This window comes from Oryctolagus cuniculus, chromosome 11 (assembly GCF_964237555.1).
Source record: "Oryctolagus cuniculus chromosome 11, mOryCun1.1, whole genome shotgun sequence".
Taxonomy (NCBI): Eukaryota; Metazoa; Chordata; class Mammalia; order Lagomorpha; family Leporidae; genus Oryctolagus; species Oryctolagus cuniculus.
The window spans coordinates 4,497,072-4,564,720 of NC_091442.1; the positions used below are offsets into that span (position 1 = coordinate 4,497,072).

Here is a 67,649-nt window from a genome sequence, read left to right on the forward strand (position 1 = left end):
AGTGGACAGTGAGAGAGACAGAGAGAAAGGTCTTCCTTTGCCGTTGGTTCACCCTCCAATGGCCGCTGCGGCTGGCGCACCACGCTGATCCGAAGCCAGGAGCCAGGTGCTTCTCCTGGTCTCCCATGGGGTGCAGGGCCCAAGCACTTGGGCCATCCTCCACTGTACTCCCGGGCCACAGCAGAGAGCTGGCCTGGAAGAGGGGCAACCGGGACAGAATCCGGCGCCCCGACCGGGACTAGAACCCGGTGTGCTGGCGCCGCAAGGTTTAGCTTAGTGAGCCGCGGTGCCGGCCTGTCTGCCTCTTCTATAACTCTGCCTTTCAGATACATAAATCTTTGAGATAAATAAAATAAATATTTTAAAAGAGTCATTGCTTTTCCCTGCAGACAGCAGTGGCCGTGTCAGGTCACCCTCCTGTGGCCCTGAAACCGACATGGACTGTGGGGCCTCTGTGGAAACTTTGTACTTAGCCCTCATCACTCCTGCTTGAACATGGGTGGAATGGCTGGAGCTGGGATTGCAATATTGTGCCCATGAGACACTGACCCTGACGCCACTACCCCAGGGGACGTTTGCCAGTGTCTGGGGACATTTTTGGTAGTCCCGGCCTGGGGGAGGGGCTGGTACTGCCGCTGAGGGGTGGGGGCCAGCGATGGTCGGCTCCACAGCGGGGTTTCCCGTCCCAAGCGCCAAGGCTGAGCCTGAGAACCCCTGTGCTAACCCAGCGCAGCAGCACGTAAGAAGACGTCCGTCCTGACGTGCTGCGTGGAGACGGACGCAGAGGACTGCCTCGGAGGGGCCGGCGTGGCTGGGGACAGGGCTCTGCTCCCCGCCGCCCCGGCCAGCTCAGGCTGGAGTCTGAGCCGCGGCGGCTCCCTCTAGTGCTTCACCCCTGCGCCCCCTGCACCGGGGCGGACGTGGAAGGGCACGGGGTGGCGATGCAGGCGGGGCCTGCACGGGGTAAGCCTGGCTCGCGCGCCGCCTCCCCTCCCTGGGGCTCGCGGCCTTGCCCGCAGCAGGCAGGGACTGTGCGGGCACCTGCACCGGCCTCGCCCACGCCCAGGGCCCCAGAGTCTTGAAAGATAACCCCGGCCTAGCAAAGCCGAGAGGACCCAGGGGCCGAGCCAGCTCCCCGGGGTGACCGGCCTCCTCCGTCCCCTGCTGAGCGGTCAGGCTCCCGTCTCCGCAGGGCAGCCGCGGCCACAGCCAGGCAGCAGGGAGCAGGCGGCCGCAGACCCCCGCGTCTGGACCCGGCACACGTCACACACTCGCGAGTGGCCACCTCTGTGGCCCTCAGTTTCCCCGGCTGTGAAATGGGCATAACAGAGATGATGGCTCCCCCGGGCTTCTGGGAGATGAAGAGCACTAGGCCGACCTCACCCAGAGCCGTTCGCACCGCGGCCCCCTGTGCTCCCCGCCCCTCGCCTTCCCAAACCGGAGCTCAGGGGCCCGCCTCACCCCCACCAGCCCCACGCCCAGCCCAGCCTCACCGACAGGGTCCCCTCCCAGGGCTCCTCGGCCGGTGGAGCCCGCGGCCATCTGCCGAGCCCTAGGACCCCTTCTCAGAGAGACGGCGCCCAGCCCTGAGAAACGAAACGCCTGCACCTGCCAAGGAAGACGGTCGAGCCGGAACCCGGCCATGGAAGCGTCCGGAGCAGACCAACGGAGAAGGAACGCGGGTGCGCTCGTGTGTTACCACGTGGGACGCGAGGGGCCGGGAGCAGGCGGCCAGCCCCTGGTGGCGGCAGCCCCTCCGCGGCTGTGCTGGTCCCTGGCCCGCTCGGGCTGCGGTTGGGGAAGATGGAGAACTGCCCCCGACCCCGCTCACGGACCCCGGGTTCTCCCTGGGCTCTGTGGGGTCCGCGGGCCCGGGCAGGACCCCCTTCATGGGAGCTGCAGCTCTGACGAGTCACCGCACGTTCTGGGCTCAAAACCGCACAGACCTTCTCCCCGTTCGTCGGCGGGGCATCTGGGGCGGCTCCCGCGGGCCGCCCTCCGGGTGGTGGCACAGCTGGTCCTCCGGGCGGGGGTGGAGGGCCACCTTGCCGCCTCGCTTTGTCCCGCCTCTGGGGCCGGCCCCTCCCTCCATCTTCACTCCAGCTGTGGCCCTCTGCCTCTTCCACTTAAACAGCCCTCGTGATTCCAAGCGGGCCCGCCCAGATCAGCCGTCCCCGAGTCCCCGTGGAAAGGCCACCTGCCCAGGCCCTTTGGGCACGCGAGGTCGCACGTTCCCAGGTGGCTTTTCTGGGCTGGGAGGTCCTCAGCCCCCGCAGCCTGCTTCCTGTGCTTGCACCCCCGCCCCGGCCTGGCACTGCGTCTGAGTCACCTGACTGAAAGTTTTAGTTCCTGGAGAAAGCGGTGAGGCCGGCTCCTGTGCAGGGAGAGGTCAGCTGGTGGAAGCCGGGTCCGCTGGTCGCTCTACCCAGTGAAGCCGATGCGAAGCCTCTCCTCCGGCCACAGCTGCCTCCCTCCGCACCTCTCCCCCAGCTCCTGGCTCGCCACGGGGCTCCGGGCCCAGCCCTGCCCCGCCGCAGGGGCTGCCTGGGTCCTGTGCCTCTGCAGCCGCTGCTCCAGCTGGCTCCGCCCAGCAAGCTCCGCCTTCCAGGGTGCGCCTGGCCCAGGAGATGCCTTCCGGGGTGCGCCTGGCCCAGGAGATGCCTTCCGGGGTGCGCCTGGCCCAGGAGATGCCTTCCGGGGTGCGCCTGGCCCAGGGGACTCTCACGCAAGTAGCGGTCCCAGAGAAAGGCGTCCAGTGGGACCAGGGACCCCTCAGCTGCTCTGCTGGTGGCCAGGACCTGTCCCTGGCACAAATCCGCAGAGACAACAGCAGAGAGACGGGGGACGGCGGGGGGAGGGGGCTTCCGAGGAGACCGTCTGCCATCCGGGCTCCAGGCAGAGTGTCTGCGGCTTCCTTATAGTTCTGGGCACTCAGACCCAACTCTGCCTGCAGCTGGGGGGACACAGGGCCCCCTTCTCCCCAGGTGCAGGGACAGATCACAGCCACGCCACCACCCAGGCAGCAGGAGGCCACAGCATCCGCCCCCAACTGCGGAGACACAGGACGTGGCCCGTGTGGGAGGCTGAGCCCTCGCCCTTGGAACCGCGAACACGCCCCCTCTGATGGCGATGGGGATTGGGGCTGGATTGTCCCGACGGGACCTTGCCATCGCGAGGTGGAGGGATTGTGGCCACAGAGGCAAGAGGCTGAGCCACGTGGCCAGCAGCCACCGAAGCCGGAAGACACAAGAGATGGGTTCTCCCCTACAGCGCCCAGCGTTGGAACTGGGTCTCGCTGTGGGCGGGTGGGCGACAGAGGAGACACTGAGCTGACAGCAGCTGTGCTGAGCTGGCTGTCCTCTGTACCTCTGGTTCCAAGACGGTGATGAGAACAATGCGGTGTTTTTGTGCTAGGAAAACACAGTGCCACCGACACCCCCACTGGCTGAGACGGGCTGCCACCAGGAGCCGGGAGAGGGGCCCTTGGGGACGCTGCCTCCGTCCCCCTGAGGCTCACCTGGAAGGCTGCAGGCGCCTTCGGGTTCTTGGCACGGCGCGGGTTGGCAGGGGACGGCAAGCCTGTGTCACAGGGCTAGGGCCGTCACTCCAGCTGCGAGCCATCCATGAGGACCCTAGGGAAGGGCTGGGCTCTTCTCCACGGTGACAGGGCACAGGAGGTCCCCCTGGGCCCGCAGAACCCCCTGCCCCGGGAGCCCTGCAGGTGCAGGACCCACCCCATGTCACACGCTGGGAGGCCGGTGCTTCCTGGGACCACCGGGGGCGGCGAACACCGAGGTGCACGTTCTCAGCCTTTGGAGGCTCGCAGCCTCCACACGCGGAGTCAGCGGCCTCCAAAGTGACTTCAGTGTTGAGCCCAAAACTGGCCTCAGCGTGGCTGTTTGCCGGGGCCATGCGTCCCGTCCGGAGCCTGCGCTTCCTGATCTTTCTTTCCCGGAGGAGAGCCGGCCGCACGGCAGCCCCAGGCTTCTGTGTTGTGTGAGGGACTCGTGCAGACCCTGCCTGCCCGGGGACAGAGCCCAGGTGTGGCCCCCGCAGGCTGCTTCTCCAGCGGCTGTGCCCAGGAACATATTAATTTATCTGAGAGGCAGAGTTAGAGAGGGAGAGACAGAGAGGCCTTCCATCTGCTGGTTCACTCCCCAGATGGCCGCAATGGCTGGAGCTGGGTGGATCTGAAGCCAGGAGCCAGGAGCTTCTTCCAGGTCTCCCACGCGGGTGCCGGGGCCCAAGCACTAGGACCATCTTCCACTGCTTTCCCAGGCCACAGCAGGGAGCTCGATCGGAAGAGGAGCAGCCGGGACTAGAACTGGCGTCCATATAGGATGCTGGCACTGCAGGCAGAGGCTTAGCCTACTAGGCCACAGCGTGGGAGACCCAGAAGGAGCTCCTGGCTCCTGGCTTCAGATCGGCTCAGCTCCAGCCATTGTGGCCATTTGGGGAGTGAACCAGAGGATGGAAGACCTCTCTCTCTCTCTGTCTCTCCCTCTCACTGTCTGTAACTCTACCTCTAAATAAATAAATACATCTTTAAAAAAATATTCTTCTAACAGGACTAACAAGCCTTTGCCCTTGCTGTCCAAGCATCTTAAAGTTTAGTGACACTCTTACTTCTACCACTTCCCAGCGTTACCCAGGTGTAATTGACAAATAACTTCATTTTTAAATGATCAGATCATAGGTTGTTTACGTAGTAGGTTGTAGCCTGTCATTTCCTGAAGTTTAAAAGACGGGTGTGTTTGTTCTTCTGAGAGGCAGAGAGCACTCCCGTCTGCGGCTGGCTTGCTGCTCCAATGCCCCAGCAGCTCTGCCGGACCAGACGGAAGCCAGGGGCTGGGAGCGCACGCAGCTGCCCCCAGGGGCGGGTCAGCGGGAAGCTGTGGCCGACAGGAGCCAGGACTCAGAGCAGGCACTCCAACACGGGCCTCACCGCTAAGTCAAATGCCTGCCCCAATTTTCTTTTAAGTTTTTAGTTGACACAGTTGTCTATCTTTAAATTTTCTTTTAAAATTACAGGGATGGGGGGGGTGAGAGAGGTTTTCCATCAGCTGGTTCACTCCCCAAATGGCTGCAGCAGCCAGGGCTGGGCCAGGCCAGAGCCAGGAGCTTCATCCGGGGCTCCCACGTGGGCTGCAGGGGCCCAGACATTTGGGCCGTCCTCCGCTGCTTTCCCAGGCACATTAGCAGGGAGCTGGATTGCAAGTGGAGCAGCCGGGACTTGAACTGGTGCCCACACAGGAAACCAGCATTGCAGGCAGCAGCTTAACCTGCTGAGCCACAACGGTGGCCCCTCAATTGTCTGTTTTTACGGGGTACAATGTGATGAGTTTCTAAAACATTTTGAAGGGCAGACAGAACAGACACGGACTGTGGAGGTCTTGTATCTGCGGGCTCATGACAGCAGCCAGGGCTGGGCCCTGGGACTCCATCCGGGTCTCCCACGTGGCCGGCAGGGAGCCGCCGCCTGGGTGCCCACAGCGGGAAGCTGCACGGACGTGTAGCCGCAGCCTAGACTCGAGCCGGGGCAGCCTGAACGGGACGCGCTGTCGTAACCGCCGTGCCACGCTTTGACACCTGTGTGCTGTGTACGGGTCGAATCGGGTGACTGCCACACCCACTCATTCGTGGTGACGGCTCAGGGCCCCTCCCGCAGCCACTCTGAAACATCCGGGCACCGTGCCACGGAAGAGCGGAGCCCGTCCTCCCCCAGCTCCGGGGAGCCAAGTGTGTGAAACAGTCCACTCTCTGACGCGGGCACACGCGGGCACTGGGGTCGCTAGTGCCACCTGCTGGCCCGACTGCAGCAGCCTCCCGGGGTGCACCTCCCCTTGTCTGTTCTGGGACTTGCAGTAGCCGCAGCCAAGTCTGAGCGGCTGCCCCGCCAGCCACAGCTCTGCCCACTCACCCCAGCTGCTGGGATCGCTTCCCGTCTCTCCCGCTGGACAGCTGGACCAAGGAGGTTTAAGCCGGTCTGTGAAGGCGGGCAGCCCAGCTCCAGGCACAGGGCCCTAACTAACATCACGCAGCTGTGCAAACGTCACATCACAAGCAACGTGCTCACGCCTTCCTCTCAGAAGGGACGTGAGGGAATGGGGCCAGCTGGCACTTGGCAAGGTTCGACGGGGGTGACGGAACCAGACAGAGGTGACAGCGGGGAGCACGCCCACTCGGGACCCTCACTGTGCCTCGGGCACACGGCACTCCGTAAAGCTCACGGACTATGAATTCCAAGCTGCTTCCGGGGTGGGGGTTGTGGGGCAGGGGTTTCAGCCACGCTTGGGATGCCTGCATCCCCTGAGTGCCTGGGGTCAATTCCCACCCTCACTTCCTGTCCAGCTTCCTGGGAGGGAGAAGCCGACCCCGTGCTCGGGCTCCTGCCCCAGGGGCACGTGGCCCCCGGGACGCCGCATCCCACCCGCACGGCAGGCAGTGCTGGCTTCTCGGCCCCTCTGCTTCAGCCCCCGCTGCCTGCTAACGCATCTGGGAGTAGAGCAAACGGAAGAGGTCTCCCCCTGCCTACCAAGTGAGCCACTTGTTTTTAGAGATGATGCTACTGTTTTCTGACCTGAAAGACGCCATGAAATCTGTAGATTTCACGTACAGAGCACCCACTCATGCGCCACAGCACAGGTGCCTGCAGCCTTCCTCCAAGGTCCCTCGTACATTTCAGCAGCTCAGCTACGCCCAGCAAGCACGTGGTCTCGGGGGGCAGAGAGCATCCCCGGGGGCCCCCTCAAAGCCCGGAGGGCCGAGGCAAAGACCTTCAATTCACCAGCTACAAACCCGTCCCCGAGTGCCGGGAAAGAACAGTCTGGAAGGCCCACGATGGCGACGCACTGTCGTTTCTGGCCACAGGCAGTGGCCAGCTGTGGGCTGGCGCGGGACGGGCTGAGTTCACGCCGGGCAACCCGTTCTCTCTCCTCTCTGCGCCCCATCCCCTCGTGTACACTGGCTCCTGGGTGGGAGGGAGGAGTCCTCCTATTCCAAAAACATATGTTTTAGGTTAAACAGGGCCAACGGGTCATGGGTTTGAACTCCTTTGTCATCACCTACCAAAGAATTTTAAATGCCGAGTGCAGTCTCTTCGATAGAAAACTTTATTGTCATTGCTTTTCTGAGCAGGCGACATCACAACACTACCGATACCAGCAAGTCAAGCTTCCACCCAGCCCGACAGGAAAGCGGAAGTGGCATTCAGGATCGGGGGCAAAAATCCAACAAGCCGAGAACTATCAAACACCGCGCGGAGTTCACTCTGCACACTTACCCAGCAAACACCGCGCGGAGTTCACTCTGCACACTTACCCAGCAAACACCGCACGGAGTTCACTCTGCACACTTACCCAGCAGGACTCAAGTCACGGCAGATACAAAGCACCAGCCAGAGCCCGTCACCGGGCACAGGCTCAGCGCAGTTCCCACGCAGGGGACCTGCTCCACCTTGAAGGCCACACAAGTCACCCCTTGGTTGGGCCTTGCAAAGCTGGCCCACAGGAGGCTGTCAGCCAGCCCGAGAAGAGGCCCACTTAGGAGTCCAGGAAACCTGCCCAGCAGAGCCAGAGGGCGCCGAGGTCGTTCAAGCGCCGGGAGCGAAGGAGGCGAGAAAACCACACGGAGACGCCGCCCGCGCGTGGGCAAGGCCGCGAGGTCGCCCGCCCGGGAGGAAGCGGCGGGGTGTCGCACCTCCCAGAGCGGACAACAGTGCTGGAGCCGAGCACGGCGGGGCGGGGCGGGCACAGAAGGAGCCAGGCGGCAGTCTTCAAAATAGTTTATTACAAAATACAGTACAGGTGCGCAGACCGTGCCCCAGAACCTCGAATGCACACAGCGCTGGAAGACGCCCCGCAGCACCCCCGGCGCTGCCCACAGGACCTAACTCCTAGGACAACGCCAGCCCCCCGCGGCCGGCAGTGGAGTGGGGACGGCAAGTCGCCGCCCACACGGCGCTCTGGCTGCTTGGCTAAGACGTCGCTTCCCCAGGGGCTGAAATCCACGTCTGTGGGCGACAACCCAGCGCGCTGGGACCGGCACGCGGGCAGACAGGTAGACTGGCCAACCCGACGCTGCCGGCCACTACTTCTTATTCCTGGGCTTCAGCTCTTCAGCCGCGTTGCGCAGGAAGATGTAATTTTTCTTCTGGGGATTATAGAACTCATGTCCCTGGGGGAGGAAAACAAGCCCGGTGACCTTAGGCACTGAGCCCCGAGTCGATGGCCCTGGGATCCCCGATCTGAGCAGTCACAGGAGACACCCAACCCGTCTGCCCGTCTGCAGCACGTGCCCGTGCCGTGCCCAGAGGGGCCCCCGCAGCTGAAGCGCCGGCCTGTGCCTGGTTGGATAGAGGGGCTCTGCAATATGGCAGGAGGCGGCCAGCGAGAGGGGCTGTGGTCAGACTCGGGCCCGCGGGGAGAAGGAATGACAGCAAGTCCAAGCGGTCCAGGGGCGTGGTCGGCCGAGCGGGGAGGGGTGAGTGGGGAGCCTCAGGTGTGGAGCAGGCTGGGAGGAGGCGGGGCGCACTCTGCGTTCACTCCCCCGACAGGCATGCCCACAGGACTCGAGGGTTTGCTGAGAAGTGACGTGAACTTCATTCATCAAGCTGGGCAACAGCCGTGGGTGGGGCGGGGGGAGTCCCAGGAGGGGCCTGGAGCCCGCACACAAATCGGCAGTGAGCGGGAGGACCCGAGCGGGATGCACGAAGCTCTGGGGAGCGGAGGGTTCTCCTGACTGTGGCCACGGTCCCGGCGACCTACAGCTGCTAAACGCATCAGATGTGCACTCTACCTGGAAGTGTGTGCTCACGTCACCTACGGGGTGGGGGGGATCCCAGGCAGTGCTTTAACCCGTTGTACACCTGTCCCCAAACTGGGTATTTGATTGAATCTTTAAGGATTTATTCGTTCATTTGAAGGACAGAGTTAGAGGAAGAGCTGCCATCTGCTGGAGCACTCCCCGATGGCTGCCCTGGGGCTGGGCCAGGCTGAAGCCAACAACCTGGAGCACTCCCAGGTCTCCCACAAGGGGGCGCCAGCACCGGGGCCACCTTCCGCTGCTTTCCCAGGTGCGTTAGCGGGGAGCTGGATCGGAAGTGGAGCAGCCGGGGCTCAAAGGGACGTTCACAGGGGACGCCGAGCTGCAGGCTGCAGGCCGACCGGCTGTGCCACAAGGCCAGGCTCAAACTGTGTTCTCAACAATTCACTGCATTTCAGCTGCACCTCAGCCGAGTGGCTCACACTTTCAGGAAATGAGAGCAGCAGGGCTCCGGGGAGAGCGGGCACTCGGAGGCCGGCGCAGGAACGGGCTTGCGTTACCCGGTGCGGCGAGCCCGTGGGAACAGAACCGGGCGCTGCCCTACCCTCCCCTACCCTCTGGAGAGGGGATGAAGCCGACTCGACTCGGGACTCCCAGTGAACGCAGAGGGATCGGGAGGCAGCAAGCCCGGGGTGAGGGAGGGAGGGAGGGACAGTCCCCCCCCTGGAGTTAAGGTCACCAGGGCACTGAGGTGCTGCTTCCCTGCTGAGGTGGGGACGGAGCCAGGAGTCAGTCAGGAACCAGAGTCACCGGCTCCCGTGGGCAGAGCGAGCGAGGGACTCCGTGCAGGTGGGCAGAAGGCGGGCACGTACAGAGATGAGCAGGACACAGCCGGTGACCTCGGCAACCTCCCCAGCAGGGCACAGGGCACAGGGCACGTGGCAAGAGAGACAAAGCCACAAACGTCACGGAGGCGTGCAGCCGGGGGACAGCAAACCCTCCAGGCTGCCGTCTGACCACGTCCACGAGCCGCACGTTTTGCCATCACACTGGAGGCCCTGTCGGTGCCGCCTTCCTGTCCGAACAGGAAACAACCGTGCTCCCCAGCTCCAGGCCGGGCTCCCCCCACCGCCCCTCGTGTGCTCCCAACAACCACATGCACCAGCCTGGTCTGCCTGCGCGCCAGGACAGCCAAGCTCATCCAAGCCTCCGTGCGCTGCCTCCGCCCAGGGCGGCACTGAACCCCACAGCCCTGCAAGAAGGCCTGACTTTCTCGACAGCGAAGTGACAATGACCTGCCTCACGCCCCTCACCTTGGACCTGCCTGGGGACCTGAGCCGCCTCTCGGCCCTCACCTTGGACCTGCCCGAGGCCCCGCCTCTCGGCCCCTCACCTTGGACCTGCCCGAGGCCCCGCCTCACGGCCCTCACCTTGGACCTGCCTGGGGACCTGAGCCGCCTCTCGGCCCCTCACCTTGGACCTGCCCGAGGCCCCGCCTCACGGCCCTCACCTTGGACCTGCCCGAGGCCCCGCCTCTCGGCCCCTCACCTTGGACCTGCCTGAGGCCCCGCCTCACGGCCCCTCACCTTGGACCTGCCTGAGGCCCCGCCTCTCGGCCCCTCACCTTGGACCTGCCCGAGGCCCCGCCTCTCGGCCCCTCACCTTGGACCTGCCCGAGGCCCCGCCTCACGGCCCTCACCTTGGACCTGCCTGGGGACCTGAGCCGCCTCACACCCCTCACCTTGGACCTGCCTGGGGACCTGAGCCGCCTCACACCCCTCACCTTGGACCTGCCCGAGGCCCCGCCTCACGGCCCTCACCTTGGACCTGCCTGGGGACCTGAGCCGCCTCTCGGCCCCTCACCTTGGACCTGCCTGAGGCCCCGCCTCACGGCCCCTCACCTTGGACCAGTCGTAGCTGGAGGCGTAGGCGAAGATGTTGCCGTTGTGGTTGAAGCCGCAGGCTGCTATCGGCTGGTCTAACTGCTCTGAAGTTTTGAGTTTTGTTCTGGCATCCTTGTCCCAGAAGCTGAAGCGGCCGTCAGACCCAACGGTGGCCAGGGTGCCGTGAACGGGATGGAACGCGATGCCATTGACCTGCGGGGGTGACAGGCGCGCTGAGCCGCAGGGCGGGACAGGGTGGGGAGGCAGGTTTATGCCACCGCACCTTATGCTCCGAGTTAGGAAACAAACGAGCACGCTTTCTTGGCCACGCTGCCCCAGTCACTTGCCACCCCAGAGCTAAATCCTGCTCGTGCTGCACATTCCAGCCAGCAGCAGCTAACCGGCGCGGTAACAGCCCAGGGGCGTGCCAGGACCAAGCACCGCCATCTTGGCCGTGGCTCCGAGTGTGTGCAGAGCGTCTGCGCCGCACCCAGGCCTCCCAGCAGGCCCCCAGCCCGCCCGTGGAAGCACACGAGGCTGAGCCAGAGGTCTACGGACAGGAAACTGCAACCACAGCCCAGCCCCCGTCCCCAAGGAGCCACAGGCTGCGCCGGAGCAGCTTCCCCACCCCCAACTACCAGGGAACCCGTCTGGGTCTCCGGGCTCGGACGCACCGCGTAGATGTCCTGAGGCGCTGACGTGTTGGTCCCGTTGGAGCGATGACACTTAAAGGTGAAGTTGTCTTTGGCAGGATTCGGAGGGTTGATGTAGTGAATAGCAACTCGCCCCTCAATACTGCCCAGAGCAAATCCAGTTGGCTTGTTCTGTTTGTCTTTAAAAATAGCCACACATCGATGCTACAGTTAAAAAACAAAGCACATCATCACAATGTCAACACAGGACTTCCCAGCTAAGCTGACAGTAAGCACCTGTGACACGACGACAAGGCAGCATCACAGTTCTCAGAGCCGTGGCCTTCAGCCACGGGGTCAGCCGCGGCCTCCCTCAGGGCCCCCAGGGTTCCGACACAGGCACTGTCCCCACTGGAACAGGAAGACGGTCCCTTTGATTAGCGCCTGTCCCTGGCCGGTCTCCCACGCTCTGTGCTGGAGGTCGGCAAGCCCCTCACGGGTGAAGGGGAGCGGTGGGCGCGCAGCTCTGCAGACCACGGCCGCGCCCCACAAGCAAGAGCGCGCGCCTGGGCGAATCTCACTACCAGGGACCCCGCGCGTGGACTGCACTGTCTGTGGCCTGCGACTGTCTTACTCCACTTAACGTCGTGTTTCCCCAGTCTAGCCCTGCTGTCAGATGGCCGCATTTCACACGTGCCCACATCCGCTCTGTCCAGTCACATGGCCGGCATGAGCGCAAGCAGCTCTTCCGAATCCTGACCGCCGTGCTTTCGGGTCAAGTGGGGAATGGGCTTGCCGGGTCACGTGACAGCTCTGCTCTCCACCGTCACGGGGGGCGTCGTGGCACACCAGGCTTGTGTCAGGAGGCCTGGCTTCAAGCCCTACCTCCTCAGTGCACACCCTGGGGAGAAGCGGACGACGGCTCAAGTGCTCACATCCTGGCCGCCACGTGGGACACCCGGATGGAACTCCTTGTACTGGACTCTGGCTTGGCCAAGCCCCGGTTGCTATGGGCACCCGGGGAGTGAACCAGCAGACTGAAGATTTCTAAGTAAAAATATCTTAAAGATGTTTTTGAGACGCCTCCATGTTATTTTCCCTAGCAGCGGCACCATGGTCACCCCTACAGCACCACCCGCCAGGCTCTCCTGTCACAGTCTGACGGCAGAGGCACCATTGTCACCCCTACAGCACCGCCCGCCAGGCTCTCCCGTCACACTGACGGCAGCGGCACCATTGTCACCCCTACAGCACCGCCCGCCAGGCTCTCCCATCACAGTCTGACGGCAGAGGCACCATCCTCTCTCCCACAGCACCGCCCGCTAGGCTCTCCCATCACAGTCTGACGGCAGAGGCACCATCCTCTCTCCCACAGCACCGCCCGCCAGGCTCTCCCATCACAGTCTGACGGCAGAGGCACCATCCTCTCTCCCACAGCACCGCCCGCCAGGCTCTCCTGTCACAGTCTGACGGCAGAGGCACCATTGTCACCCCTACAGCACCGCCCGCCAGGCTCTCCCGTCACACTGACGGCAGCGGCACCATTGTCACCCCTACAGCACCGCCCGCCAGGCTCTCCCATCACAGTCTGACGGCAGAGGCACCATCCTCTCTCCCACAGCACCGCCCGCCAGGCTCTCCCATCACAGTCTGACGGCAGAGGCACCATCCTCTCTCCCACAGCACCGCCCGCCAGGCTCTCCCATCACAGTCTGACGGCAGAGGCACCATCCTCTCTCCCACAGCACCGCCCGCCAGGCTCTCCCATCACAGTCTGACGGCAGAGGCACCATCCTCTCTCCCACAGCACCGCCTGCCAACACTCCCGTCAGTCTGATGGCAGAGGCACCATCCTCTCTCCCACAGCACCGCCCGCCAGGCTCTCCCATCACAGTCTGACGGCAGAGGCACCATCCTCTCTCCCACAGCACCGCCTGCCAACACTCCCGTCAGTCTGACGGCAGAGGCACCATCCTCTCTCCCACAGCACCGCCCGCCAGGCTCTCCGTCACAGTCTGACAGCAGAGGCACCATCCTCTCTCCCACAGCACTGCCCGCCAACACTCCCGTCAGTCTGATGGCAGAGGCACCATCCTCTCTCCCACAGCACCGCCCGCCAGGCACTCAGAGAGAAGCACTGAGAAGCTGGGGAGCCTGATGAGGCCGGAGAGGCAGTGCCGGCTGGCATAGGGTCCTGTGCAGACAGAGGGCACGCGGGCCCCACCACAGACAACACTGCCCTTCAGGGACCACTGCCCCCACCCCCAGGCCTCAGTGTCTCTGTTCCCTGAGTGCTGCTGTGATCTGCTGAGACTCCGCTGACAGACGGGGACACGGACAACATCGGGCAGTCCTTTGGCCAGGGGACAGAACTGCAGAGAGCCAGAGACCGGCCCAGCACCATGCCGGCGCAGTTAGGCTGGGGTGGAACCGATCCCCGAGCAGCACCCAGGGGAGGAGAGGAAAGCTGGGCGCCCTGGGGAGGGGAAGCACTCACTCACCAAACAGCTGTGAGTGGCCCCTTAAACGGCCCTCTTGGGAAACGCAAGGTACAGACGCCCCTCAGCTTGCAGTGAGGTTCTGCCCCAGAAGCCGTCATGGAAGGAAAGCACATTTAACCCAGGCGCCCTCACTGCCCACGCTCCTCACCCGTGTTCGGGACACTCGCCGCGGCCCACAGCGGAGAAAGCACCCGACACACAGCCGTCACAGAAGAAATGCTGAGCCCGGCAGTCACCGACTGCTGTCTGAAAGTAAGACCCAGTGCTGCCCTACAGCTGAGAGCCGTCACCGGAATCACCCGGAATCGCCACACGGGGGCGCAGTCTCACACGCCGCAGGTACCACTCACGGCCTGCGAGGTGGCGCGCTCACCTGGTGTTTCAGCGGGGACTCTATCCTCCGGAACTCGGAAGGCTGGTTCTCCAGCTGGTACACAATCAGGCCCCTCTCCGCGGTCGCCACCACGGCCATCGGGTAGATCTAGGGCAGGGAGCAGGGGCGCGGGGACGGAGGCTGAGCGCAGGCGGCGGTGGAGCAGCGGGCCAGCTGCGGCCCGGGACTGCGTCCACGTCAGGGCCTGGGTCACGTCCAGGTCACTGCACGTTCTGATCCTGTCCCCGGCTAATGCCCCTGAGAGACCCCCGGTCCTGCCAAGCACCCAGGAGGCCTGGATGCCACTGCTGGCTCCTGGCTTCGGCCCAAGCATTTGGGGAGTGAACTAGCAGGTGGAAGGCCCATTTCTCACTCTTCCAAATACCAACGATACAGAAACTTTGAGAAACATTTGAAAAACAGACTGTTCACACACTTTTAAAAGACTTGTTCTTAAAATTGAGTTTATAATGAATTCTTAGAAAATATACTAAGGGATGGAAGAAACGAAAACCCAAGACCGCACATCTTCCAAGGACAGCTGCTAACATATTTCACCCCGTTTTTCTGAAATTAAAGGTCTGTGCTCATTTAGTGAAATCCCTGACGTTTACTCAAAACACGGCTCGTGAGCGTCGGCCGTACCACACGCTCTTCCGAGACACCTTGAGTGGCGTCTCACGTTTCCTCCAACGACAAGTCCTCGGGGCCACTTCACTGTGCCTCCCTTGTCGATCCCCTAGGCCACTTCCTGTGTCACATAAAACACCCTCTGCATCGGTGAGCACTGAAGCCCAGCAGTGGACACTGGCGCAGTTATGACCAGAGACGGAGCAGGTTCTCTAGTTTCTATCTCATCCAGAGATAGCGCCCAAGCCCCAGAGCCGTGTCACAAACAGGGCAAACGTCGGGGTGTGTGTGTGTGTGTGTGTGTGGTGTGTTCAAACAAGCGACCACAAATGAGCCCTGTCTAGGAACTCTGGACCAAAAGCAGAGCAAACATCTCCCGACTGAAGTAAGGGACCGCGGCCACCTCGGCTACGTCCCTGCACCTGCTACCAAGGCCGAGGACGCGGCCGCCCGCTGATCCCGGATGCTCTGAGTGAGAAACGCTCGCTGCTTCCTCCAGGAGCTACCCATCAAGTGGAAATCCCTTACCACATCCGCACAGTAACACCTCTCGGGGAGCTGCAGAACCATCATAGGGTTTGACGACCGCGTATCCCAGAACTGAAAGCAGAAGAGGAGCCGGTGAGTGACCACTCGGAACGCAAGCCCGAGAGGGGGAAGCGCCCACGGGGCCCGGCGCCAGCTGCGTACCTTCAGGGTCTTGTCCCAGCTCCCGGTCATCACGCAGCTGTAGTTGGGGGCTTTGATCCAGTGTATGGTTTTAACAGGAGCATCGTGCTGTCAGCAAGACAAACCAAACACATGAAGGGAAACAGCGCTAGCTCTGGGAGTTCACACACTGAGGTCACGCTACACTATCTGAGGACGGCACGGCTTTCTGGAACCACCAAAGGGCTTTCCAAACTGCCCAGGGGCCAGCTCGGACACAGTGGCCCTAGCTCCTCTCAACGCCGTGCTTCTGCCCTGTTTTGCTTTCCTCACACAAAACTAACCTGCTGCCCCCAAGCGGACTATCCAGGCTTCAAGGGCAGTGGAGTGGTCCTCGTCCCCACTGCTGTCATTTCCAGCTCCGCACAGAGCAGAGGTTCAACCCGCAGCCCCTCAACAGCCAGTGACCAAAACCCAGTGCTAAGAGGGGAGCTGTGTCGGGTGTCGGGTGTCACACACACATGTGACTGCTAAGGACCAGGTGAACACCTGTCTTTCCCAGATCCTAACGTCACTAACTTCTGAGACACCCACACGGCACGACCATGCCTGTGAAACCAGCGTCACCTGCGTTAGGGGGCTGTCTGGGATGCTTATGCTTAACTGATGCGGTTTTGTTAAAACGCAGCTGTCACCAACAGAGAATCTTGTGTTTCAGGTTGCCCGGCGCCTGGGCCCCGCCTCACCCGGCCCCTGCAGACGCTGTTACCTGTGCGATCTGAATTGCCTGATTGCTGTTGAGGTCCCACATTTTGGCAGTTTTATCACAAGATGCGGTGAACACTTTGCTCCCGTCCTAAAATGGAGAGAATGCGGCGTTCTAAGACCCACTGAACTGCCAGCTGCGGCAGCTACACGGCAGGCTGAACGCGGGGCCAGCGGGCTTTCACCGCGGCTGTTCTCAGCTGTCTGAGGGCCAGTGTCCTGGAGACGTGAGGGCCGTCGCCGCTCCGCCGCTCCACCGCTCCCCGCTGCCCTAGCTTTAAAGAGGTAACAGATAAGCGGCTGGGAGACGTGGGCAGCACTCAGTCACCAGCGGGAACCGAGTCTCCTGCCTGCCCCCGCAGGGAAGCCCTCGCAGCTGTGCTTACGCTGATGAGCTCCAAGCCTTCAGGAAAATGACAACACAACAACACCAGCTCCTCATTCAGATTCACTAAGCGTAATGTCTCCTACGTTCACCTTTCTCCAAGTATACACACATTCGCTATTTTATAGCCGCTCTTACTTTTGTCCAGCTCAAAGGCAAACTATGTAATAAAAAGACACTGATTATAATCACTGCTCCGAGAGAAACCACGGAATAGCTTAAAAATCACCAGACGACCAGAATATTTCAAACATGTAACAGAAATATCTCCTTTTTCCTAAGACTTTCTAGGACAGACATTCCCAAGTTCCGGACGACTGGCAGGTGCTCACTGTCGCAGGTTTTGCTGACAGGTTAGCTGGGGCGAGGAATCAGGTCACCTCTCAAAGCCTTCCTATCCTTCCAAACATGCCAGAGCGTGTTTCATGATTTTCATTTTGAGGGACAGAGAGGAGAGAGAAACGTCTTCCATCCACTGGCTTACTTCCCACGTGCCTGCAGCAGCCAGACTGGACCAGGCCCACGCCAGGAGCTCCCCCACGCAGGGAGGTGCAACTGGACTCCAGCCCCGGCGCCCACTGGGGCTGTGCACGTCCTTCAGGGAGCCCCCACCTGAAGCTGACATGGAGAGCAGCGACGGAGGCGGAAATTTGTTTCCGTGGTTGAAACCCTCTGGGGACAGCCATGACCCCTCTCGAAGTGCGCAGGTCATGCCCCAGCTCCGCTCTGACGCCAGCGTCCGCCACACACGGCCTCGGAGGCAGCGGGTCCCTGCCACTCGCCTTGTGTCCCAGCCCAGGCTGCTTCAGGCATCTGAGGAGTGACCCAGTGGAGGGAGGAGCTCTGGCTTCCAAGTGAATAATAATAATAATGTAATACTAATACTAAAAGAACACGACCGAGTTACTCAGATACTCAGAATCCCTCGGGTGTGGACGCCCAGGCGCTCTGTGACCGGTCACTGACTACCCCGAAGGCGCAGGGGCAGTGAGGGGACGTACGTCACTCCAGCAGACGTCCAGGACCGGCCCGGTGTGCATCTGCTGGGCTTTCGGGATGGTCTGCCCGCTGTCCTGAACCTCCCAGCAGCGGACCTGGAACAGACAGAGGCAGGCTAAGCACTCCGGACGCGCCACGTGTTGCACGACCGACACCAGTGCGGCGCGACCTGAGAACACACGGGCTTCTCGTCTCAAGCCAACCACCCACCTCGAAGAACAAAGCAACTGACATGTGTGTGGCGCTTCAGAAAGTCTGGGGAAACGGAACCTGATTTGGGTTTGAAACATCCTGAAATCCGCGCAGAAGAGTCTAGGCATGCAGCTGTCTCCTGCTGGGCCGGTGCTTTCCCCCTCGAGGCCTGGGCGTCCCGAGGCCACCAGCGGACTCATGTCCTCCTCTAGCCCAGAAGACAATCCAGCGGCACGAGGCTTGGCCTTTCTGGGAGACACCGCCCTGACCCTCGGCGAGAACGGCTCCGGTGAACGCCCGCGGCACCCACGCGCGGTTCTGGCCCGGCCTGGCTGTGCCGCGGCTCTGAGGGGCTCCGGGTTTGCCCCGAGTTCGCGAGGCTCCTCGTGCCCGAGCTTTCCCCCCGAGTCCTCTCCGTCCTCTCCGTCCCCCCGCCCACTGACCCGTCCCCCCGCCCACTGATCTCTATCACCCTCCTCGCCCGCACTGGGCGAGGGTCACACTACCTAACGCTGCAACACTAACACGGGCTTGAAGACAGGACGGTCTGGGGACGCTGCCTGTGACCTCCACGTCTGGCAGTGGTTCAGCGACGCCTGCGAGTGCTCCCCACACAACGATTCCCAGTGCCACTCGCCACTCAGAGCGCTCACTTCCACAGGCCAGGAGTGACCCTCCCGACGCCTGCACCGGGGCAGAACACAGCGCCAACGGGCACAGCTACGGCAGCCCGCACAGCGCCGACGAGAGCACTTACGTCATTGGCCCACGACCCCGCGATGAGGAAGTTCCCCGGCAAGGTCGGCGGGCTGAAGGACAGGCAGCCCACGCTGTCGTCGGGAGAAGACGTCACCTCGATGTCCTGGGGAGAAGCAGGCCACAGCTCCACCGGTGCCTTCTCCCCGAGACCCTGGGGAGGGCCCGGCCCTGCGCAGCATCGCAGCGAGGGAGACCCTGCCGCGCCGACTCACGGGGAGCGCACGCACACCGCCAGGCCTCGCGGCCGATGCCGGCCCACCAGCTCACGCTGGCCCCAAGGGACCCCGGCTCTTAGCGCCCTCCCCTCTGCCCAGCCACAGGAACGCGAGCTGGAAACCGGCACCCAGAGCGAGCACCTGGGGACCCAGGGGAGGGAAAGGCCGGAGCCTCGGAGACGCAATCTCCTGTGCTCCGCTACTTGAGGGACTTGGGCTTGACCGAACATCAGCGCTTGCAGCCCAGAGGAGGCTCCCGACCGCCTGGTCGCCCGCTGTCACTGAGGTGGGGCCCGGCCTGCCCCCCACCCGGCCCGGGGCCCCCCGCACCTTCATGGGGTTGTGGTTATCGGTCGTCGTGCTGCCGAACATGCTGGTCCCGCTGGTCCCAAAGCCCGAGGTGGTTCCAAACAGACTCATCTTGCCCCTGAAAAGCAAGGTGGGAAGCGTCAAGGCCGGGCCCTGTCTCAGCACTGGGCACCCAGAGGCAGGGACACGGGCCGCCGAGACCTCAGGAGAGCCGGTCACGTGGCAGTGACTCCTGAGGGAAGCTGGCCTCACTTTCCAATGATTGTCATCACTGGTGCTGTGTATAACTTATCCATCTGCAGGCAGAGCGCGCCTGGCCCGGGGTTCACTTTCTCCTATGCCTGCAGCGTCAGGGCGGCCAGGCCAACCCGCAGAGGGGAGCCCCACCCAGGCCCCTGAACGCTGGCGGGGACCCAGCCCTCCCAGGGTGCACCAGCAGGAAGCCGAGCTGCGACTCAAACACAGGCGCCCAGCGTGGTGCAGGGGTCCCAACCAGCACCTCCACAGCCCAGCAAACCCCTCCCCAAGTTTCTTTTTTTAAAGATTTATTTGAAATTCAGAGTTACAGAGAGAGAGAGGAGAGGCAGAGAGAGAGAGAGAAAGAGAGGTAGGGAGGGAGGGAGGGAGAGCGAGAGAGCGAGAGAGCGAGAGAGAGAGGGAGGGAGGGAGGGAGGGAGGGAGGTCGGTCTTCCATCCGCTGGTTCACTCCCCAGTGGCTGCAACAGCCAGAGCTGTGCCAATCTGAAGCCAGGAGCCAGGACTTCCTCTGGGTCTCCCACGTGGGTGCAGGGGCCCAAGGACATGGGCCGTCCTCCACTGCTTTCCCAGGCCACAGCAGAGAGCTGGAGCGGAAGTGGAGCAGCCGGGTCTCGGACTGGCGCCCAGATGGATGCTGGCCCTGCAGGCGGCGGCTTTACCTGCTGCCCCACAGCACCGGCCCCTCCCAAGTCTCTACTTTAGAACAGTTCCACACAAGAACCACCAAGCACGCGCATCGCAAGGTGGCGAACCGTCGTCGCTCAGGCTGGGGAGCGCGGGGCTGCGCACCAGGACAGGACCCATTCTCTCGGGCTCCCACCCGCTGGGAACTGAACCCCTTCACATGTGTGCTCTGCTTGTGCTAACAGTGCCACCTGAACCACAGAGCAAGACAGGCAGCCTGGGAGCGGCCGAGCGATCTCCCCCGGGAGTTCCCAGGGATCCCGGCTCTGCCGCGCACCTGCCCGAGGCCTCGCCCTCCCGCCCTGCAGTGCACAGCCGGGCACGGCGACCAGGGCTGCTCTGACCATCAGACCAGACGGTGCACAGGGCAGCACCTCGCAGGTCCCAGGCCCCCTCCCCCGTATGTCACAACTCCACGATGACTCTCAGACGCCCATCCTACTTTTCTTTCTTAAAGATTTATTTATTTGAAAGGCAGAGTTACAGAGAGGCAGAGAGAGAGTGAGAGAGGTCTTCCATCTGCTGGTTCACTCCCCAGATGGCCACAACGGCCAGAGCTGAGCTGATCTGAAGCCAGGGGCCAGGAGCTTCCTCCAGGTCTCCCACGTGGGGGCAGGGGCCCAAGCACTTGGACCATCCTCCACTGCTTTCCCAGGCCATATTGGAGAGCTGGAGCGGAAGTGGAGCAGCTGGACGCTGCAGGCGGCGGCTCTAGACATTACGCCACAGTGCCGGTCCCCCTACATTTCAATTCTGCGCTTCTCAAAGTTTCAGCACCAGCGCTGAGGTCAATCACTCCAAAAGCAGCCGGACAGCTGCGTGACACACAAGGTAACGTCCCTCAGTGCGACAACCCAGGACGCAGCCTCGTGGGCTCCCCAGCTTCAGCTGAGTGGACACAGCAGCCCAGAGCCGCGCCGGCACCTCGCGACCTGCAGGCAGCTGCTTGCGCGCCCCTCTCCGCCGCAGAGCGGACACGCAGCAAGAACGAGGCCCCCGCGCTCGGTCCAGGCGCCGGCGGGCCGGCTCTGGGCTGGTCATGTACCCTCGGTTTGCTCATCTGTAAAACGCGGAGTCCCGAGGTCCAAGCGCGGCCGTGCGCACAGCCCCTGGCACCCCGCACCGCCGAGTCTGCAGGGTGCGTGCGACCGAGCACCTGCGGCGAGCCCAGTGGTCAGCTCTGTGGACGCAGGCGTCGCCGGACACCCCGCCGTGGGGCGCGCCTGCCCCTCCCCCTCTCCGGATGCCAGCGCACAGCCGTCTCCCCGCGCCTCTCCGGGGTGTCGGAGAGGCCCGACACGGCGTCCCAGGGCGAGTTCACAGGGCCCACCTGCGGTCGCAGCCCCTCCTCGTCTTCATCGCCCCTGTCACGGAGCAGGGGTCGCTCGCCCGCGGCCAATCTCTCCCCCAGCGCCACGCCGGCTCCGGGAGGGCAGGCGCCCGTCTGGATTCCTGCCCAAGGTGCGGTCCGAGTGGACGCGAGCCCGGGGCAGGGGCGCACACACACCCCCTCGTCGTCTGCAGCAAACGCTCGGCGGGCGACGGCGCGGTGCCTCTCGCAAAGCGGAAAGCGCTGCCGGCGCAATCAGGGGCCGCCCCTCCGCAGCCGGACGGCCGGACACCGCTTCTCCGACGTGCGCGGGGCACCCACAGGGGCCGCAGACCCTGCCATCGGCTCGGTGACCCCCTTTCCGGGGCCGCGGGCGAGACCCCCGGGAACCCCCAAGGCCGCTTCCAGCTCCGCCGTCGCTTTCAAGGGCCACGAGCGGGGCTCGGCCAACGGCCCGGCTCGAGGGCAGCGCCTCGCAGCGAGGCGCGCTCCGCAGGGGCCCGGCCTCCGCGGGCGCCATGGCGGCGGCGCACCCGGGCCGCCGCAGAGGCCTACCTGAGAGTCGCGCCGCGGCGGAGCGCCGCAGGCAGGGAGCAGCAGGGCCCGGGGAGCCTGCACACTTGCTCCGCCGCAAAGAAGAGGCCGGGGTGGTGCCGACGAGGACGCCGGGGCCCCGAAGTCGCCCCACGCGGGCGCTGCAAACTGCTCTGATTACCGCGGACACACCGCGCACGCGCCGCGAAGCCACTTCCTGTGTTGCCCGGAAGGCATCGAGGAAAAAGGAGGCGCCTTCCGGCGGGCGACGGCACATGCGCAGCAGCGCTCCTGACGCCGAGCGGAAGTCCCGACGCCAGCAGTTCGGGGATTGGCCGAAAGTTTGGTGTCGGCGGCAAGTTGCTAAGCAACCGCTCTCCGGAATCCGCGACCCGGGCTGGTGAAGGTACGAGTGCGAATTAATGATGGCGTTTGTGGCTTTCGGCTCGCAGCCGCCACTGGCGCCGCCGCCGAGGGCGAGCCCGCAGCTCCCGGGGCGGCTCCCGGCGAGCTCTCCCGGGTGTGGGCGGCGCGGGCCCCGTCAGGTGTCCGGGCGGAATTGTGACGCGTTTTGAGGGTCGGCGTGAGAGGGCGGGCGGGGGGCGCGGGGCGGACCCAGATGGGAGCGAAACCAGCGGGAGCGCTCGCGGCTTTCCCGCCGTCCGCGGTTTCCACGGGCCGGTTACGTTCGCGCGACCCCGCGGCGCCGGGCCCGGCCGCCGGTCGCGTGTGTGCACGGGGGCTGTGGGGAGGCGCGCGCGTGCCCGCCGAGAACGGCCGCGCGGGGGAGAGGGGGAGAGGGGAGAGGGGAGAGGGAGAACAGGGAGGGGGAAAGGCAGGAGGGAAGGGGAGGGGGAGAGGAAGAGGAGACAGGGAGGGGAGGAGGGGTAGGGGTGGGGGAGAGAGGGGGAGGAGGGGCAGGGGTGGGGGAGACGGAGAGCTGGGGAGAGGGAGGGAAAGGGGAGGAGGAGCAGAGAGGGGCAGAGAGGGAGAAGGGGAGGAGGAGAGGTGAGAGGGAGAACGGGGGGGGGAGGGAAAGGGGCGGGTAGGGGAGGTGAGGGAGGGAGAGGGAAGGGAGGGGAGGGGAAGAGAGGGGAGAGGAAGAGAGAGGGAGAGATAGGGAGAGGGGCAGGGATGGGGGAGAGGGAGGGGAAAGGGGAGGAGGGGCAGAGAGGCTGGGAGGGGAGAAGGGAAGAGGGGGAGATGGGGGGAGGGGGAGGGGCGGAGCTGGGGGCTGTGCACCTGGACCTCGTGATGGGTGCCGTGATGGGTGCCGTGATGGGTGCCGTGATGGGTGCCGTGATGGGTGCCGAGGCTGCTGGATGGGGGATGGGGGGCGCAGCCCTCCCGTCTGCCGGGCTCCCCGGAGCTTTTGATAAAGGGCGCCTGCCGGGCATCTTCAGAGACTGCGCAGTTCCCGGTGGGCGGAGGGGACCGGTGGTCTCTACAAGTGCCCCCCACACACACACACTGCGATGCAGCGGGGACCGCACCTGGGGTGTAGACCAGGCCCGTGACGGCCCCTGCTCTCCCGGGCACCTGGGGTGTAGACCGGGCCCGTGACGGCCCCTGCTCTCCCGGGCACCTGGAGTGTAGACCGGGCCCATGACGGCCCCTGCTCTCCCGGGCACCTGGGGTGTAGACCGGGCCCATGACGGCCCCTGCTCTCCCGGGCACTGGACGCAGCGTGCTGATGCCCGGCTCCTGTGACTTCCAGGGCAGCTGTGAGGACGGCAGTGGGTGGTCTCTGTTCTGGGTAGGGGGAGAGGCTGAGCAGACTCAGTCGCTGGCCTCTGATCAGGGAGCCGGGGACGCTCCCCTACCAGCAGCCTGGTGTCTCCAGGCCACTGCTTCCTCCCTGTCCACCCTCCTCCCTCCCCTCCCAGTGGCCCCTCAGGCTTCCCAAGGCCTGGTCGGCCTCATTAGGGCAAGCTTGTCTTTTTTTTTTTTTTTTTTTTTTTAACGATGTATTTATTTGAAAGGCAGAGTTACAGAGACAGAAGGGGAGAGAGAAGTCTTCCACCCGCTGGTTCACTCCCTAAATGGCTGCAACAATTGGAGCTGGGCTGATCTAAAGGCAGGAGCTTCCTCCAGGTCTCTCACGTGGGTGCAGGGCCCAAGCACTTGGGCCATCCTCCACTGCTTTCCCAGGCCACGGCAGAGAGCTGGATGGGAAGTGGAACAGCTGGGACTCGAACCAGCGCCCGTACGGGATGCCGGCGCCGCAGGGGGAGGCTCAGCCTGCCGCGCCACAGCGCCGCCCAGCCTCCTAGATTTGGAGCTGTGGACGCCCGTGTGTGTCTGGTGCAGCACGAAGCAGAGTATACAGTTGGCATTCAGTTGATATTTGTTGAATTTCACTATCCCATTCCAAAGGGCTCCCCAGGGTTCCTGGCGCTGGCTGACCCTCGTGCTGGACAGCTCTTCACTGCCCGCAGGTGCGGCTGCCCAGCTGCCTGTGCAGTGTGGTGACGCCAGGGCAGCACGCGCACCCTGTGAACACCCTCGACGCTGAAGCGTCAGTCCCACGGGCACGCGACGCGCTTCCCGTGTTCTGCTGGATGCTCACGAGGACCCTGCGCGGTCACTGGTGTCACGTCAGCCCCATGTTACTGTCCGTGAGCCCAGCATCGAGTCGTCATTTGCCGCAGCCATAGAGGCGGGCGGGCAGTGGGCAGCGGGCAGCCGGGCCCGGATCAGGCCTGCACCTCCCCAGCCTGCAGACTGTGTCGATTCCCCCCCCACACACCCCGCACCCCAGGAAGAGGGGAGCGTCACGTGTATCCGGGGTGGGAGCCAGGCCATGGCGGATACTGAGTGGGAAACCTGGCCGCCGTTTCTACAGGATGGACTGTTTATGAATGATAACCATTTATAGTCCTTTTCTAGGTCAACAGAAAATAAGTCCATAATTTTATTATCAATTCCTTTTCATTTGAAGTGATATTTAATTTTGAAATTTGGATTAAAAATCGCTATCTGGTGGCGTGACGTTCTGTAAATAGCTGGGTTGCAAAAGGCACAGGTTGGCGTGGCAGGCTCCTCTCCGGTCCCCGTGGGCTCCCCACACCTGTTCTGTTGTCTCAGTTTTCATCACATTCCTTTAAAAAAAAAAAATGACCTGGGGCCGGTGCATAGTGGGCGGTGCCGGCTTCCCATATGGGTGCCGGTTCCATCCCTTGCTGTTCCACTTCCAATCCAGCTCTCGGCCATGGTGCTATGGCCTGGGAAGGCAGTGGGGGATGCCCAAGTCCTTGGGCCCCTGCACCCACGTGGGAGACCAGAAGAAGCTCCTGGCTCCTGGCCTCGGATCAGCACAGCTTTGGCTGTCGCGGCCATCTGGGGAGTGAACCAGCACATGGAAGGTCTGTCTCTCTTTCCCTCTCTCCCTCTGTGTCTCTAATTGTGCCTTTCAAATAAAATAAATACTTTTTTTTTAAAAAAGACCTGAAAATATTTTAAGGAAATTCTACCCCAGTAGAGGAAGGGCTTGGGAGAACAGTCCGCTCCTGGCAGCAGAGGGCGACCTTGGACTGCCTGGGCTGCGAGTCCCGAAGAACTGTGGCTCAGTATTCTGCTACAGAAAGTCCCACTGAAGACCCTTCTCATGCACACGGACGCGCGCGTGGCTCGGTTCTGGGCATCGGCAGAGCAGAGCAGAGGGAGCCCCCGGGGCCTTCTGCCTGTGTAGCAAGTGTCCTGTGGTTTTTTCCCGTGAAGTCTGACTTCTGAGATCACTTAGCCTCGGCCGTGCAGTGTTCGCTGGAGGGGAATCCCTGCGAGCCCTGCGGGAGAAGCCGAGGCTCTCACCCCCCCCCCCCCCCCCGTTGTGCTGGCTTTTATCCACTTTAATTATAAACAGATTCGGGTCCAGTGTTCTCTTGGGATCAACATTGTGGAGTTATTTACATACATGTATTGCAGATGAGGGTAGAGGGGCGACCCGTCAGCTGTCCCTTTAAATGGCTATATATTTTTACAGTAATCCTTTTTAGAAGCAAAACTTAAGACCAAATTGTTGATGTTTCCCAAATAGCTACCAGCATAAATTTCTCATCTGCATCTAATAAAGACGAGAAGTGAAGCCAGACTGTAGTGTGCTCTGCTCGTCCATCTTCCCCGGCTGAAAACCCTTTGAAGTAAATTCCCAGTCATGAACTTGAGATCTAATTATCTGAACTGAATGCATTCGCAAGCCTCCTTCAGATTATTCCAAGTTTTAATGGCTATTGTAGGTCTGTCACCCCTCCCACTTTAACAGAACATCCTAACCCAATATGTTGTGGGTTCCTAAATTAATAATTTCTTACTGCAAAACTTGTTAAAGTTCAATGACATTATTACATGTTAAGGGACCAAGTTTGGCATAAAAATTCAAAGAAAAACTTTTGTGATTTATTAAATGCTTTTAGAATTTCTGAGTCTCAGAAGTCAAATTAACAGTGTGCCAGAAAAAAAATGGAAAACACACACACAGTGAAAAACAAAAACAAAACCCCAGCTGACCAGAGTGTCCTCAGAATGAAATTCTTGGCTCCCGCGTGACCGGGGAACAAAATGCATTTGTGAATGTCACCCGCTTGGTGGCCGGGAGGATTCAGGCCTCTCCCGAGCCGCGTGAAGCACTCTGTGTGGGCGCCCGCGTCGTGGGCGCGTGCCGCTCACTAGGCTGTCCCGGGCCTGCTCTCAGCAGCAGGAGACACTCAGACCCCTGGTACATCTGCTAATTTTACAGTGAGTTAATGCGGTAAGACGCCTACCCTAGAAAGGCAAAGGACAACGTAAGAACCACTGGATATTTTATTAAAGTAAGATTATTTTTGTTACAGTCAGATACTTCGTGCCTTAACATTAGTTATATTGTATAATATAGAAGGCAAAATATTCTTGTAGATTTGTATGAGGAATAAAAATATCTTAACACAATCGGAATTTACTTGAGAACACAGGATATAAATTAGTCCCCCAAATAAGGACAGAAGAGTCTCTACAGAGGATGCAATAAAGCTTTTGAATCAAAGTGAGTATACGATTTGTTTTGATAAAATATAATTAAATTTGATAAAATACAATTAAAAATGGAAATTTATTTTACCTTTAAGGAACGAAGACTTTTTGCAACAGTGTTTATCATTAAAACAGAAAGAAGGGCCTCTCATGAAGTCTATATCCATCCTCCGGACTTTAACTTGTTAGGCAGATACACTCTGGAGAGATAGTCAGCCGACAGGACGGTCAGCGCCTGGATCCCCGCCTTCACCTTCGAGCTGGCCATCGCTTCCATCTGTCAGAGACACAAAGCGGAGTTCTCTGCTTCCCCGTCGGGCCCACAGCAGCAGCCTAGACTCCGTTAGTCTCCGAACCGCAGGCCGTGGTCCTGGGCCACCCAGGGCCCGAGTGAGGACTCCCAGCTGCGCGCCTTCCATAACAACGCGTGCTCTGGGGTTTTTATAATTTTTCTTTTTTTTCAACCCCACCAGCTATGATACAGCCATTGAAACTGGGTCTGTAACCATTATTAGGATAAAAAGACCAGCTCCATTCGGGGGCTCTCCTCGTGTGATCAAAGTTCAGACAACGTGCTGCCCACCAGCACGGAACCTTTCCAGAAGGGAGTTTCCCAGTGTGAGCGACCACCAGCAGAGTGGGAGGCAGACAGCCAGCACCGGACACGACGCAGGGAACCCACCTCTGCTCGCCAGAGTGGCTGGCAGGCGATGTAAGGTCTCTTCAGGATACTGTCCAGCTTCATCAGGTCCCGTTTCGTCAGTGGAATCAAACTGTCTTTAGGTACGTGTAACCTGGGGGGGAAATGGATTTTAAAAAAGCGAAACAGTCCGTGTAATTGAACAGGCATGAATTTCACCTGTACTGTACTTTGAGAAACTGAACTACGGACAATCAGTACACAGAAACCTCTCAAGTCTGGGGTTTGGGGGAATCTGTCATGTCCTGGATCAGTCTCCAAGGTCAGGTGGAAGTTTGCGTCTGGATCGTAAAGGGGTTTCTGTGCCTCCTGTCCCATGCGCAGTGTGCCGGCAGGAGGACCCTGGTGACTAACCAGCCACCAGTGGCACTGACGTCGCGCAGATCCACAGCCGAGATGCACTGAGGACCTTTAGGGTCCACGCGTGCTTAGTGCTTTGCAGTTCACTGGGTTGTGAGCCACTTTACACTATGTACATGCACACAGTCAGCACACAGCCACCTGCCTCTGGTTTTTTTTTTTTTTTTAAGATTTATTTGAAAGGCAGAAACAGAGAAGAGAGAGAGATCTTCTGTTTGGTTCACTCCCCAGATGCCAGCCAGGCCAAACCAGAACTGAGGAGTTACATCCGGGTCTCCTGTGTGGGCAGAGGAACCAGATACTTCGGGCCCTGACCGCTGTCTTCCCAGGTCCATCGGCAGGAAGCTGGATTGGGCAGACGAGCTGGGACTTGATCTCCAGTGTAGGGGTCAGCGTCGCAGATGCTGGGCTATCCCAGTGCGCACCATGCCGGCCCTGCCCTCATATTTTACATTTGAATACAGAACACAGTTTTTACCTAGGTGTTTTAGAAACAGAATGTGAGGGTTCATGGTGTCTGCTTTCTGAAGTCACAAATCCTAGATTTCCCAGGAGAGCTCTAGTTTCAAGTCTTTTTTTTTTTTTTTTATTTTAAAGATTTTATTTATTTAAGAGGCAGAGTGAAAGGCGCTTTCATCCGCTGGTTCACTCCCCAGATGGCTGCAATGACCAGAGCCGCGCCAATCCGAAGCCAGGAGCCAGGAGCTTCTTCTGGGTCTCCCAACTGGATGCAGGGGCCCAAGCACCTGGGCCACCCCCACTGCTCTCCCAGGCCACAGCAGAGAGTTGGATCGTAAGTGGAGCAGCCGGGACTAGAACCAGCACCCATGTGGGATGCCAGCGCCACAGGCGGAGGCCTGACCTACTACGCCACAGTGCTGGCCCCTCAAGTAGTCTGTGAGCATGCCCACGGTCAGGGCCACTTGCCAACAGCAGCTCCTGGCTAGCGCTGACCGGGATTGACAGGGAGGCCTAGGGCATTTCCCTGGAAGCCGTGTTTGTGCCGCTCCCGCAGGCTCAGCTCGATGGCGCATTTATCTGGAGGGGCTTTGAGGGCACTGCTGGGGTGTGTGCGATGCACCAGTGTCCCCAAGCCCTCCACCCTGGGCGTCGTCAGATCATTTGTGTTAGAAATGCTCTCACACGGACACGTGGCCCCCGGGGAGTCTGACCACGACGTCACTGGTCACCAAACTGGATCCCAGCTTGAACAAAGCGTTAATTCACTGCAGTGTGAGTGTTCAAAAATCAAAATGAAATATTTCTTCTTAGGCCGGCGCCGTGGCTCAATAGGCTAATCCTCCACCTTGCGGCGCCGGCACACCGGGTTCTAGTCCCGGTCGGGGCGCCGGATTCTGTCCCGGTTGCCCCTCTTCCAGGCCAGCTCTCTGCTATGGCCAGGGAGTGCAGTGGAGGATGGCCCAGGTGCTTGGGCCCTGCACCCCATGGGAGACCAGGAGAAGCACCTGGCTCCTGGCTCCTGCCATCGGATCAGCGCGGTGCGCCGGCTGCAGCGGCGGCCATTGGAGGGTGAACCAACGGCAAAGGAAGACCTTTCTCTGTCTCTCTCTCTCACTGTCCACTCTGCCTGTCAAAAAAAAAAAAAAAAAAAAAGAAATATTTCTTCTTGTGCCTTAACATTCACGTTCCGTATTTAGGGAGAAAAGCCCCCGTGACCAAGAACTGCTCACTGCCTAAGTAAACCCAGTAAATAAGTTTGAGTTAGTTTCTCACCGGCCAGTGAAAACCGTAAGACGACACTGAAATACCAAGAACATGTCCGCGTCCTGGGCTGGGGGACAGGCGGGCTCTTACTCTCCAGAGAAGGCAAAATAACGAACGTGTGCAGAGGGCAGGAACCCGAGAAACACACACGGTGGCCCAGCGGTTCTGGGAACTCAGCCTAAGGGACGCCATAAAGATTCAGGTAAAGACTGAGTTACAGGAAGGCCCTTCAAAGCTCTATCAGCACAGACATTTGGAAACCACGAAATGTCTGGCTCGGGGCTCGGGGCTGGGGGGGCTGGCTGAGGCAGCACTCAGAACTTGGTAGGAGAAAACAGTAACACGAAGCCTCCAGAAGATAGCTTACTGAGGCGGAGCTGCATGCTGTGGCTGTGTGAGGAGCAGCAGTGGTTTGGGAGTTGCAGCTGCACAGGGAAAACCTAAAAAGCAGCGCCGCTCGTCTGTTGATTGCTGTCTTGTTCCTTAGTGGCATTTTTTTCTATAACGAACATAAATGTTAAACTTACCAAACTTGGGGCTCTCAAACTTTAAATAATCTTAAAAAGAAAGTTTTAAATGAGTTGAAATTTTAGATCTCTCTGTGCCAGAATGGATTTGTGTGGCAAATGATGTGGTCAGAGGCCGGGGTGGCCCAGCAGGTTGAGCTGCTGCAGGCGACGCCAGCCTCAGAGCACTGGTTCGAGTCCTGGCTGCTCTGCTCTGATCCAGGGAAGGCAGCCAATGGCAGCCCAAGTGCCTGGAGCCTGCCAGCCTTGTGGGGGACCAGGATGGAGGCCCAGGCTCCTGGCTTCGGCCCGGCCCAGCCTTGGCTGTTGCGGCCTTTTGGGGAGTGAAGCCGTGGATAGAAGTTCTCTCTCAGACTCTGCCTTTCAAGTAAGTGGTTTAAAATGATATTGTCAATGATTACCATTTAATTGGATTCAATGTATTATATTTTAAGTATAAAAAGATTCACAAGATGTTTTAACTAGTAAAGCAAAAACATTTTCTAGCTAACAGAAAGCACAATTAACCAGACTCACCTGTTGAGTACTGTAGTGGTTGGAACAGAAACACTGATGGATTCAGTCCATAATTCTGTCATCTCGAATCATAACGGACAGCATGAGTAACGTGCAGAGCTCCCTCGTGTGACTGAGCTCATGGTTACCCACAGCAGTGACTCATCACTGCAGACACCTAGCCCTGTCGCAGGAACTCACCTGCTAACATCCGAGGGCAGGAGCCCAAGCCATCTGACAGCTGGAACCGTGAGGTGATGGGCTTCAAAACACATGGACTGAAAGCAAGCAGAGCGGCGGGTGAGGCTCAGCGCAGAGCTGGGGCCCGGGCAGCCGCGCTCCTGCCAGCAAGGACAGGACGCGGCCATGGCAGGAGGTCACCGGTCTGCACAACTGGGCTTTCAGTGAAGGTGGTAAACTTCTCTCTGGGTTTCTGTACTACTTTTCTTTTTTTATATATTTTTTAAAGATTTATGTATTTGAAAGGCGGACTTACAGAGGCACAGAGGCAGAGAGAGAGATGGAGAGAGAGAGAGATGGAGAGAGAGGTCTTCCATCTGCTGGTTCACTCCCCAGGTGGCCGCAACGGCCAGAGCTGCGCCAGTCCGAAGCCAGGAGCCAGGAGCTTCCTCCCGGTCTCCCATGCAGGGGCATCTTCCACTGCTTTCCCAGGCCATAGCAGAGAGCTGGATGGGAAGTGGAGCAGCCGGGACACAAACCAGCGCCCATATGGGATGCCGGCACCACAGAGGCTTAGCCCACTAGGCCACAGGGCCGGCCCCAGTGTACTGCTTTTCTCTAAAGCAAAACTAGCAAGCAGCCTCTCCCACCTGCACACTTCCTGCTTGTGATCCTGGGCCTCCCGCCCCGTGGCAGGGCCAGCCCCGCAGAGTCTGCCTCCCTCGGTTGGATGGGGCCTGAGCCTGCACTGCTACCGAGTTCAGGTTCCAGGTCACGCTGGTGCCCACACTGCCCTGTGGATGTTGCAGACCTGCAGGAACGTGGCTGGGGGGACGTTTCTCACTGTGGTGGGGACGGGACTGGCCAAGGCGGCATCTGGATGCTGTGTAATGTCTGGACGCTCTGGGTGACGGGCAGAGTCGCCGCGGCCCAGGGCCACAGTGGCTCAGCTGGCTGAGTGAGTGACCGCCCCCCGCCCCGCCCAGCGAAGCCACTGTTGTTTGTGCTGGACACTGGGATCGCAGCGGCAGGGCACAGGTGGTCCTAGAACAGGACTCTGAGGGCACTGGGAGCGGAAATCTCCCCAGCGGGTGCAGAACATCTAGACAGCAGGGAAGGTGAGCTATTCTTCTGTACTTACCACAGAGCCGTATTTATAGATACACATTATTTCTATGCCTGTCAAAAGAAAGTTAACTTTAAAATTAGCCGTGTATACCAAGTTTAGATAATTTGCACTTTCAAATTTTATCTAGCATTTGGAGTTTTTATTTTTGTGGATACTCTCAGTGAAAAATGTATAGTTCTTGGTTTAATACAGCAAAAGTAACAATTGCCTGAAATGAACACAGCCTAATTTTAATCTAATCATAATCTTGGAAGATGCTTCATCAAAGTGTTCTAGGCACAGGAAACCGCAGTGACACACACGATTCGGTTAGGACACTGTTCCAGATGGTCCGGGACAAGTTACCGTGTGGGTCGGCGTCGACGAGGGTGAACGCGGGAATGTGGAACGTGTCCCACAGCTTCTTCACTAAGAGCCGTGTGTTCAGGTCAGGTGTCCCCTTTCCCTGAAGGCAAGTGGGAACAGGCATTTCAGCTCCAGCGAAGAAAAGGCGCGCAAGTATGTCCGATTGTGTTAAAGATTTAGAAGTCCCCCCACCACCACCTTGGATGCTAGGTGGCAGACGACTGCTGATGCCCGTATGAGAGGGTGAAAGCCCACACGGCATATCCTGGCTGCTACCCGAATCCTAGCAAGTGCTCCTAAGGAAACATTTCAGCACAAACAGAAACACCAGTCCTCCTACTTAAAGCTACTCACTGCAGTTTACTTCAAACGGCATCAACTAACAGAAATAGACCAGGTATCTACAAGCAGAGACTTGGGGGCAGGGCAGTGGGGACAGGTGCAGGCAGGCAGCCCGGGCTGCCGAAGCCCCCCTCTGGTTCTGGGGCTCGGTAACCCCGTATGAGGTTATGACAGGAACTGAGTTATTCAATAGTCACAAAGCACAGAGAACGCCTGGTTCAGAGGTGGGACTGCGGTGGACGCCACTGTGCGGCTGCTGATCCAGCTGCTTGGGGCCCGGCTCGTCTGACCCGGCTTCCTGGTAATACGCCAGGGGAGCAGAGCAGAGGTCAAGGACTTGAGTCCCTGCCACCCACATGGAGACCCAGATGGAGATCTGGCTCCTGGCTTCCACCTGGCCTGTCTCTGGCTGTTGTGGACATTTGGGGAGTCAGACAGTGGATGGAAGACCTGCTCCGCATCTCCTTCTCTCACTGTGCCTTTCAAGTAAATATATAAAATAAATTGTTTTAAAAAATAAATTTAGGGTCCTGGGGCCGGCGCTGTGGCACAGCAGGTTAACGCTCTGGCCTGCAGTGCCGGCATCCCAATGAGCGCTGGTTCAAGTCCCGGCTGCTTCACTTCCAGTCCAACTCTCTGCTGTGGCCTGGGAAAGCAGTAGAAGATGGCCCAAGTGCTTGGGCCCCTGCACCCACATGGGAGAACCGGAAGAAGCTCCTGGCTCCTGGCTTCAGATTGGCACAGCTCCAGCCATTGTGGTCAACTGGGGAGTGAACCAGCGGATGGGAGACCTCTCTGTTAACTCTGACTTTCAAATAAATAAATAAATCTTAAAAAAATAGATAATTTAGGGTCTAATAAATCCTAAGTGGTAGAAAAATAATTTTGAAGCTATTAGTACTAATTATGTAGGAAATTATTTTTTTTAAGATTTATTTATTTGAAAGAGTTACACAGAGAGAGGAGGGGGGGGGGAGAGAGGTCTTCCATCCACTGGTTCACTCCCCAATTGGCCGCAACAGCTGGAGCTGCACCGATCTGAGGCCAGGAGCCAGGAGCTTCTTCTGGGTCTCCCACATGGGTGGAGGGGCCCAAGGACTTGGGCCATCCTCCACTGCTTTCCCAGGCCATAGCAGAGAGCTGGATCGGAAGTGGAGCTGCCAGGACACGAATCGGCATCCATATGGGAGGCCGGCACTGCAAGTGGTGGCTTTACCTGCTCTGCCGCAGCACCAGCCCCAGAAATTAATTTTTAAATAGCATTATGATAGTGTTGAGGACGAAAATCATAAAACCAAGTGGAATGTGGAGTAACATGCGATTAACGGTGGGCTTCATGCAGGACAACTCCGAGTGCCAATCCTTTCCTGCTCACCCGGGGGTGTGAACCTGGACACGTCCCGCCTTACCTGTAAAACCAGGGTCCACGTTAGCTGCTACGTGGAGCTGTGGCACTGTACCCAACAGTGCTGAACCACTGAACCTAGCACTAGTTTTGAGAAGCCACGTGACAAACAGCAGAAAATGAGCTCTTACTGCAAAGTCCTTAGCAGAGGTCTGGGCACATCTTGGACACTCAGGGAGCAGCAGTGTGTGTATTTTTCCTCTTGGGACCATGACCACGACCATGGAGTTCCAAGTCTGACGAATGGCCCCTTCCCAGCCGGCCCCTCCCTCCCCAGCCCCAGCTGCTACAGGTCAGCCCTTGGGGCTGCACGGGTGCTAGTGGCCCCTGTCGGTGGACACTGCCGTGGCAGCAGTGTGAGAAGAGTATGTGTGTGTGTGTGTGTGCGCCAGCGAGGAGAAGGCAGCATGCAAAAGGCAAGGCAGAGAGGGTGCAGCACGTGCCATCTTCCCTCTTGACCGCCCATTGCTGTAACCGGGTCATATCCTCTCTTCGACCCGAGTGACAGAGAATCCTGACTCACGGGGTCGCCAAGGCACCAAGTGCCGCAGCTGATTCGAACCCCAGGGCCGGTGAGGAGCCGGGGCTGCCTGTGGCGGCCTCCGTCTGTAGCTGCCTGGCTTCTGGTCAGCTGGGTGAGCAGAGCCTCAGCACTGAGATGTGAAAGAGGACTGGGTCAGAGAGCAGGCCGCACGGTACCCTGCACAGTGCCCCCAGCACGGGCCAGATACGGCCGCTGGTACTAATGAGGGACATTAAAAATTAGTGGGAAAAGGAATTAAAAAGATACCTACTTTGCGCCGGCGCCGCGGCTCACTAGGCTAATCCTCCGCCTAGCGGCGCCGGCACACCGGGTTCTAGTCCCGGTCGGGGCGCCAGATTCTATCCCGGTTGCCTCTCTTCCAGTCCAGCTCTCTGCTGTGGCCTGGGAGTGCAGTGGAGGATGGCCCAGGTCCTTGGGCCCTGCACCCCATGGGAGACCAGGTGAAGCACCTGGCTCCTGGCTCCTGCCTTCGGATCAGCGCGGTGCGCTGGCTGCAGCGCGCCAGCTGCGGCGGCCATTGGAGGGTGAACCAATGGCAAAGGAAGACCTTTCTCTCTGTCTCTCTCTCACTGTCCACTCTGCCTGTCAAAAAATTAAAAAAAAAAAAGATATCTACTTTGCTGCAAAAAGTTTTGAATTCTATGCACACATATGAGCTCTCAATCTGCATTTTTCTTTTCTTTTTCTTTTTCTTTTTTTTGACAGGCAGAGTGGACAGTGAGAGACAGAAAAGTCTTTCTTTTCCATTGGTTCATCCCCCAATGGCCGCTGCGGCTGGCACACCGCGCCGATCCGAAGCCAGGAGCCAGGTGCTTTTCCTGGTCTCCCATGGGGTGCAGGGCCCAAGCACCTGGGCCATCCTCCACTGCACTCCAGGCCACAGCAGAGAGCTGGACTGGAAGAGGAGCAACCGGGACTAAAGCCGGCGCCCATATGGGATGCCGGCGCTGCAGGTGGAGGATTAGCCTAGTGAGCCACGGCACTGGCCACAGTCTGCATTTTTCATCTCAAGTCTTGCTCCTGAACTTTAAACGAGGTGGACACACGAGGGTTTTCTGCTGCCACCACACGTGCATATCTCTGGAACTGCACTGGTTCTCCTGTGAGGAGCCGAGTGCCTGCCACTCGCCCGTAACTGCAGTGGCAATGCTGCTGTGAGGGTCCACACGCCCACGCCCTGCTGACGCGGCACCCACATCTTGCGGTCACCAGGTCCTCTCGGATTGGCCTCGGACACACGTCTCAGTCTCCCCCCATTCGGCGCCCTAGCCGCCTTGCACCAAGAGAACTACCCGGAGTCTCCGGCCGGCTCCCTGAGCCCGGGTCTCCCTCAGCCCAGCTAACTGATGCTCCCCAGTCACTGCCCTCCCTGCCGGCCCGGAAGCTCCCGTGAGCACCTGGTACTTCTGCACTACTCAGACGCCGCCATGGCACTGGTCTGGCTGACCAGGCTCCGTGCAGCTGCCCAGCATCCTGCTCCCTGCCCAGGGATCTGCCTTCACTGCTCCCACACACACACCTCCAGACGCCATCCCTCCCTAGCCCCACAAGCCAGAGGACTCTAAGTAGATGAGCTGCTTTTTCCTTCAGAGAGCGAGGCTTTTACAGACCTGTGAAGCAGAAGCCTGGGAGAGCGCTTTTCCAGAGCAGAACCTGGCCGTCCCTTACCCCGCCCACAGTCCCTCGCCTCACGCACACCCCAGCCTCCTGAGGTCACCCCTTGCTTCCTCCTCCACCAGGTTTCTCGGTCACTCGGCTTTAGGAACTTCCACAGCCCTGTTGCAGGAAGCTTATTACCTGCAGTGGACTACATTTTGGAGCTCCTAAAAGTCACAGGTTGAAAACTCCTCTCCTGATATGACCCATTAGGAGGTGGGGTCAGTCCTTGGTGACCAGGTCTGGAGGACGGAGCCCTCCGAAGTGGGATTAGTGCCCTATTCAGGGGCCCCAGAGAGCTCTCTTTTCCCTACACGAGTCCTCGATGAGACGCTGGCCATGGATAAACCCGGAAGTGGGCCTTGGTTCTCGGAGACAGCAATCTGCTGGCACCTTGACCTTGGACACCCAGCGCCAGAACAGAGGAATGCGCGAGTGCTACTGCAGCCACAGCCCCTTGGTGTGGGAACTGCTGGTGGTCAAGAATGACCTTCGGATGTAGAATATGAGGGTTCTTCTAGAAGTTCTTGGGAAAAAATGGAATCGAAGGAGCTGGCGCTGTGGCCTAGCAGCTTAAAGCCCCAGCCTGCTGTGCCGGCATCCCATATGGGTGCTGATTTAAGTCCCAGCTGTTCCACTTCTGATCCAGCTCCCTGCTAATGCACCTGGGAAAGCAGTGGAAGATGGCGCAGGTCCTTGGGCCCCTGCACTCACGTGGGAGACCCAGAAGAAGCTCCTGGCTTCAGATTGGTGCAGCTTCGGCCGCTGTGGCCATCTGGGGAGTAAACCAGCAGATGGAGGACCTCTCTCTCTCTCTCTCTCTGCCTCTCTGTAACTCTGCCTTTCAAATAAAATAATTAAATCTTAAAAAAAAAAAAGATACTCATTTTGGGGAGTTGATGCTGTGGCCTAGTAGGCTAAGCCTCTGCCTGTGGCACCAGTATCCCTTATGGGTGCCAGTTCATGTCCCGGCTGCTCCTCTTCCCATCCAGCTCTCTGCTGTGGCCTGGGAAAGCAGAAGATGGCCCAAGTGCTTGCGCCCCTGAACCCAAGTGGGAGACCCAGACAAATCTGGCTCCTGGCTTTGGATCAGCCCAGCTCTGGCCATTGCAGCCATTTGGGAAATGAACCAGTGGATGGATGACCTCTCTGTCTTTTCCTCTCCCTCTCTTTCTCTGTAACTCTACTTCCTAAATAAATAAATGAAATATTTTTTAAAAAGATATTCATTTTGGTGCAAAAAAAAAAATCTTGAAATCTATGCACAGCTTTTTCAAATATGCATTTTTTTAGATTTATTTATTTGAAAGTCAGAGTTACACAGAGAAAGGAGAGGCAGAAAGTCTTCTGTCCGATGGCTCACTCCCCAAATGGCTCCTATAGCCGGAGCTGCGCCGATCAGAAGCCAGGAGCCAGGAGCCAGGAGCCTCCTCCAGGCCCCCCACACGGCTGCAGGGGCCCAAGCACTTGGGCTACCTTCTACTGCTTTCCCAGGCCACAGCAGAGAGCTGGATTGGAAGAGGAGCAGCCAGGACTAGAACCGGCGCCCACATGGGATGCTGGCACTTCAGGCCAGGGTGTTAACCCACTGCGCCACAGCGCCAGCCCCTCAAATATGCATTTTCATGAGCCACATTTTTCATGACGTTTTTGAAGACCCTTCCTGGGTGGCCTTGGGTTGTTCAGAGGTAGGAGGCAGTACCGTAACCATGATGCATGGAGACATTCTGCTGCAAAAGTTGTCATCTAGGAGCCGCTGAAATGTCGCATCCTTTTCTACAATTAATAGAAACTTTGCATCTGTAATTAGATCTCTGAAATTAAGGCTGATAAATTGAAGACGAGTAAGTATTTAATTATCAACTAAAGTTACAGTGCCACATGCATAGTCAAAACCAGCCACAGACAGAACACTTTCATTTTCACCTTCAGAAATGTAAACACTTATTCCTAAGTTCAGACGTCCGTCTCTCCCACTGGAAGGTGAGCTCTTACAAGAGGGACGGCGGGTACTCATCTCGACTGCGTTGGGTCTGACTTGACCAGTACTTGTTGTGAGGGCTAGGCTTATCAAAGGAATGAACGAGTCGACATTCCAGAAGAGGAAACCGTTTCCCCAAAGGATACTTCGAATTCCTTGAATATTAGATGGCACAGCAACAACCTAAGTTTAAAAAAAAGAGCTTTTAAGTAAAAAGCCAGCATAATCATAGTGTATAATTTAACCACAAATCCTATGCCTTTGTTTTTCTTTGACTATACCAGTTCTCAAAGACTTATTACTCAGTCAGAAAACAGTAGGAAGCATATTTAATAACGCTCAGTAAGCAAACGGTCACGCTGGGGGCGGGGGTTGGCACTGTGGCACACTGGGTTGAGCTGCTGCCCGCAACGCTGGCACCCCACGAGAGGGCCTCTCAGAGAACGGCTGCTGTGTTTCTGACCCAGCTCCCTGCTAATGTGCTTGGGAAAGCAGCAGACGACGGCCAAGTGCTTGGGCTCCCGCACCCACGTGGGAGGCCTGGATGGAGTTCTGGGCTCCTTCAGCCTGGCCCAGCCCCAGCCCTAGCTGTTGAGACAATCTGGAGAGTGAGCCAGCAGATGGAGGATGGATTCATATTCTCTCTCTCTCTCTCTCTCTCTCTCCCTCCCTCCCTCCCTCCCTCTTCTCTCTGTAACTCCGCCTTTCAAATAAATCTGCTGGAGAATCACCCACGCTTCTCAGCAGGGAGCATTTCTTGGAAGCTTTGTACAGTGTGGCTTAAAGGGCAGCAACTGGTGCAGGGAACTCCCTTTTATAGTATCTCACTGTTGTCATCTTCCTCCTTCCAAGCGGCTAAGTCGCCCCTCCAAGCTGCTGTGGTCTTGCGGGACTGCGGGCCGTGCACACGCCAAAGCCCAGCAAGGAACGCAGCAGGAAGCGCACCATCTCAGGGCAGGCGCTTGGCAACGTGGTTCCGGGCTCCTTGAGGCGCCCGCACCTCATGCTGGGGTGCCTGGGCGCGAGTCCTAGCTCCGCTCCCAATTCAGCTTCCCCCTGGCGTGCACCCTGACGGCCAGGGTGGTGGCTAAGTGGTCAGGTCCTTGTCACCCGCGTGGGGGCCCGGAGTGAGCGCCCAGCAAGCAGCTCAGCCTGGCCCAGTCCCGGCTGTGGCAGGTGTCTGAAGAGAGAACTAGCAGATGGCACCCTGCTTTCTATGCTCTCTGCCTTCCAAATAAATGAAGCAGATAAAACTAGATAAAAATGCAGGCATTAATTCGGGCAGGCATTCGGCGCGGTGGTCTGGGCGGCTGCAGGGAGTGCTTGGGTCCGTGTCCCCGGTCTGCGTCCAACCCAGCTTCCGCGATGCACACGTCGGAGGACCGCCGGTGAGGGCCCCACTGTTTGGCTCCCTGCTGCCCACAGGGCAGACCTGGACTGCGTTCCTGGCTCCCAGCTTTGGCCCGGCCCAGCCCTGGCTGCTGGGCATTTGGGGAGTGACCCAGCAAATGAGATCTCTCCGTCTGCCTCTCTCTGTCTCTACCTTTCAAATAAAAAGTGAAAGCAAATTAAAAATAAAGAAAAGATACCTTTATTTCGAGCCAGAACAGTCACGCTGGGACGTCAGGCCGCACTCTGCTGGAAACAGCAGTGCACTAAAGGGAGTGCGCGTGCCTGCCCATCCCAACACGACACTTCCCAGATGGCCTCCTTCAAGTCACGTAAGACACGGCCCCATAAAGCGTACACCTACCCACCCTCAGTTTTCTTTTATAATATTAAGCCCTAAACAACATGACAGCAAAACGTAAAATACACTTGTACGCTTTCAGATCAAAGGACTGAACGTGGGAACGAGACGCTTACCGTGGCCCCGCAGGTGCAGCTCACCCTGGTGCCGTCTTCCTCCACGTAGCTCAGATTGCCAGCAATTAGACCTTTGGACGTAGACGACTGAGAAATCAAACAGATGTATCTGAAAGCTTTTTCATTAATATACTTTATGTTGCCAAATCACCCTCATGTTCACCTGCTGATTTTTTTTTGTATTTCAGCTCAGATTGGAAGTTAACAGATGAAGGAGAAATATGTATGTAGGGGTATTTAGGAACTTAAAAATATTTGGTAATTCATCTACTTTGCCTTGAACCAAAGCAGATTATTTAAATCTACAGTGAGAAAGATATAGTGTCAATAGCAAAAGAAAGCAAAGTTGATATCTTATTACAGTTTTTATATAAACGTTTTATTTTCAAAGAAGATATTTTATACTACTCACAATATACTACTCACCACTTGCAGCAAGTGCAACTTACTATATGTAGACTCCTCCTTGGCACTTTTAACATACAAGAAATGTCATCGATAATACTGTCCACCACAGTCTGGCTTCCAAAGAGCTGGCTGTCCATGTAGTATATGTCTCTAGGGGAATTTGAACAATGGATTTTTAATTAACCACATTCTCTTTGACTATGATTAGTATGTTTTTTGAAGAAAGCTTTAACTGAATGAAACATGCCGTGAAAAGGTGGTAATTTATTTTAAGTTCTTTCTCAAGGCGCATGTAGTAATGAAAGTTAATGCAACTAAGTCACATTGCATTTTAAAGAGTGATTTTACCAAATAACACATTTACCTTTTGGTTGCGTAAGTGTTGCTCTGTACTAATTTATAAATCATGGACAGTATTTTAAGAATTAGAGCTGCAAAACAAGATATAACAAGTCAGAAATTTGTCACTTATCTTACTAATTCATAAGATACTGGTCTAAGGATTTTAAGTGTACCCAGTCACCTTCTGTAACATTTTTAAAACTCACCTTTCTAAAATAGAGGCGTTAGATAAAAAATAATTGCCTGAAGAATCGGATAAAATTAATTCTCTCAGGGTCAGCGTTGTGCCATACTGGGTAAAGCAGCCACCTGCGCTGCCAGCATCCCATACGGGTGCCAGTTCAAGTCCTGGCTGCTCCAGTTCCAATCCCGCTCCCTGCTAACAGACTTGGAAAGCAGCAGAAGATGGCCCAAGTGCTTGGGGCCCTCCCACCCACGTGAGAGACCCGGAGGAAGCTCCTGGCTCCTGGTTTTGGCCTGGCCCAGCCTTGACTGTTGTGGCCACTGGGAAGTGAGCAGTGGATGGAAGATCTACTTCCCCTCCACCACGTCTCTATAATTCTTTCAAATAAATAAATAAATCTTTAAAAATATTAATTACTCTCTGGGGGAATAAAGCAGAGAGAATAATTTTCCACTGGCCCATATATCTTGAAAAATACACTTATTTCGGATAGTAATCTACCAACAATGAAAAATTCTAGAAACATATTTCAAATACAAAGGTGGTCTATGAAATAACAAGTATAATTATTTAATTAGGAACAACTAAAACACAGAATATAACAAAATGTATCCTTTATTACTAAAAGCTAAAAAAGATTACCAAATTTATGAGCGGATCTCGGTGAGTCACTTCTGACTTTTCTCGTGGTGCAGTGAGGGGCCATCTGAAGACCCGCTGACTCTGCAAACCTGCCATTGTGGAAAGCGAGGGGTGAACTTACAGGTTTGCCTTCTGAACACGAAACCCCATACACTTCCCTTCCTTTTCTGCACACTGTGAAACCCCACCGCAGCCTGAGGGTCAGCCGTCCTGTAAGCGCGGATCTCCCAGTGATCCAGTCGGCACAAAACCGAACACATACACAAAGCAGTAAGATTAAGTGGGAAGTAAATAAACTCCTTTGATTATGGAGTGTGTGTGCACACGTGCGTTTATTTCTTGGGCAGACAATCAGCATACAAAGCGTTTTAAAACATTTCATAATTTTACTAACGTTTAATACTTCACTGATTAAATATCTGGCCTGAAACCCCTCACTTCCGGGTCACCTGCAGCGCTGCCTCCCGTGGTAGCGGGAACCCGCCCCGCCACGCCTGCCCTACAGGGGCAGAGGGCGCCCCTCGGGCCGTGGCGCGGAGCACAGCTGGGGCGCTCCCGCCCTGCTCCCCCAGACAAGCCCTGGCTCCCAGAGCCCACGAGAACCGCCCCCCCGCCTGGGGACCTGCAGGACCGCTGGCCACGCGCGGTGACGAGGCTGCCCGCTGTGCTGTCGCCCACGCGTGGCAGGGCAGAGTGGGGGGTGGGGTGGGGTGGTGAATGCGCTCTGCGCAGCTCCCCTGGCGCGCGCTCGCGGTCACAGTGTGGACGAGCGCCCCGTGGCACTGCCCACTCGGGAGCACGCCTCGAGGGCCCGCACCCAGCGCCCCGCGGCCGTGTGCAAAGCCCTGGCCGGGCGCAGACGCACCTGACGTTCTGCCAGCTCGCTCTGTCGTGCAGCGCCAACGCAGGGGCCTCCCGCCTCGCCAGGCTCCGCACGACGTCCTCCACGACGCTCTCTATGGCGGCCAGCACCTCGGCGCTGGAACAGACGCGGGGGCCGGCTCAGCGCGAGGCAGCGCCCCGCGCCCACCCAGGACCGACCCAGGGCAGGTCTGCTCCCGACTACCCGGGCGGACCCGCCCGCAGCTCGCCCTCCCACGCAGGGCCGGCTGGTCGCGGGGAGACGGTGCCGGCTTTCAGTCCTCAAGTATCCAGCTCAACCCGCATCTCCCTACACCGACGACGCACGATGTGATTTGCAAGCACGTTTCTATCTGCTCCTCCTAGGAGCCTACTCCGGTCCAGCCGAGTTCCAATACAAACTCGTTGGCTTGGAAGGCTGCCAGCAAGTGTTCTAATTAGCAGTGATGGAACACGGGCTTTGAATTTCTTTCCCCAAAACTGTAACGCAAATATATTTAAAAGAAACACGTCTTGTCGCGTGGCGCATTACCCTAACTGAACTCACGCCTTACAACCGGCCCTTCTGAATTTCAAATACAAAAGGGAGAAAAGCTTAATCACGACCACGAAAAAAATCATGAGTTCCGCATTAAATGGTTGATTTGGCACTATTACACCAGGACGGAGCCCAGCGTTGTCAGCCGACTTGACTTCACAAACCATCAGCTTCCAAAAACGTTGTCCTAAGTGCGCTCAGCGTACCGTCGGGAAGGGCGCTCAGGCTCGGAACGCCCGCGGAATGAAAGCTTTTACCGAAAACGACCCAAAAGCCAACTTTGAGAGCACTTGCTGTCCGCTGTGGCCGCCAGGCAAGGCCTGAGCGAGCCGTCCGCAGTGTGCTGCGGCGGAGAGCGGCCCAGCGAGGCGTTAACGGCCTCCGCGCCGGCCTCGCACGCAGCCTCCCGCAGAACTCGCCGCGCCGGCGCCGCCTCGTGCAGGCGCGCACCTCCGCCCACGCAGGGGCACCGGCGTGGACGCCACGCAGCCGTCTTGTGCGATGTCCGCGCGGCCCCGGGGGCCTTAGCTGGTGCCGAATCAGCCCTTTAACAGACTCTGTTCCCGCACAAACATGCACCACGTCAACCACGCTCTGGTCGTCAATTCTGGGAAAACCGTTAGCTTACCAAGCGAAAACTCAAATTCTCTCCAGCCCTTCCCAAAAACACCTAAAAGCGTTTTAATTTAAAAATTTGTAAAAAGTTTTTTAAATGAAAATGCAGAGACAAACGGCGCCTCAAACTGCCTGACCCGAAGACTCTTGGGAAACTGTGGCCTCCGCAGTGGGGGAACCTCCTAGAACATTCTAGAAGAATGGTCCGGAGGACGCCGGGCCTTTCCGGTCAGCGCGAGGGCCGAGGGCAGAGGTGGCGGCGGCGAGCTGAGGGCAGGCCTCGGCCGGGCGGCCCGCGGCGGCGAGCTGAGGGCAGGCCTCGGCCGGGCGGCCCGCGGCGGCGAGCTGAGGGCAGGCCTCGGCCGGGCGGCCCGCGGTGGCGAGCTGAGGGCAGGCCTCGGCCGGGCGGCCCGCAGCCGCAGGGGACGTCCTCTCGCTTCCCAGTACCTGGAGGCCGGGCGAATCCCTGCGGCAGGGGGGTCCCCGCCACCTCGCTGCGCGGCCAACAGGGAAGCCCTGTGCCGCTCCAAAACCTCGAAGAACGAGGCCTCAGGCCCCATGGGCGCAAAAGCCATGAGGGAAACCGGGGAGAAGAAGCTCGCGAGGTCAATGCGACCCCTCTCTGTACCCCAAGATGGCTTTCCCAAACAAGATGGCGCTCTCCTCGCGCGTGCGGGCTGAGCCAGTGCGCATGCTCACACTCCTCCTCGCAGGGGCGCAGCGGACGCATGCGCATAGCATCGCGAATCCGACCCCGCTCTGTACCCTAAGATGGCTTTCCTAAGCAAGATGACGCTCTCCTCGCGCGCGTCTGGGTTGGGCCAGTGCGCATGCTCACACCCCTCCTCCCAGGGGCGGGGCGGGGCCGGGCGGACGCATGCGCATAGCATCCCTGTTGCAGCCTCCCGAAAGGCCAAGTGGTGGGCGGGGGCCTCTGGTCAGTGTCAGGGACCCGCGGGGCTAAGCTGGGACCTTCTGGTGGCTTGCGTGGGTGTTGGGCCCAGAATTCGTGAGGTGATTTTGAGAGGGCAGGCTGTTTAAGGCAAGGAACCTTACCAGGTTTCCACTGAAACAAGTAATTAGAGAATCTAATTATACGCCCGGTGTGGGTCTGGGCCGCGGCTCAGCTTTGATCCGGGCCAACAGCCCTGGCTTCGGGTTACCTGGCGAGGCTGCTTTCACTCAACCTCTGCCGGTCCCCTGGCAGCCCTGGGGAGGGCCTAGGTGGTGGCCCCGCCCGTCAAGAGCGAACCCACGCAGGCCAGGCCCCGGGTGGTGCAGCAGGATAAGCCTCCGCCTGCGGCGCCGGCATCCCATTGGGCGCCGGTTCGAGTCCCGGCTGCTCCACTTGCGATCCAGCTCTCTGCTGTGGCCTGGGAAAGCAGCGGACGATGGCCCAAGTCCTGGGCCCTGCACCTGCGTGGGGGACTGGGAAGAAGCTCCTGGCCCAGCTCCAGCTGTTGCGGCCATTTGGGGAGTGAACCAGTGGATGGAAGACTCTCTCTCTCTCTCTCTCTCTCTCTCTCTCTCTCCCTCTCCCTCTCCCTCTCCCTCTCCCTCCCTCCCTCCCCCCCTCCCCCTCTCTCTCCTTCTCACTGTCTTAACTCTACCTCTCAAATAAATAAGTCTATAAATCTTTGAAAAAAAAAAATCCTGGCTCCACCACTGTCTACTCGGGCCACCACATTTAGCAAATTAAAATGCAGGACACTCAGTTCAATTTCAGATACACTACAAATACCTTTTTTTAAAAAATTAAGGGCAACTGCGCCCCGTATGATCCTGGGGACACACTTACTAAAAAGCCATTTCAGGGCTGGCGCTGGGCATGATGACTTCAGTTGCCGCTTGGAGAACGTGCATCCCTCACGCAAGCCCGGGCTGCAGCCCCCGCTGCTCTGCTTCTGATCCGGCCTCCTGCTGACGCGCCTGGACAGGCAGTGGAGCAGGCCCGGTCCTGGGCCCCTGCCACCGGGGACAGTCGGGATGGGGCTTCTGGTGCCTGGCTGAGACCCGGCCCAGACCTGGCTGTTGTGGCCACTGGGGAGTGAACCAGTGGTTGGAAGACTCTCTCTCTCTCTCTCTCTCTCTCTCTCTCTCTCTCTCTCTGCCTCTCCTCTCACTGTTGCCCTACCTTTCACACAAATGAGTGAGTGAATAAGTGTTTTTAAACAAGTTGCTTCATTGCTTACCTGGAGTTCAGATTAAGGGGCGCCCTGTATTCCACCCAGCCGCACTGCCTTCGCCCACACCCCTGCAGACCGGTGGGCAGCACCTTCCCTCTCTCCAGGCTTCAGGAGCAGGAGGGAATCGGAAGCCCAGGACCAGGAGGCAGTCCCGAACCTGGACGCCGCCCTGGAGAGGGAGAGCAGTGGACGGGGCTGGGGCGGAGATGGAGCTGGGCCCACCCCCAAGAACGCTGCTGTTCCTTGCGTTGCTGGTGGCTTGGTCGTTTTGATAGCAAACTCACGGCCGGCGCTGCGGCTCACTAGGCTAATCTTCCGCCTGCAGCGCCGGCACACCAGGTTCTAGTCCCAGTCGGGGCACCGGATTCTGTCCCGGTTGCCCCTCTTCCAGTCCAGCTCTCTGCTGTGGCCCGGGGGTGCAGTGGAGGATGGCCCAAGTGCTTGGGCCCTGCACCCCATGGGAGACCAGGAGAAGCACCTGGCTCCTGCCATCGGATCAGCACGGTGCGCCGGCCGCGCCAGCCATTGGAGGGTGAACCAACGGCAAAGGAAGACCTTTCTCTCTCTCTCTCTCTCTCACTGTCCACTCTGCCTGTCAAAAATAACAAAAAAGAAAGCGAACTCGGTTTCCCGTCACACACAGTGGACGCCTGCTGTATGCTGTGTGTGTGCACGCATGCGTCTCCTGCGTGCGGTGCCTTGCATTTCTGCTGTCACACTTGCATCCTCACCGCCTGCCCTGCGCTAGCGTGTGGCTGTGAGCAGAGTGGGTGCCCTCCCCGTGTGGAGCTCACAGCTTTGTGGGGGGAGTAAACCTTTGAGTAATGAAGATGGCGGCGGAGAACTACGGGAGAACTGTGCTGGAAATCAATCAACAGCCGAGGGCAGCCATTATCCCCATTCCGCAAGGGGAGAAAGGAGGCTTGGAGAGGCTGAGGATCGGGGAGACTGCACCCCAGGAAGTGAGAGAGCTGGGAGGTGAGGCGTCACGCCAGACTCGCTCTGAACTGTTGGGACATCACACACACACACTCACACCCTCACACATACACACACACTCACCCTCACATACACTCACACACTCACACATACACTCACACACACACATACACACACACACCCTCACAACCCTCACATACACTCACACACACATACACACACTCACACACACATACACACACTCATACACATACACACACACACACTGACACACACACACCCTCACAACCCTCACACATTCTCACACACACTCACCCTCACATACACTCACACACTCACACATACACTCACACACACACATACCCTCACAACCCTCACACATTCACACACACACTCACCCTCACATACACTCACACACTCACACATACACACACTCACACACACATACACACACTCATACACATACACACACACACACACTGACACACACACACCCTCACAACCCCCACACATTCTCACACACACACTCACCCTCACATACACTCACACCCTCACACACATACACACACGACACACACACATTCACACACACCCTCACACACATACACTCATACACTCACATTCTCACACACACACTCACACATATACATACACATACACACACACACCCTCACAACCCTCACACACATTCACACACACACACACCCTCACATACACTCACACACTCACACATACACACACACATACACTCACATCACACGCCGCGGTCAGGCTGGGAGGGGATCGCCGTGTTGGGGGGCTGCTTTGGTGGGGTGGGGTCACCCCTCTGGCCTCAGTTCCCTTTCCTCTCTGGGAGGGTGTGGGGGAGGGCTCTTCTTTATCAGCCCCAGCGAACAAACCAAAGGCCCTTGCGGGCAGGCTGGTCTGGGACAGGCAGGGTCGCTATCCACTCACCTGTGGGTGCAGGACAGACGCCCCCAGCACCAGGTTAGCTCCAGAGCCCACCGGCAGCCAGCGGCCCACACGGTGGGCTCCCAGTCAGGGGTCCCAGCCCCTGGCTGTGAGACTCAACCAGAAAACACACTCTGCCCACCCCTCCCCCCCCCACCGCGGCAGGTTGCCATGAGCTCCGGCAAGGACCTGCCAGCTGCTGAGCCTTCCCCGAGCCCACGGTGGGTCTTTCCTCAGCCTTGACCCGAGCCCACGGTGGGTCTTTCCTCAGCCTTGACCTGAGCCCACGGTGGGTCTTTCCTCAGCCTTGACCTGAGCCCAGAACCCGTCTAAGGGCCCAGACTTCCCAGCAGGTTGAACGAAGTATCCTTTACATTGGGCCCAGAACCCGTCCTACCTCTGACACGCACCGGAAAAGGGCCAGGAGGTAGGCAGGGGTGAGGGAGGCTTTCCAACAGCCAGCCGGGGGGTGGTGCTCGCTCGCTTTGCTGGACCGAGTTGCTGGCTTAGTCGACCTAAACTACCACGGATTCTGGGGGAGATGTGCGCGGCAGAGGTGGGGTGGGGTCAAGTCCTGCCTCGGCTTCCGACCCAGCTGCCTGCTGGTGTGCTCCCAGGAAGGCAGCGGGTGACGGTCCGAGCGCCTGGGCGCCCGACACCCATTTGGGAGATTCAGATGGCGTCCCAGGATCCCAGCTTTGGCCTGGTCCAGACCTGCACATTGTGGCCACCTGGGGAATGAACTAGCAAATGGAAGGTCTCTCTCTCTCTGTCTCTCTCTCTGTGTCTCTTTGTAACTATTTGGAAGGCAGAGTTAGAGAGAGAGAGAGAGAGGGAGAGCAAGCGAGTGAGAGAGCATTTCTATTGGTTGGTTCACTCCCCAAATGGTTGCAACATCCATGGCTGGGCCATGCTGAAGCCAGGAGCCAGCAGCTTCCACTGGGTCTCCCGGGTGGGTGCAGGGCCCGAGCACTTGGGCCATCTTCCGCTGCTTCCCCAGGCGCATCGGCAGGGAGCTGGATTGGAAGTGGAGCAGCCGGGACTCGAACGTTAGTCACAGCGTGGGACCTCAAATCTTGCCATCATGTGTCCCCATCAGAGGGTGAGGGACGTGCACGCACCCACGGCCGGGGACTGACGTGTCTCTGATATCTTCTGTTGCTGTCTTCCTCAAGCCACCTGGGCTGCTGGCGGCTCTCTGCCACGCCCCCCTGCACAGATTCCAGAGGCCCTGGCCCAGAGACGCACGTGGTGGCTGCCAGGCAGCCTGCCCCAAAGCTCTCGCCGTATCTGAAACCCGGCCAGCACGGAACGGAGACTTGCTCTGACTTCAGGAGACGTTTACAATTCCAGAGTGGCTTTCCTCCTTCTCCTCCTCCGCTGCTTTTATTGCTTGCTTTTCCCTTTTAAAGGCTTCTTGGTAACTGGTTTTGATAGAAAGAGACCATTTTGCAGAAGCCCAGAAGGTGTGTTAGAGCCCGAAGCCAGGGTGAGGAACCCCTACAGGTGTCTCACCTTCCCATTCCACGCGCTGGCCACGCACAGGCGCACGCCGGCAGGGCCATCCCACTTCCCAGCTGGCAGATCAGGGATTTAGCCGACACCTGGTGGAGGCCCCTTTGTGGCCCCCAGCGCGGGTCTTGGAAGTCCAAGGTCACTAGGAACAACTGACACTCCGTGGCACGGATTCACCCCCTCCGTTCATTCACCCACCGCCGGCCCCTTGTGGCTCCCTTTTCCGGCCGTTTTAAAGCGCACTGCCGTGAGCACCCCGCGCAGGCTTCGGTGCAGGCGTGGTTTTCGTTTCTCGGGGCGCACGCCTCAGAGCGGAAGTGCCGGGCCACGGGTAGCGGAAGGCTCAGCATTTTGCAGAGCGGCGAGCTCACCGAGCCGTGTGGTTGCCTTCCCCCGCGCTCCCTTCTCTCCGTCATCCTAGGCGCCAGGCAGAGCTCTGGCCCTTAAGCACGTAATGCGCACTACGCCGAGCGCCCGTTTCCACAGAGAATGAAGGGGAAATGAGGTCACGCATGTGAAACGCTTGCTCTGGCCTCAGCACTGACCAGTTGAAGCTGCGTCTGGCTAGGGGACCCTGCAGGATGTCTCCTGAGACCGTCTTGCTACAAGCACTGTGTGTGCAGGAGGCGCAGCTACTGACCAGGTGGAGACGGACATCCCTGGGCTTGTTTCCTGCGTAGGACGTAGGACGGGCGAACCTTCACCCCCACCAGATTTTGCCAAATGAGCCTCTGCTGTGGTTGGCCCACAGTGCACCCCGGGGCAGAGTTTCTCTTGCACGCCTCCTTACCAAATGCCAGCACGCTTTACTTCTTGCACACGTGCCGGGCGTGAAGTGGCATCACCGCCTGGCTTTGACTTGGATGCCAGGCACTTTGATTTATTTATCTGTTGAGGGTAGCAGGGAGAAATCTCGCGTCTACTGGTTCACTCCACAAATGCCCGCCATGGCCAGGGGCTGGGCCAGCTGGCAGCTGGCAGCCTGGAAGTCAGTGCAGGTCTCCCATGGGGGTGGGGGGATCCAAGGACTTGAGCCATCACCTGCTGCCTCCCAGGGTCCGCACTAGCAGGAGGCTGGAGTTAGGAGCCAGAGCCAGGACTTGAAGCCAGGTGCTCCATGGGGGACGTGGGAGTCGGAATTCTTAGGCCAAACACCTGTTCTACTTCCCACCTGCAGAAACTGGTATTATCCCTGATTTGCCAATGAAAAATTAGGCTTTGACAGGTGTAGGGCCCGTCTGACGTGGAGCTGCACAGCCTGGCTCCAATGCCTGGTCCTCACCTGTCTCCGCTTCTCACGGAGCCCAGAGCCGTCAGAGGAAGACGAGAAAGATCTCAGGCCAGCTGTGTGAGGACACAGAAATGTGAGGACTACGTTCGTTCTTCGATTCAGCAGTTTCTGAGCACCTAGCCGGTGCCAGGCTCCGCGAACAAAATAAAGTCCCTGTTCACAGGACTTCCTGGCCCAGTGGAGGAGATGAGGCAAAGCCACCTGTGGTACCACAGAAGCTCCGGGAAGAGAAATAAACCCGAGGCGAGGGGCTGGGCATGCCGTTGCTGCAGTCAGGCTTCTCCAGGAGGGCTTGGCTGTGCAGAGCCCGAGCCGGGCGAGGGAGCCCGCGACGGGCTGGCGACAGGAGTGGCTTCCCCGGCAGGGCCTGGTCGGGAAGCAGGGCTGGGATCCGGAGGAGCAACAGGGATGCGAACTCGCAGCGCTCTGGTGAAGATGGCAGGGGGCGTGAGACAGGGAGGCAGGTGGCCTGTCGGGCTGAGGACAGCCCGGCTGATGGGCACCCAGGAGACCGGGCTCTGCCGACTCCAGGAGTGAGGCCGGAGGAGACCTGGAGCTGCAGGAGAGGACACAGCCGGAGGGCAGCCCCGCCGTGCCCGGCTTCCCGCCTCCAGCACCGGCCGTCACTAAACGCTGGTGGTTTGAGGCTGCTAGATAGGGGATGCTTGGCTGTGCGGAATAGAGGCTGGGATGGAATCCGCACGGCTGGACAGACAGCACGGCACAGAGAGAGGACGTGAGGCCCCGGAGGGCAGGCCGGATCCCAGGGGCCCTGGAGATGACTTTGGCTTTACGCTCAGGGGGACAGGAAACGGCCACCAGGGTCTAAGTCCCAGACTGCTTCGTCCTCTGAGTTCTCTCATCCTTCGTCCTGCCCAGTTTGCACACCACCACCACACCCGACTCCCTTATGGCTGGCTGGCTGTCTCTCCATCATCCACCTGTCCGTGGTGCATGTGGATCTGGACCCAGCACGAACGACTTCACCCTCACATTGTGGGGCTCCGCGCTGCAGGAGCTCAAACCTTACCTTCCGAAATCCGGGTCTCCCCACCCTCCGCTTCGCTCCTCTGCTGTCTTCACTCTCGCGGTGGCGGTGAGGTCACCGGCAGCTGAGCGCCCACACCCAGCTCTCAGCAATGCAGGCAGAGCCCCCACCTTCCCCCTGAGTCTTGAGGGGGCTGTACAGGGGCTCAGCGGGATCACGTGACCACTCTGGAGCCAGGAGCAAGGCTGGAGGGCGGGATGAGTTTAGGGGCCAGCCCTGGGCTGTGCACCTGTTACGGGAGGGCTGGCGGGAGTTTCTCTTAGGGAAGGGGAACTTTTTCTGCCAAGGGCCATTTGGAGATTTACATCATCACTTGCAGACCACACAAAAGTATCGACTCAAACAGCACGCTAGGGGCTGTGTGGCGGTGCAGTGGGTTAAGCTGCTACCCACGGTGCTGGCACCCCACGTGAGTGCTTGTTCGAGTCCTGGTTGCTCCACTTCTGACCCTGCTCCCTGCTGCTGCACCGGTCCTGGGGCCCCTGCACCCATGTGGGAGACCCAGAGGAAGTTCCAGGCTCCTGGCTTCAGCATGGCCCAGCCTCGGCTGTTGCAGCCATTTAGGGAGTGAGTCAGGGGATGGAAAATCTCTCTCTCTTTCTCTCTCTCCCACCCCTTTCTTTCTGTAACTCTGCCCTTTAAATAAATAAAAATCAATCTTAAAAACATGGGGGCCGGTGCTGTGGCATAGTAGCCTAAGCCTCTGTCTGTGGTGCTGGCATCCCATATGGGCGCCGCTTGGAGTCCCGGCTGCTCCTCTTCCGATCCAGCTCCCTGCTGTGGCCTGGGAAGGCAGTGGAAGCTGCCCAGTGTGCTTGGGCCCTGTATCCACGTGAGAGACCCTCCAGAAGCTCCTGGCTTCGGGTCGGTCCAGCTCCGGCCATTGTGGCCATTTGGGGAGTGAACCAGCGGATGGAAGACCTCTCTCTCTGTCTCTGTAACTCTACCTCTCAATTAAATAATATATTTTTTTAAAAAATTAGCCTGCTATAGGGTTGTTGAATCCCAAGTGCTGCCTGCAGTTGCCTTGGCAGGGTTGGAGCAAATGACCTCTCAGGTCACACATGGACCTGGTGTTCCCCACCCCTGCTTAGGTCTGACTGCAGCCCTGGACTAACAGAGGAAGGTGGCTCTTTGGGGTCCGTGAGGGAGTCACGGGTTGCTGTGAGCAGAAAAGCAGGAACACAGGCCGCATGGCCAAAGCTGCAGCTGCCCCATAGTCACAGCTCTGTCTACACGCGCGGTCGCCGTGGGTGCTGGAAGCAAAGCCGGGGCTTCTCTGTGGAGACTCAAAGCTGCATGCTCTGCCCCGCAGGGATCGCCCCCCGTTATCTCTGCGTCCTATCAGATCTTGGCACAGGCAGCAGGAGCTGGGGAGGAGGAAGGAGCCCTGCCTTTGGCCCAGTTGTTTCCTGGAGAAATAAACAGAGAAACCCAGACGCACAGATGCCTGGACCAGCGCGGCAGCCCTGGGAGGCGCGGGCTCAGAGCTGGCCGTGGTAAACACAGCCGAGCCCGCAGACGCAGCGCAGCTGGAGGGGCCCTGGGGCGGGGGGGGGGGGGGGCACTGTCCAGCCGCCCACGGGGCGTGGGAGTGCGCATCTCCGGGGCATCTCCTCCTCCTCACTTCTCGAAGGCGGGATTATAAATGATTGACGCACAGTGGCCTGCACAGAGGTTTCAGCGCCCCGCCCTGCCGCGCACCCCCGCAGCTGTCTCGGGCCTCTGTGCCTGCTGCTTCCGTGGCCTGCAGCGCTGGGCCGTCCACACCTGGCCACCATGCCGCTCCCTCACTTCCGGTGCGGGTTTTGCTGAATCGCGGTGAGGAAGTGGGCGGAGCCGGCCTCTGGATGTCAGCTGCCTGTGAGCAGGAGGGTGGGGTCCCGCTGTCCAGGCACAGCAGCCGCGCGGCCACATGTGCGGGGCTGGGCGCTGGCCAGGACCGTGGTGGTGCCGGGGACGGCACAGGAGGAGTCTCACTCTCCGTTGCTGGGCGCTAAGGGAGGCGCCCTCTTTCCAAGCTCAAGCACTGTGGGCAGCCCCGCCCTGCCCCCGCCCCCACCCGCACCCCGGAGAGTGGCGACCCTGCTTGCCAGGCGGCTGCTGGTCCCTGTGGCCGTCCACTGTGTAGGCTGGAGAACTCAGCCCGGGCCGGCCTGCCTCCCGTGGGCCCGCACATCCGGCACTGAGTCCACGAAGCTCGCGCCGGGTGAATGCCAGGCGTGGCCTCCCTGTCCCGGCCTTGCCAGGCCACAGGCTGCTTCTGTCTTCCCCCACTGAAGACAAGGGTGACCCGCTCACGTTGCTTCCACGCACAGCCGGGGGCTGCCCCCTCCTTGCCCTCTCCCTGCAGGGCTGGGACCCCTGCCCCACTGATGGCAGGGGCTCCCTCTGCCCCGCCCCCGCCCGGCCCCAGCCCTGTGCCTCTGGACATGTGTTTCAGCCCCACCAAGCCTCTCTGTCCTCCCCAGCAGGGCTGCAAGGGTTAACAGCATGGACCAGATAGACTCACACAGCAGGTGCTCACCTGACGGGAGCAATCCTGGCTTTTAAAAAAACATCGCTTATTTATTTATTTTATTTGAAAGGCGGGGGTCGGGGGAGAGATCTCTCTGCTATGCCCATGTGCACCCCAGCAGCCATGATGTCTAAGGCGTCTAAAACAGTGGGTGTCCAGAAGAAGTGGCACAATGGTATTCACTGCCTCACTGTTTGGAAAAGCGGAAAACATTGCCAACACGCCTCAGATGTTCTCCTGTCCAAGGCTGGGTCAGTCACCCCCTCCCCGCGTAGGCAGATCCTGCAGCCAAGAGCGGGACCACGGCCGGCCCGGGTTCAGCAGCGGGGGTGGGACGCACCACAGGGCCTTCTCCTGTGCGGTGTTTGAGTTGTCTCCAGGTAGGAAAAAGCCGAGAGAGCCGAGCTCCGTGGGCTGGAGTCAGCGATGCACTTGGGATGCCCCTGGCCGCACTTCCTGCCATCCCTGACTCAGCCCGGCTCGTGGGAGCCCTGGGCCGACCCCCTGCGGGTTTGGAGCGGCTGGGTGGTGGCGGTGAGGCTGCCTGGGGCCTGGAGATTCGTTGCCATCTCTACTGGTTCCCCTTGCCCGGCCCTGCTCCGCCCACCTGTCTTCAAACAACACTGGGTGCGGTCTGGGGACACCGCTGGGGACGGTCCCTGTCACCTGTGTCCTGGAGGTGCTGGGGGCAGCGTCTCCACCTCCCACACCCCCCTCCACCTGGGGAGGCACCGCCCTGCACTCTGTGACCCTGTCTGAGGTGCTGGTGGCCGAGTGCTCCCGGAACACAGCCAGCCCAGCGGCCCTGCGCTTCTGTCACCCTGGTGTCCCTGTACTTCCTGTCACCACCACCCTGGTGTCCCTGCACTTCCTGTCACCACCCTGGTGTCCCTGCACTTCCTGTCACCACTCTAGTGTCCCTGCACTTCCTGTCACCACCCTGGTGTCCCTGCACTTCCTGTCACCACCCTGGTGTCCCTGCACTTCCTGTCACCCTGGTGTCCCTGCACTTCCTGTCACCACCCTGGTGTCCCTGCACTTCCTGTCACCCCAGTTTCCCTGCACTTCCTGTCACCACCCTTGTGTCCCTGCACTTCCTGTCACCACCCTTGTGTCCCTGCACTTCCTGTCACCACCCTAGTGTCCCTGTACTTCCTATCACCACCCTGGTGTCCCTGCACTTCCTGTCACCACCCTGGTGTCCCTGCACTTCCTGTCACCCTAGTGTCCCTGCACTTCCTGTCACCACCCTGGTGTCCCTGCACTTCCTGTCACCACCCTGGTGTCCCTGCACTTCCTGTCACCCCAGTTTCCCTGCACTTCCTGTCACCACCCTTGTGTCCCTGCACTTCCTGTCACCACCCTAGTGTCCCTGTACTTCCTATCACCACCCTGGTGTCCCTGCACTTCCTGTCACCACCCTGGTGTCCCTGCACTTCCTGTCACCCTGGTGTCCCTGCACTTCCTGTCACCACCCTGGTGTCCCTGCACTTCCTGTCACCCTGGTGTCCCTGCACTTCCTGTCACCACCCTGGCGTCCCTGCACTTCCTGTCACCACCCTGGTGTCCCTGAACTTCCTGTCACCCTAGTGTCCCTGTACTTCCTGTCACCCCAGTTTCCCTGCACTTCCTGTCACCACCCTAGTGTCCCTGTACTTCCTGTCACCCCAGTTTCCCTGCACTTCCTGTCACCACCCTGGTGTCCCTGCACTTCCTGTCACCACCCTAGTGTCCCTGTACTTCCTGTCACCACCCTGGTGTCCCTGCACTTCCTGTCACCCTGGTGTCCCTGCACTTCCTGTCACCCCAGTGTCCCTCCTCACCCCAGCTTCCTGTCACTCGGGCTTCAGCTCTGTGGCACCCTCACGGTCACTTTCTCAGCTAAGTCATCAGCGTGTCACCCAGACACAGGACTCAGCGCATCACCCAGACACAGGGCCTCCTGGGGAAGAGGCGGCAGCGGGGCGGAGGGGAGCAGGCACCAGACCGCTGGCCGGAGCGCCCTCGGGGACGGCGCCGTCACCGGCTTCCCTGGTCCATGCTCCTGCATCTGCCGCGTTGGACAGGAAGCTGGCTGTGCATCTCTCCACAGGCTCACAGCTCACGGCCGCGCCCAGTCCTGGATGCCACACGCTCTGCCTCGGTTCACGCTGAGTTCTGCTGTGTGACCTGGGCAGGCTGTCGACCTCTCTGTGCCTCGGCTTCACTCTGTGAGGTGGGGACGGTCAGGGCTAGTGCTGGGGTGTAATGGGTAAAAACACTGTCTACTGTGCTGGCATCCCATATGGGTCCCGGCTGCTCCACTTCTGATCCTGCTCTCTGCTAATGTGCCTGGGAAAGCCACGGAAGCTGGCCCAAGTGTTTAGGGCCCCGTCACCCACATGGGAGACCCGGTTGAAGCTCCTGGCTCCAGCCTGGCCCAGCACTGGTTGTTATGGCCATCTGGGGAGTGAACCAGTGCGGGAAGACCTGTCTCTCATGCTGTCTCTCCCTCTCTCTCTCTCTCTCTCTCTCTCTGGAGCTCTGATTTTCAAATTAAAAATAAATAAAAAATTGTTTTTAAAAGAAGAAAATATCTGCTGATTGTAAGACTCAATATCTTACAGATCAGAATGTGTACAAATCAGCTGAAATCCAATCATTATTTTTGGATCTTGCACTATTTTTTTTTAAAGATTTTATTTATTTATTTGAGAAGTGGAGTTACACAGAGAGAGAGAGAGAGAGAGAGAGAGGTCTTTCATCTACCGGTTCACTCCCCAAACGGCCGCAAAGGCCAGAGCTGTGCCCATCTGAAGCTGGGAGCCGAGAGCTTCCTCTGGATCCCAAGGACTTGGTCCATCTTCTACTGCTTTCCCAGGCCAAAGCAGAGAGCCGGATCAGAAGAGGAACAGCCGGGACTCGAACCAGCGCCCATGTGGGATTCTGGAGCCAGCCTTTCATCTTGCATCCTTAATAGGATGCAACACATTGCTTCCAAAACTCATGTGGAAAAACAAAAGGCGAAGACTAATTCCGACAGTTTGGGAAAACAGCTCGGAGGACCCACCTTACCCATCCCTGAGAGCTGCTTTCAGAGTTCTGGTTATCGAGAGAGGCGCACAGGGAAACATTCGCAGAGAGATGGGCCAAGGACCCAGCCGGGAGCTCGGACTGCACCTGGGCCTCCTACGTGGGCGGCAGGGCCCCAAGCACTTGAACCCTCGTCTGCGGCCTCCCAGGAAGCAGGTTAGAAGGAGCTGGATCGGAAGCAGAGGGGGGCCCGCTCCCAGGCACCCCGAGACGGGATGCGGAAGTCCCGGGAGCAGCTCACCTGCTGTGCTGAGCGCCACCTCTCCCTTCCTCTTTTTGTTGGGAAAACCCAGCTCCCACCCTGGAAGATGATCTGTGGGGCCACGTGGGGGTACCTGCTAGGATTCTGGCAGGCGAGACTGGGACACGGTGGCCGCTGTATGTGACGCTGACCCACAGCAGTGTGTGCTCACCCCGAGGAGGACCCGCTGGTCAACATGGATGAGCAAGCAAAGAGATATGCAGGACCCCGGCCTGTGACGGCTTCGGAGACCCCAGTGCTGACTGGGACTGCCCACCGGCAGACGCGGGGGTCCCGGACACGGCCTGCCCCTTCCCCATCACCCAGTTTGCCGCTGACCGGCTGTGATCTGCTGTCAGGTCAGTCCCACTCGATGTACAAACCGCGTCTTGGCAGGGGTTCGCTGTGGGAACGAGCGGGGTTTGTCGTGCACCCAGCAGTCCCTCGCGCCAGTGAGCCTTTGCTGAGGTCAGCCACACGCTCGCCGGCACACAGAAGCCCTTCCGTGCCGTGACGGCACTAGTGCTCACGGTGGCTGTGTCTGCGGCACTCCCCACGCACTTGCTGGGAGGGAGGCTCTGATGACCCCAGAGAGGTTAGGGCACTCGCTCCAGGCTCTACAGCTCCAAAGTGGCCGAGCAGGGACTGGACTCCAAGCCTGTCTGCAAGACTCCAGGGCCCACCCATCTCCTCGGGGAGGCCCTTCCTCCCGGGGAGCAGCCCGGCCCTTTGCTGCCCCACGTGGGAGCCCCCGTGGCAATGGATCAGTCGACAAGCCCCGCGGAGTGCAGCCGCTCTTGGCTGCCGGGGAGCCCAGCTCAGGCCCTCCCTGTGATGTGGTTGGTCCTGGTGTGCTCCCCAGAGGGGCGGGGGAGAGCCAAAAACTCCTGGCTCGGATGCCTCGCTAATAGAACTAGAATGTTCCTGTCAAGAGGGATTTCTTGGGGGGATGGCCAAGCGAGCCACGTCCTCAGCTGCTGCTGGAGGCAGAGGACAATCGGGACGCGTCCCCAGCGGCTGTGACACTTCTCGGGGCCTGCTAGCTGCACACCACGGGGCTGGGCGGGGCCGGGGCTGTCTCGGAGCCTCTTTCGTGCCTTTCTGTCCTTTTTCTGCTTCTCCTGAACATCTCACTCTCAGCATCGGCTTGCAGGACCTCGATGGCCAGGCGGGCGAATGGGGCGACAGCCCCGTCTCCTGGGGGACCCCTTCATCTCATCGGCCCATGCACCTGCTCGACTGTGGGGAGCCCTGGGCCAGCCAGCATCTGCGGTTACTGTTTCCCTTCAGATTCTCCCGGCTGGCTCCCTGGACGATGTCCTTGGCCAGCTTCAGCCTGGACACCGCACAGTCCACCCCCTCTGGAGCGCTAGCGCTGGGCTCTCATAAAGTCGCCACCGAGCTCCCCGGAGTCTTCAAAGAGAGGAGAGAAGCGGGAGGCGGCCACGGGGGCCGGCAGCCTACAGATCGCGGCCTCCCTGGGGCTGGCAGTCATGTGCCGCGTGACCCGGGACGGGGAGCTAATTGCACACAGATCTGTTTTCCTCTCCTTATCCATGGATCTGCAGCTCTGAAGGCTCCACCCTCTGCACAGTGTGCAGCAAAGACAGCTGTTCCTGGCGTCCTGGGCCTGTGAGCGTCCATCTCCATTGGCGTCTTGCTTGGTGTCCTGCTGCTGGGCCCTGGGGGCCCCATGAACGCTCTGTCTTGGGGCCCTGGACTCTGTGTGCTGGACCCGGACAAACGGCTTCGCAGCGTAGGCTGTGCTGATCTTTTTGCCACTCACCCCCAGCTGGTGACAGGCGAAGGGGCTTCCGGAAGTTCACGGGCAGATGGAATTACAGAGACGCTTTCAGGGGCCGGTGCTTGGCCTTGTGGCTAAGCCGAGGGTCAAGGCACCCACAACCACATCGGGGTGGCTGAGCTTCATCCCCAGCTCCGACGGCTGGTTCCAGCTTCCCGCCAGTGCAGACCACGAGAGGCAGCAGGTGGCTGCGTCCCTGCCTGCACCCTCGTGGGAGACCCGGGCTGAGCTCCTGGCTCCTGGATTTGGCCTGGCCCAGCCCTGGCCATTAAGGGCATTTTGGGAATGGATCAGTGGGTGGGAGCTCTGTCTCTTTCTTTGCCTCTCAAAGAAATAAAAACATATACTAGGAAAGTGAGCTCACTTGCTGCCAAAATTTTTGAAACCTGTGCTCTTTTTTTTTTTTCTCACCATATGCGTTTTCCACGAATCTTACGAAGACCGTTCATACAGGTCCAAGTGGCAGCTCCCCAGCTGGGCTAAGCTGCTGGCGGGGTCCCCGAGGGCGGTCCCTGCTGGGGGCTGGTCCCTGTTTCCACGCTGCACCGTCAGCTCTGAAGCCAGGACTCCCTCCTTAGCCCGAACTGCAGGCACCCGGCTTTCGGCTCGTGTCCGTGCCTCTCCCTGTGGGAGGCTCTGTTTCTCCTCCCACTCCCTGTGACGAGCCGCCCGACTCCCACCTGCTGCCCGCAGCAGGACCCCTGCCTTGCCCCGTGTCCAGAACAGCGGTGTAGACGCCAGGGTGTGCAGGGACTCCAGCTGCACTAATCTACTCACTAAGACTGGTGATTGGGTGTGCCAGGGTGCCTCGATTCCCTGGAGACGCCTGTGGCCAGCTGGGGGGGGGGGCACCGTGTTCCAATGCCCCCATTCATTACTGAGTTGGACTGGCCAGCAGCGGGGCAGGTGGTCCAAGGTGGCACCCTGGTCTCTGACACCCGTGCACCCGCACTTGGCGGCTGTGTGACCTCGGGCAAGTCCCTCGGGCTCCCTCTGTGTCACTCGGCACATCCGTAAGGTGGGGCTCCTAGGAGCACCTGCTCCTCGGACAATGCCCGGGTTAAAACCAGGCGATGCCTGGAAAGGGCCTGGAAGCCGCCCGTGCAGGACACAGCCCGTCCCAGCCCCGCCGCAGCCCTGTGGAGCAGGAGCCCCAGACTCCCCCGCGCGCGGCAGATTGGAACGTGGGGAGCACCCAGCCCTCACAGCTGCTGAAGACACAGAGCCTAGCAAGACCCAGCTCGCCCCGCAGGAGCTGCGGGGTGGAGGCAGAGCAGGCGCATACGCCGACAGCCGCGCGGGCGGTGCTCTTTAAGCAAGGCCACGGGCACACAGAGCACCTCGCTCCCGCCACGCAGCTCCCCTTGCTTGTCCCAGAGCCCACGTCCAGGGCACAGGGCCGGGCCCACTTCTCTCCTTCCCGGGCCGCCCTCCCAGTGCGGCAAGGCTGGGCTGGGCTGTGACCTCAGTGTCAAGTGGCGTGAAGTGTGCAAAGCAAACAGCAGGCTGTTTGAGGAGGCCCCCCCACCCCCAGCAGCACTCCTGGGCCGGCTGGGGGCGGGCGCAGGTCAGCTTTGCCCGTGTGCTCACTGCCGGCCGTGTCTGCCGTCCGGATGCGGCTCCCCGGAGCCCGAAGACAGACAGCAGGGCCCTAGGGCTTCCTCCTCCTCAGCCGAGAGGCTCGGCTCCCGACCGAAGCCGCCTCACCCGGTGAGGCCCATGCGCTGCGTCGCAAGCTGAGGCCTGCCTCGGACGAAGGGCCCATTAGGAGTAGTCATTACCTGCTTCTTGCCTTTGAACCTTGCCGGTGGTGGTATTTACAGTCTGAAAGCCGGGCTGCGCAGGCAAGCCTGCCATTGGGTGGGCCGCGTTTGCGGCTTTCGGTCTCATCAGCTGACAGTCTGCAGGTGACTGGCGGAGCCTTCCGAGGAGACGGCCGAGGGCTGCCCCAAGGTCACTGCCAGCCGTGGTGTCAGCTACGTGCCGGGGAGAGGAGGAGCGACTGAAAGCTGTGTCTGTGTTAATGGGCTTCCTATCTATGCACCAGGCACGCTGCGTGGCTTGGTTAAGCTTCCTCACAAATGAGAATTATAATCCCCGTTTTATAGCGAGGTTAGGTCATCTGGCCACACCCAGAGCTGGGATGCCTGACATCAACGTCTCCGACCTCTGGGACGCGACTCCAAATCCCACGCCCAGTGCCGTGCCGTCCCTGCTCTTAGGAATGCAGGCGGGAAGAGGAAGGGGAGAGGAGGGGGCCCGTCCGAGGAGGAGGAGAGGGTTTCTGGGGCGAGGGAGTGAGTGTGCGGCCGGAGGACCAGCCCGCCCCGCTGGGCACGAGGTCCTGGGCAAATCCGGGCCGTGTGGCCACTTCCAGAACAGCTCCATGAGTTCTCTCTGGGCCTGAGCAGAGTCCACAGGCTGCGAGGACGGAGGCCTTCGCAAGCCAGCCCGACGGAAAAGTCCACGTCGGCTCCTGCAGCTGGGAGGCGGAGAGCAGGTGAGGGCTCCCAGCAGGGCGGTGTCTGTGTCGCCTCCTCTCTCGGGCAGGCACGGTCCCAGCGGCTCCGGGCTCGCACCCAGTGCCCTCAGCGGCTCCAATGGGGACAGGTGCATCTCACCAACCGTCCAGAAGAAACCCCAGGACTCAGGGATGCCCCTTCTGAGCACCCCGGGCCGAGTCAGGGTCCACCCCTGCACCAGGCGCCGTGGGGGAGGGAGACCGGCCATTCTGATTGGCTCAGCCCCTGGGCACCTGCCAGGCTGGGCGGTCTCTGCATTGGTCTGCGAGGGCCGCTGTTGGCCCGGGCCAGGTGGCTTGAACCCCAGGAACCACAGTGCTGGAGTCTGCAATGTGAGATCAGGATGGCTGGGAGCCCTCCCTGGCTGGCGGTCGGCCATCCCTCGGCCCACGCTGGCCACCTCTTCTCCCTCTGATCCCCTCCTGAAGCCGTCTCCAGATCCCTTCACGGCAGGTGCAAAGGAACTGGGGGCGGGGCAGGGGCTCCCAGCCCAGTGTAAAACAATCCTCGAGAGAAGTTTCCAGAGGTGTCAAGTGTAGCGAGAAGACAACAGAATCGCACGTCCCCCGCAGAGTTTTTTTTCCTAGATAAAACCACTGGCCGTGTCCACTTGGCTGTGTTTCTGTGTTCACTGCGGCCGGCTCTCCTGACCGCTTGGTGCCCAGCAGCCTCCTAGCTCTGTGTGTCCACCACAGCTCCCCATCCTTTCTTTGCGGGGACACTGGGCTGGCAGGGACAGAGGTCCTCCATCCGCTGGTTCACCTCCCAGATGGCTGCGACAGCCAGAGCCGGGCCAGGCCAAGGCCAGGAGCCAGGAGTTCCACAGTGCTCTCCAACGTGGCTGGCAGGGGTCAAAATGCTTGGGCCGTCTTCTGCTGCCTTCCCAGGTGCACTAGCACGAAGCTGGATTGGAAGTGGAGCAGCTTCCAGTATGGGATGCTGGCACGGCAAGCAGTGGCTTAACCCACAGCACTAGGCCACCCACCAGATATTTTTATAGAAAAAATTGCAAACATATACAGGTATTTTACCCATTTTAACACAAAAGGTAGAACACTATGCATACTTTTCTGCATCTTGCTTTTTTCATTTAATAATCTAAATCACGTTTTATTCTTTTATTTATTTGAAAGAGGGAGGGGAAAAGTGGGGGGAGATCCTATCCTCTAGCTCACTCCCCAAACGCCCTTAGCAGCTGGGCCAGACCACGCCAGAGCTGGGAGCCAGGAGCTCAGTGCAGGGTCTCCCAGATGAGTGGCAGGGGCCCAAGTCCTCAGTCATCACCTGCTGCCTCCCAGGGCGCACATCGGCAGGAGGCTGGATCCATGGCAGAGCCAGGACTTGCACCCAGCCCCGGGTTCTGGGGTGTGGGGGTCCTGAGTGACAGCCTGACCATGGAGCCAAGCACCTGCCTCCTTTTCCTCTCAGCAGGTGCACTCCCAGGTGTGCGGGAGCCACGGCGAGCCCCCTGCATAGGAAGTATCTGGGCTGCTCCACCCCTGCTGCTACAGAGAACCGCAGCGAGCAACTGTACTATAGTGAGGATTTAAAACGTTGCTTATAGATTTCACCTACTTGAAAGGCAGAGAGAGAGAGAGAAAGAGAGAGAGGGAGAGAGAGAGAGAGGGAGAGAGAGAGAGATAGGGAGAGAGGGAGAGATAGGGAGAGAGGGAGGGAGAGAGGGAGCACCCCTCCCCTGGCTCCTTCCTCATTTCAGGCCAAAGCCAGAATTTCAGAGGCTCTGTCTGGGTTCCCCCGCGAGTGGCAGAGACCCAAGCACTCATCCATCCTTTGCCGCCCCCCAGGATGCGTCGGCAGGACACCGGATCCGAAACGGAGTCGCCAGGACTTGAACTCCAACAGAGGCTGCGGGCATCTGAAAGGGGCGGGGCTTAGCTTGCTGGGCCTCGGCGCCCACCCCAGGGTCAGTCTCTGGAAGGGACAAGGCTGGGTCACAGTGCACTTGACCTTGGGGTTTTGCATCCGCAGCCGTGCGGGGGAGCCCCATCAGCACAGTGCGCTACCCGTATCCATTCCTGTAATGAGGCACAGGGAAGCAGCAAGGGCCAGCGGGTGTGGCTCCCAGCTGCTCCTCTTCAAAGCCCCCCCACCCCCCACCCAAGGACGTCCGTTTGTGGCTTCTGGGCCACTGCTGCCTGCAGGGGAGGCTGGGACGTGCGCTGTATATACGAGCACGCTTTTACCACAGCAAATGGCTGCCCTGACCCCAAGGGAGGGGGCCGGGGGGGGGGGGCCGTGGTGATGCTGTCCCCAGGGCAAGGCCGCTCTCAGCGCCCGCAGCACAGGTAAACCAAAGACACAGTGTTTTTGAGCCATAGATTGGTTTCTCCATTTTTAGAGCAGTTGTTGGTATTTAAACTTGGGCTGATTTCTCATAAAAATCAGAAAGTTTCGTTTACTTAAAAGTCTGGGGGCGCTGGTGCTGCGGCCTAGTGGGTAAAGCTGCTGCCTGCAGTGCCGGCATCCCATATCGTGTTGGTTCCAGTCGATCCGAAGCCAGGAGCCAGGAGCTTCTTCTGGGTCTCCCACGTGGGTGCAGGGGCCCAAGGACCTGGGCCATCTTGTACTTCTTTCCCAGGCCACAGCAGAGAGCTGGGTCGGAAGCGGAGCAGCCGGGACTTGAACAGGCGCCCATACGGGATGCGGGCACTGCAGGCAGCAGCTTTACCCGCTACACCACAGCGCCGGCCCCGCCCCCCCCCCCTCCATTATCTCAGTTCTGCGGCTCCGCTGGGTCTCCCTCCAGGCTGCATTGTGGTGCGGGCTGAGGTCTCCTCTGAGCGCACAGCTGGGTGCCGATGAGCGTGTAAGCTCTCTGTAGTGTCAGTGGGCTTGGCGCCTCTCCAGCCATTGGACTGGAGACCTCAGTTCCTTGTCACGTGGCCTCCACGTGGGGAGTGGGGTCGCTCACTTCATCCAAGCACAGGAACCAGGAAGGCAACAGAAAAAATCAGCAAGGGTATCTGCCAGCAGCAGTGCCGTCCCCCGTGGCCTAGCAGGAAGTGGCATGGCCACATTTTCGCCCGGAAGTCTCTGTGCCGGCCCTCACGTGGGGGAACTCATGCCAGCGGGGATGAGTGGGGCTGAGCCGTGGCTGTCTTAGAATCAGCCCTCCTGGGGCCGGCATTGGGGTGCAGGGGGTTAAGTCGCCACCTGCAATGCTAGCATCCCGTATGGATGCCAGTTCGAGTCTTGGCTATTCCACTCCCACCCAGCTCCCCACCAATGCACCCGGGAACGCAGCAGAAGACGGCTCAAGTACTCGGACCCCTGCCAGCCACATGGGAGACCCGAATGGAGATTCAGGCTCTTGGCCTTGGCCTGGTGTAGCCCTGGCCATTGTGGTCATTTGGGGAGTGAACCAACAGATGGAAGACCTCTGTCTCTCCCTCTCCCTCTCCCTCTGTAACTCTGCCTTTCAAACAAAGTTTTCACGCTGGCTGCTCCAAGGACCCCGCCTGCTGAGGGATTTTCCCCCACCCCAACCCTGCCATCAGGTGGACACGTGAGGCCGACACAACTCTGGGGCCAGCACGGTGGCCTGAGCCAGCTGTACCCACTGTGCAGCCAGCCCCTGCCCAGCCCCAGTGACGTGGAGCTCTGCAGCCCGGTCAGCAGGACGCGCACTGTGCTCACATGGAAGCTTGGATCTGGCTTCGTCCCGCTGGGTGGATGTCTGCATTTCCCTTTCATGTGCTGTTTGAGTCAGAGATGAAAACCAGACTTTATGATCATCAGCTCATTAGCAGATAGACATCAGCTGAGTAATTACGCGGACACACCTTAAGACACAGCTTCACAAGACAGGTTCAGTGCTTGCTTTTTTTAAAATAAAGATTTATTTATTTATTTTTTGAAAGTCAGAGTTACACAGAGAGAGAAGGAGAGGCACAGAGAGAGAGATTGAGAGAGCGAGAGTGAGAGAGCGAGAGAGAGAGAGAGAGGTCTTCCATCTGCTGGTCCACTCCCCAGTTGGTCGCAACTGCACCAATCTGAAGCCAGGAGCCAGGAGCTTCTTCCAGGTCTCCCACAAGGACTTGGGCCATCTTCTACTGCTTTCCCAGGCCATAGCAGAGAGCTGGATCGGAAGTGGAGCAGCCGGGACTAGAACCAGCCCCCACATGGGATGCCTGCAATGCAGGCGGCAGCTTCCCACTACGCCACAGTGCCGGCCCCACATGTTTGCCCTTGAATGTGAAAATTTTCAAAGACACAAAAAAGCATGAACCCGTGGCCTCAGTTGTATCATTAATTAGCATTTATTAGGCTGCTTTGTCGATCGCCCATCTAGCCATCGCTTTCTCCACTCGTCATTCAGCTTAGTTTTTTAAAAATGTATTGAAGTCCAGTTGTAAAAACTATATTAAAAGTTTTAGATTCTGAAACCCAATACCCAGAATATTATAGGATTAGGATGGAGAATTATATTGTTTATTCACTTACATTAAAAAATGTGTTATCCACGGGTGATGCTGTGACACAGTGGGTAAGGCCACTGCCTGAGACACAAGCATCCCATATGGGCGCCGGTTCAAGCTCTGGCTGCTCCACTTCTGATCCAGCTCCCTGCTGTGGCCTGGGAAAGCAGCAGAAGATGGCCCGAGTGCTTGGGCCCCGGCACCGGCGTGGGAGACCTGGATGGAATTCTGGGCTCCTGGCTTCCTGGCCACTGCTGCCATCTGGGGAGTGAGCCAGCAGGTAGAGTTATAGACAGTGAGAGAGAGAGACGGAGAGAAAGATCTTCCATCCGCTGGTTCACCCCGCAATGGCCACTGTGGCGCACCGCACCAATCTGAAGCCAGGAGCCAGGTGCTTCCTCCTGGTCTCCCATGGGGTGCAGGGCCCAAGCACTTGGGCCATCCTCCACTGCCCTCCCGGGCCACAGCAGAGAGCTGGCCTGGAAGAGGAGCAACCAGGACAGAACCGGTGCCCATATGGGATGCCGGCGCCGCAGGCGGAGGATTAGCCTAGTGAGCCGTGGCGCCGGCCTTTTATTTGTTAAACTCTTTAGTTAGTGGAGCTGTTAGGCCTTTGACTATGAGGTAAGTTTAAAAATCACTATCTCAAAGAATAATAGATACAATGTTAAATTTAGAAAAACAGGGGAAAAGAGAAGCCACAGGTTTGCAGGTAGAGCCCGGTGACCCTTGGTGCCCTGTGCCAGCATGCCGATGTCCCAGGGTGCCGGAGGCTTGGAGGGCTCTGCCACCCTCCCCAGGAGCCCTGATCTGCCGGGAGGACCGTGGCCACCTTGGCCTTCCACCCCCCCTGGTTCTTTCTCTGTCACCTGGAAACAGCCATGTCCCAAGGTGGAGCCACACCCCCCACGCCCGTCCCTTCCAGGCCCAAAGCCTCCCTGGTGGCTCAGCTGGCCCCTGCCCTCGGCCAATCAGCAAGCCCTCGGCAGGCCGCCTCTGTGACGTCGGCCAATCAGCAAGCCCTCGGCAGGCCGCCTCTGTGACGTCGGCCAATCAGCAAGCCCTCGGCAGGCCGCCTCTGTGACGTCAGGCTCGGAGCCCCAGATGCCTTTTGCAGAGTGGGTGACGGCCCCTCCAGGTCCTCCACAGGCGGCTCTGCCCCTTCCCAGGTCACTGCAGTGCACGGGAGCCCTCGGTTCCTCCCACCCTGCCCTGGGGAGCACATTGAGGCCATTTTCACATCAAGGTATTTTCAGTATTAAGTCACTATTTTTAGGGGCCAGAGCTGTGGCGTAGCAGGTAAAGCCACCTCCTGCAGTGCTGGCATCCCATATGGGTGCCAGTTCAAGTCCCAGCTGCTCCACTTCGCATCCAGCTCTCTACTGTGGCCTGGGAAAGCAGTAGAAGGTGG

The 67,649-nt window shown here is 59.2% G+C and overlaps 3 protein-coding genes and 1 long non-coding RNA gene across 13 annotated transcripts in view; 1 reads left to right on the forward strand and 3 right to left on the reverse strand.

The window, feature by feature from the left end:
• Positions 1-7,766: 7,766 nt before the first annotated feature.
• RAE1 (ribonucleic acid export 1) lies at positions 7,767-22,400 on the reverse strand. Of its 2 annotated transcripts, none has more exons than XM_051842316.2 (11): positions 21,882-22,400; positions 19,076-19,172; positions 18,529-18,633; positions 17,582-17,674; positions 16,200-16,286; positions 15,473-15,559; positions 15,311-15,382; positions 14,153-14,260; positions 11,321-11,503; positions 10,665-10,859; positions 7,767-8,175 (listed from the first exon to the last, which is right to left on the reverse strand). In XM_051842316.2, the coding sequence occupies exons 2-11, from the start codon at positions 19,163-19,165 to the stop codon at positions 8,089-8,091; spliced, it is 1,107 nt and encodes a 368-aa protein (XP_051698276.1). In that variant the 5' UTR covers positions 19,166-19,172; positions 21,882-22,400; the 3' UTR covers positions 7,767-8,088. The 2 variants fall into 2 exon arrangements, with proteins under 2 accessions (XP_051698276.1, XP_008251273.1); XM_008253051.4 differs by lacking the exon at positions 21,882-22,400 and adding an exon at positions 21,327-21,765.
• LOC138844187 (uncharacterized) lies at positions 22,120-42,010 on the forward strand. The gene is made up of 3 exons (XR_011379728.1): positions 22,120-22,266; positions 26,963-27,650; positions 41,752-42,010. It is a non-coding gene; the product is annotated as an uncharacterized lncRNA (long non-coding RNA).
• Positions 24,947-44,383, reverse strand: SPO11 (SPO11 initiator of meiotic double strand breaks). 7 transcript variants are annotated; one of them, XM_017340166.3, is made up of 13 exons: positions 44,160-44,382; positions 42,564-42,677; positions 41,699-41,787; positions 40,895-40,961; positions 40,572-40,680; positions 40,123-40,209; positions 38,403-38,439; positions 37,978-38,075; positions 32,329-32,428; positions 31,996-32,033; positions 30,876-30,952; positions 27,550-27,661; positions 24,947-27,144 (listed from the first exon to the last, which is right to left on the reverse strand). In XM_017340166.3, exons 1-13 carry the CDS (start codon positions 44,285-44,287, stop codon positions 27,025-27,027), a joined length of 1,176 nt encoding a protein of 391 aa, XP_017195655.3. In that variant the 5' UTR covers positions 44,288-44,382; the 3' UTR covers positions 24,947-27,024. The 7 variants fall into 7 exon arrangements, 6 of the variants coding, with proteins under 6 accessions (XP_017195655.3, XP_002724077.2, XP_051698272.2 ...); XM_002724031.5 differs by having other exon boundaries at positions 37,978-38,087; XR_007917985.2 differs by lacking the exon at positions 24,947-27,144 and adding an exon at positions 30,020-30,151 and having other exon boundaries at positions 27,546-27,661; positions 37,978-38,087; positions 44,160-44,380.
• Positions 44,384-63,939: 19,556 nt separating this feature from the next.
• LOC127490150 (serine/arginine repetitive matrix protein 1-like) overlaps positions 63,940-67,649 on the reverse strand; it is a 7,096-nt gene continuing 3,386 nt past the window's right edge. Inside the window, exons 3-4 of one of the 3 annotated variants that reach the window (XR_007917987.2) lie at positions 65,457-66,499; positions 63,946-64,730 (exon numbers count right to left, since the gene is read on the reverse strand). Coding sequence is in view for 1 of the 3 variants with exons in the window: in XM_051842322.2 (XP_051698282.2) it covers positions 66,252-66,499 (248 nt within the window). In the remaining 2 variants the exon portion in view is untranslated. Of the gene's footprint in view, positions 66,500-67,649 lie in introns of all 3 variants that reach the window. The other 2 variants (XR_011379729.1, XM_051842322.2) reach the window with 2 other exon arrangements.

Coding starts and splice junctions, on each gene's coding strand:
- SPO11 (XM_051842311.2), bottom strand. CDS start 44,287: ATGGCTTTTGCGCCCATGGGGCCTGAGGCCTCGTTCTTCGAGGTTTTG. Junction 38,088..38,402: donor TAATATTCAAGGAATTCGAA/GTATCCTTTGGG, acceptor TTAATTTCAGAG/ATCTAATTACAGATGCAAAG. Junction 32,034..32,328: donor CGTCGACGCCGACCCACACG/GTAACTTGTCCC, acceptor TTCTTTTGACAG/GCATAGAAATAATGTGTATC.
- RAE1 (XM_008253051.4), bottom strand. CDS start 21,355: ATGAAGACGAGGAGGGGCTGCGACCGCAG. Junction 18,634..19,075: donor ATAACCACAACCCCATGAAG/GTGCGGGGGGCC, acceptor GCTTCTCCCCAG/GACATCGAGGTGACGTCTTC. Junction 11,504..14,152: donor AGTCCCCGCTGAAACACCAG/GTGAGCGCGCCA, acceptor TTTTAACTGTAG/CATCGATGTGTGGCTATTTT.